Source organism: Tripterygium wilfordii, chromosome 6 (genome assembly GCF_013401445.1).
Source record: "Tripterygium wilfordii isolate XIE 37 chromosome 6, ASM1340144v1, whole genome shotgun sequence".
NCBI lineage: Eukaryota > Viridiplantae > Streptophyta > Magnoliopsida > Celastrales > Celastraceae > Tripterygium > Tripterygium wilfordii.
In genome coordinates, this window is record NC_052237.1 from 7870716 (window position 1) to 7923962 (window position 53247).

The window sequence follows — 53247 nt, forward strand, 5'->3', positions numbered from 1 at the left end:
AAGTCCCCTTTCATTCCTCATAACAACACCAATACCAGCTGGATCAGGTTTCCCTAATGATGAACCATCCACATTCCATTTTAGCTGACCAAGTAGATGAGGGGATCCACTATAGATCTTCTCTGGTTCTTGTCTTGTTGTGGTTGGACCACAATTTAACACTACTAAAGGACAGAGATAATTGAGTATGAAAATTATGGCACCAAAAGGGTAATCCAATGATGTAGCCTGACAAATATGAGTTCATACACATTGCTCTAGTCAACCAATTTTTCCCTGAATATCACACTATTCCTTTCTTTCCAAATTGAACAAGTTATTATATAGAATATCGTACTCCACATTTTTTTTGTATTGCACCATTGACAAGGTTAGTCCATTGCTCAAACAGAACATATATCTCCAGAAGGGCACCATGCTATGCCCCACCAATCTATAATGGAGTACCAAATCGATCTAGGCCCATCGCATTGGTTAAAATATGTGATTTATTGTTTCTGAATTTGATGAACAGAAAGGGCATATATTATCACTAGTCTGTATGATTCCTTTTTGTGCCAACTTGTTCCTAATATTGATCTTTTGGAGCAACAAGGTCCAGACAAAGAATTCCACTTTTGGGGTAATGAACCTTGCCATATTTTGTTGTAGATAGCTACTGCTACTTGGGGTAATGCTTGGGGTAAGGCTTCTTGTAACTTGAAACATAGAGATTTAACTAAGAACTTTCCTTGAGGAGAAAATTTCCTTATTACCTTAGCATTTCTAGTGGGGCTTAAAAGGTAAGCAGAGAGATATAATGTTTTAGAACCACCACCAGAACCTCCTCCAATCAAACATCCTCCTCCATTGGAATCTCCAATCCCAGTTGAGCTTATCCCACACACCCATTTGATGAACTGATGTTGATTGTTGTAAGGAAACACTGAAGAGCCACTAGAATACAACACATAGAGCTACATCTCCTACCCACTTGTCATGCCAAAATCGTTTATGTCTCCCATTTCCTAGAGAGAAGCCAATTCCTTCATTTTTTATAACACCTATTTGCGATCCATAGTCTGCGAATAGATAGTGTATATTTTTCCAGAGAGCAGAGGAGGAGTTTATATTTGGAGATGGGATGATTTGGTTTCTTTGAGATTTTATAGTTTTCACCGATGATACTTTTTCACACTGTATTGTTCTCATTCATCTATCTCCATACCCATTTGAATAACAAAGCCTGATTTTTATGGTTTATGTCCCCAATGTGTAGTCTTCTAGATTGACTTTATAACCTGCTACCAAATCACAGTATGTAGTTTCTTTTGCTCAATTGTATCTCCCTAAAAGAATTGTTTTTGTAGTTGTTTCATGGTAGAGATTTGATGAGTGTTATTCTGCCTCTAATTGACAGTTGTCTCCCTTTCTAGCTAGCTAGCCTAATTTTGAGATTATCCATAACATGTCTCCAAGTCTTGGCCAATCTCTAATTTGAACCCAAAGGCATGTCAAGATACTTAGCTGGCAGAAGTTCATGTTAGAAATAATACTTATTGGCTAGGCCTTCCGAAATAATACTCCAACATTTTAGTTTTAGAAGTTTTACAGCATGCTATTGAATTCATACCTGAACCAAAACCCATCGTATGAATTCAAGATCACAATCAGATTGTTAAGTTTGGTGTGTATATGAGCAATTGATTGTAAATAACAATCAAGTGGGTGATGGTCAACAAACATGTGAGGACCAAAGGAGAAATAAGGTATTATGAAGAGATAAGGCAATTACATGGAGAGATAAAGTTGTTCTCCACGTGATTGTCCACAATTGGATTGAACATACTGAATGATGCTTTGGCTCAAGTGCAACTTACTCAAAGCAAGAGACAGTTCAATGAACAAATCACAAGCTCAGCTTATTCTTATCAAATCAATAAACAGCTCTCAACCTCCCTCAACAAACCGTGCTAATCCTTCAAGAATAGAGTTTGTTTCTTATCTTTAGTGGAGATCACATATGCAACAACTTATGATAGGATTGGTTACCATGTATAGTGCTAAGTAGTTTACGTTCCACTTTATATCATAGCTTGTGTTTGACATAAAGAATTAAGCATCAATAATATTTGAATTCATAATTTTATCTTGGTATCAGAGGTTGTGTTGAACACAAGCTAACCAAACACAGACATTTGCTTTCTCCAAAATTTCCCTGTCTTCTTCTATCTACATATGAACAGACTCTCGCAAAACCACACACGTTTATTTCCTCTTTTTTTCCTCAAAATCCCAAAACATACACAGACATCAAAATTCATAAATGGCATTTGTCTAACCTCAACATTAGCATTCATCACCCAACACATAGACTCCTCCAATTACTCTACATGGAGAGAACAAGCATTAGCTCAAGTAGAGGCCAATATCTTGTGGATCATCTTACATAAGATGCCACCATTAGGGGTCGATGTAATTTTGAGTTCATGCCAGGTTTTGGCCAACGAGCTAAGGCCAGGACTAGGCCAGTAAGCCAAATGGTGGCCCCTAACCACCATCAACAATAATAGTCATTAAAAAAACAATTGGTGAAGATGGGAAAGAAGCTGAACCTATGACAAGCACAGAACCGAACCCATAATTATCAAATGGAGGAAGCCGGATCGAACAGTTTATGAAGTGCTCATTTCAACATTCATTATGGAAACACTTGGCTTGGTGATGGGGCTAGAAACCACTCAATCTGTGTGGTCCTCTCTCGAGAGTGCCTATGCATAAGATTCACAAGAAAGATAATTTTCTTTGCAGCATCGACTTTTGTTCCTCTGCAAAAGTGATACCACATCAACAATTGATCACAATTAGATTTTTAAGTCAGTCTGTGATAGTCTAGCAGCAATTAGGAAACCAGTCCCCGACAATGATAAAGTCTTGTACCTTCTCTCAAGCCTCGAATCGAACTATAGACAATTCATCACCACCATGATGCGGCTACCACATTCAACCTATTCGGAACTTGTTTCACAGCTGCAATGCCACGATCAATGGAACTTGTTAGTTCTCGAAAGCAATGTAAGTTCACTTAAACCTCTAAATGGATCTGGCACTTCTTTTGCCTTTGTTGGACAGAGACAACAGGGTAATTCATATGGAGCTCAAGCCTCATATGGTGCCAAACATTCAAAAGGAGGATGACACAACACTAATCAATTTTTCAGTGATTGTCGTGGCTTTCATGCACAAGGAGGCTCACAAAATTAGTTTCAAAACTCTGGCTATGAACAACGAGGTGCACATAACAGTCAGTACAACAATGCGTCTCGTAAATCACCATCACCATGATACAAGAGGATGTCTCCTACCGAGAGAGAAATATATATTCATGAGGTTGGTACACATTGCAAAAGAGTTGGCTATGTTTCCCAAATCTGCTGGTGGAGTCAACTTGCAAAACGACATCTGACTAAAGAACTTCCCCATGCTCTTGCCATACTCAGACTAGATAACATAGTTACTGAAATAGAATGGACTATTGACACTGGTGCATCAAATCACATGACAGGTAATGTTAACTTACTTCATATTTTAAAACATTATTGTGGATTTGATTCGGTTTTGGTAGGGGATGGATCTTTTTTGCCTATTAAAGGCATAGGTGAAGCAAGCATAAAAGGAAAACAAATTGCCCTAAAATTACCGTAAGTATTGCATGTTCCTGACTTAAAGAAAAATTTACTCTCCGTAAGTCATTGACTAGTCAGTACCCTTTGAATCTTGAATTTTCTAATGTTGGATTTTGTGTAAAGGAATGAGAAATATGTCAACCACTAATCACATGAACACGCAACGATGACTTATACATTTTCCATAACCCACCTGAAGCTCATTTTTCAAACCATTTTAAGTCAGGAACTACAAAAGTTTGGCATCAAAGATTGGGTCATCTCCACATGGGTACTTAGTTTCTCTGACGACTAAAAGAGCTATTAATGTTCTAGGTTTCAATAAGTCACAATTCTTCTGTGATAGTTGTAAACTAGGAAAACTTCGCGAATTACCTTTCAGTCTATATTCAAGCACTACAATATTTGATTTTTTTTTTTGTGATTTATGGCCCCTACACCAATTTTATCTTCAAGAAAATTTTGTTATTATGCTTGTTTTGTAGATGATTATTCTTGATATACATGGTTTATTCCTCTCCGATCTAAAAATGAATTTGCTGACAACTATCTTTATTTTGAACACTATGTTGCACGTTAGTTTAACAAAAAAAAAATCAAAAATTTCACTCTAATGGAGGAGGTGAATTTGTTAATAACAAATTGAGACCACATTTTTGGTCACAAGATATTGTTCAACACTTATATTGTCCTTATACACCTAAGCAAGCAGGGATGGTTGATTAGAGACATCAAGTAATCAGAGAACTCGGTATAACTATGCTATTTCATAGTGGCTTGCCACTTACCCTTTGGGTTGAAGCAGTCAGTACAACTATTTATATGATCAATAGACTACCCTCATCTGGTATACACTTTGACACTCTATTTTTAAAATTGCATGGCGTTCAAAAGCGTTACTATCTTTATTCCAAACCAAACTTTGCCTCGTCCCTCGGCTTAGTTTGCGGGAGGAAAATAACAATCAAGGGGGTGATGGTCAACAAACGTGTGAGGACCAAAGGAGAAATAAGGTATTATGGAGAGATAAGGTAAATACATGGAGAGATAAGGTAGACTATTTGGAGAGCTAAGGTTGTTGCCCATATGATTTTCCACAACTGGATTGAGCATACCGAATGATGAGTTTGACTCATGTGCAACTTACTCAAGGCAAGAGATAGTTCAATGAACAAATCACAAGCGCAACTTATCCTTATCAAATCAATAAAAAGCTCTCAGCTGCCCTCAACAAACTGTGCTGATCATTCAACAATAGAGTTTGTTTCTTATCTTCAATGGAGATCACGTCTCATCATATAAGGATACATATGCAACAACTTATAATAGGATTGGTTATCATGTATAGTGTTAAGTAGTTTACGTTCCTCTATATATCACAACTTGTGTTTGACGTAAAGAATTAAGCATCAATAGTATTTGAATTCTCAATTTTATCTATTGTGAGCCGTCGATGCCAAATCAAAAGAGGATGAGGAAGAGTATAATAGGAAGAGAAAGGAAAAGGCAATGGCGACAGAAAGATCAGTACTGAGAGTGTGATGAAGAGAAAAGTGGTTGTAGATTTATGGGTTTTGACATGGTGAAAATAACGAATGGTATTGAGGTAAAAGATCAGTTCGGTGGATCTTATTCTTTAATGACAGAAATTAAAAAGAGAGGTTGTCATGGTCGTCGTCGGTGAGAGTGGCCGATGTCGTTGTTCCACTTTTGTTGTATCCCTCCCTGTGCTACTCCGAACCAATTTTGGGGGAAGAGGTCTCAAAGAACCAAGTTAGTGAGTTGATATTAAATCTCAACCATAAGATGAAATGGATCGATGAGATTTAATTAACTTTAGACAATTTCAACGGCCCCCCATCTTGAAAAGGAGATGACTTACCCAAAAATTCTAATCACCAAAATGCCTCTGATAACAACCCTCAATTTGCTGAAAAAACTTGGAGGCCAGTAGTTGAAAACTTCAGGAGGAAATTGGCAAGCTGGAAAGGGAAACAACTCTCAATTGGGGGTCGCTTAATTCTTATAAAATCAGCCCTAGCTAACTTGCCTATTTATTATATGTCTCTCTTCAAAATTCCAGTGGCAGTAGCTAAAAAGCTGGAGTATTTACAGAGAGGTTTTCTTTGGGGTGACTTTGATGACAAGAAGAGGTTCCACAGTGTCAAGTGGGATCTAGTGGTGAAACCAAAAAGTTCTGGTGGACTTGGAATTGGAAACATCCGATTGAAAAATCAAGCTCTATTAGTCAAGTGGGTATGGAGATTCATCAAGGAAGAAAATGCACTTTGGAAGATTGTCATATCTGAGAAGTATAGTAGCAGAAGGCATCTTTATAGTGGGTGAACTTACCTGGCAACGGCGCCAAAAACTTGGCCAACACCAAATAGTATGTGGGTGAACTTACCTCAAGTTCAAGGTAGTCGGCAAGTAATAATCCGGTGAGACCAGTATCGAATCCATAGGGAAACAAATGCAATTTTGATAGATAAATGCAAATAACTAACTAAAGAGCTCAACGCAAAGAATAATGAATAAAGTGCGGAGAGTAAGAGGGCCAAATATCTTGTAGCATAAGCATTTCGTAACCAAATTAAAACAAGTATAAAGAAAGCAATTAATAAAAAGCTCTAACCTCTAATCCTTCCTGGTGGGCGTTCAATTCTCATATTCAAGGTATTTAATATGCAAGCACACAACCATGCACAATGAAATTGTGTACAATCATACAAATGCAAGGGAAATTGGGCATAAGGACTTCAATGCAAATATGGAGGCCATCGGGTTCATTGATTTACGATGAAAGCTTAGGGAAAGTCACCTAATCTTATGTATTAGTGTTCATAACAAGGCTCGGCTTTGCCAACACTCTAGTTCCACACTCAAGACCAAATCATCATTAGTCTACCATACCGATTCCATAAACCAATGAGAAATGTCCATAAAGAGTAAAACTAATTAAAATAAGCATAAATGCATTAATTAAGTGCTGAACCTCCTAAGTACAGAATATTAGGACCTCAAAATAGAGGTACAAACTCCAATCAACCATCCTATGTCGAGTTCATAAATTTCTCTTTTAACAGTCTTTTTTGGCTTGGCAGTATCATTTAGGACAGAAATTCTCCTATGTGGACCAACTTTGTGAACTTGTTTTTCAACCATAAATGTAGTGGGTCCCATAATAAATTTGTAACCCCCACTTATGTTGTGCTTTATTATAACCATTGGATTTTGGTCCACATAGGAGAATTCCTCTCACTTAGGATATATAGATAAATATAAATCTTTTGAATAAAGAATATCTTACATCATAGACTTCTAAATAGAGTAATTAGATGTAGCCAATTTAATCATGCTGACCAGCTTATTTTTGTCAATATAACACAAACGCGTGTTTTTATTATTTTAGTACAGTATATGTGTTTGTTTTTATTTTGCTTAATTAATGCATCAATGACTTATTTCAAATTAAATTGGTTTTTGAGTTGGCTACAACCCATATGGGGTTGGACCGCCAACAACTAAAAATCACCGGAACTCGTTGCCACCCCAATTGGTTAACAAATGACCTTAATCAAGATAGATTAGAATATTTCTAATTCCTGTTGGCTGGAATGGGTTCTTGACTTTCATCTATCACCTGGTTTGTGCTTCCCGATGTCCTTAGAAAGAAAGCAATTATACATAGTAGGGATGCATTCATGCAGCTTTTCTTTTCTGCTTTTATTACAAGTATTGTAACTGTAAGCTTTACAACATAAATGAATTAAATGTTCTTGTGAAAGATATATAGCTCAACACAAAACCAGAAATCTGCTACGGAGAATATTTTTTGACGTTGGACTTGTAATGGTATCGATTGGCGAAGAACATGAAGAAAACGAAATTCAAGGCTATCAGGCCTGCAAGTAGGAAGTAGAAATAATCCAATCTGCTTGTATTAACATCATCAGTCAACCATTGGGGCTGGCCATTCTTTCCGGTGGTGTCACTTACAATGTTGATGATCACATTGCTCAAATAGCTCGCGACGGTGCTAGTGAGGAATTGCAGAGAATTGCCAATGCTTCTCATACTATCAGGAAATTCTTTGTTACAAAATTCTCCAAGGCCAACCATCAGATACATCTCACATAAGCCTACAAGGATTTGTTGAGGAGCTAACCACAGCACTGAAATCTGTTCACCTTCCAAATTAGCCAAACCCCTTCTTTTGGTCTCCATCAATCCGGAGAATATCATTGTCAGAACTGCAAAAAACTGCCCCAATGCGATTTTCTGGAGAAGCGTAATCCCGCCTTCATTCTTGGTGACTTTCTCAAGAGCCGGCATGATGAATCGATCATAAAATGGTAACCATGTTCCAATTGTGATCAGTGACATTATACACACCGAACCAGCCGGAATTTCGAATTTGGAACCAATATGCCTGTCCATTTTTAAGGCTTGTGACACTGTAAAGGTTGATTGTTGAGCGACGGTAATGAAGCCAATGTTTGTGAATATCCATATTGTTAAAACCTTTACAAGACATTTTACTTCTTCGACCTGCTGAATGCTGCTTAGCCTCCATTGATTCGAGCAAGAACCATCAGGTTTTACATCACATGCCTCAACTATAGCAGCTTTGTTCAATAACCTGAAGAAACAAGAAGGGCAAGTTGTAGATTTAGTTGTACTATATATACATTTATGTGTGTAGTATATATATGACTGATACAGTGAAAATAGAGTAATATGCAACCGGAGTCCTTGGAAACTTCAAGGGATCTTCTTGCATATTATCCTCGAAAGCACGTAGAGAGTCTCACCTGAACTGATTAGTGAGGGAAAGTTTGGATTGTGTATTCCCATATGTCGGAGGATCATAGAGAGTCACATCTGTCTTTCCATCAGGTGATAGCATGTAGTGTCGTTTATTGTAAGCTGCAACAAATACTCTCAGAATACCGGAAAACATGGATCCTTCTGGCTTTACAAAGACGTAAATTTTCTTCCCTACAAAGAACAGGATGATGGCACAAACCATAAGAAAGGCGGGGATGGCAAATCCCAAAGTCCAGCTAACAGATTCTTGGACATAAACCACAAGAGTTGTAGCAATCAACATGACAATAGTTTGAGTGGTGTAGTACATGCTGAAGAAGCCGTTTGTCCCTCTTCTTCCTTCTTCTGTGCTTAAATCAAATTGATCCATACTGAAGGGGATGCTGCAGGGCCTTATACCACCAGCACCTATGGCTATCCAAACTAACCCCAAAACGAGAAAACCGATCTGAGTGTTGTTGGAGACTGCACATTGGCTTAACTGTTGCTGTTCTTGGGTGCAAGGTGGAGGACGCAGCATCGGTAACATTGCCGTCATCATCATAATCAGCATTCCCTATCAAAGGTCAGCATTGATGAGACTGTTAACATATATACATATATTATATATATATATATATATATATATATATATATTCAGACCCAATAGCTAGGCTGTGAGATACAAAGATGTGTATATATATAGATATATGTACCAGAAGAGAGGCAAAGGATCCAAAGGTGATGGTCCAAAACTTGCCGATAAACGTATCGGAAACAAAGGCACCAATGATAGGCATAAAATTGATTGCAGCAAAGAAAGTGTTGAGGATAGTTGCAGCCTGAACTTGATCCATGTGATACTCTCTTCCAAAATACACCATAAAGTTTGCAGCCAAACCATTTGATGCTAATCTCTCAAAACATGTATTTGCTGCACACTCAATTTTACAAACAAATTAAACCCAACCTCAGAATAGACATAAAATCATATGCATCAAAATAACTCTACCTACCTAAAATGTATCGCGTCGCCTTCCATCCGGCAGGCTTTCTGGCGATTTCATCAATCAATTTCTCCTTTGATGGTGGACATGAGTATGGCAATGAAATATAATCGTCGGAATCATTCTTCATCCTACTGAACGTTAACCAGGAAAAACATTTTGGCTTCCTCAACTCCATTTTTGGTTGTTTGGGTTCTACTGATCAAAACTGTCAACAACAAGTGTATATATATAGTATAGGTTTGATACACGATATACATGTGGTGTTCAATACTTAAGAGAGAAAATATGTGACGTCGCAGATCAGGACATTTCCTTCCAACCAACTCTTGGTCAAATATTGAAATAGGACGTTACATGTCAACATTGAAATTGGCCGTTGCATATCAATATTTTGAGATTTTTTTTTACACATACTTTTTTTTTTTCATCAAATCCAAATTTAAATACAAACAATCTCAAAAAATTAAATGCTTAAGATATTGTGCCAGAAACATATATTCAAAAAATCTCAAAATATCATGATATGTACTAAATACAAACACGTGAACGTTTTAGGGTGGCTGAAAAAAAAAAGAAAAATTTAATGGATATAGGTCCATTTTTTTTGTTTTTTGAAACTAGGATTTGGAGAAGGGCTAGAATTCGAGCTCACGACCTATTGGATGGGTGATTGCTTACCTACAATATAATTGCAGTTCAACCAACGGCTCACATGCGATATAGGGCGACTTATTCACTACAAGAAAACATTTATTTAGCAACGGAAATTTGCGACGGAAATTTTTCCGTTGCAAATTAGCGATTTTGCGACGGAATATTTAGAAATTTCCGTCGCTAACGTTTGTTGAAATTTAAGAAAATGTTGTGACGGAATTTGCGACGGAATTTGCGACGGAATTGTCCGTTGCAAACAAATTCGTCGCAAAAGTCGTTGCAATTTATGGCGCGAATTCCCGTCAACATTTGCAACAGATTTAGCAACGGATTTTAGCAACGGAGTTAGCAACGGCCTCAAATTCCGTCTCTAATTTTTATCTTCTGACACAAGAATCTACTTTTTCTGGCACAAATTAGCGACGGAAATGAATCCGTTGCAAATTCCGTCGCTAAACCTTATCTTCTGACACAATAATCTACTTTTCCTGGCACAAATTAGTGACGGAAATGAATCCGTTGCAAAGTCCGTCGCTAAACCTTATCTTCTGACATAAGAATCTACTTTTCCTGGCACAAATTAGCGACGGAAATTAATCCGTTGCAAATTCCGTCGCTAAAGCTTATCTTCTGACACAAGAATTACTTTTCTGTCACAAAGTTTGCGACGGACTCAATTCCGTTGCAAATGCCGTCGCTATTATGTCATAAAATTATTTTAGTATATCGTTGCTGCCTCTTTTTTGCCCATTTCTCTCTTTGTTCATTCTGTTCTTCCCTTTCATCCTCCCTGCTTCATCTTTTTCCTTTGATAATGGAGGTTCCTGAGTCTCGTAAATGGATGTACAACAGGGTCGGTCCCAATCGAACGGGACCTAGTGATGAGTTTTTTAGTGGTGTTGAAGAGTTCATTTCTTATGCATGTGGAAATAATCCACGATTTATGGACACAGGAACCATAAGGTGTCCATGCGTGAGGTGTAAATGCACAAGATTTCAGGGGTTGGATGATATAAGGGTGCACTTATACAGAAAAGGTTTTCAGCCTGGATATCATTACTGGACAGCTCATGGTGAAGAAATGCCTGAAATTCCCACTATGGTGACTGTCGATGTGGAAGCAGATGCTGTAAATTATTATTGGCAAGACAATAATCGGGATAATTTCAATCCATACGAGCAGATGGTGATGGACGCTGCTGGGCCTTCGATTGGGAATGAGTTCTTACAGGGAGAAGATAACAACCAATATGCTGTGCCAGAACCTCCTAATCCCGATGCACAAGCTTTCTTTGACATGTTGTCTGCTGCACAAGCTCCACTATGGGACGGATGCGAGTCACACTCAGAGTTGTCAGCTGCGATGAGGTTATTAAGCATTAAAGCTGACTATAATATGCCCCAAGGTTGTTTCGATGACGTTGTTCATCTAATGAAAGAGACTATGCCGGAAGATAATAGGATGCCTGCAGACTTCTATCAAACCAAGAAGTCGGTGTCTAAACTCGGACTTGGGTATCAACGAATTGATTGCTGTATAAACGGTTGTATGATATACTATAAGGATGACGCGAATGAGAGGCAGTGCAAATTTTGCGAGGCAGACCGTTATAAACCTCGGAGAATTGGACGACGAAATTACAAGGATATTCCAGTTAAACGTATGTGGTACCTGCCTCTGATTCCCAGACTTCAGAGGCTTTATAGTTCAACAGTTACAGCAAAGGAGATGAGATGGCATTATGAGCATCGAAGCGAGTCCAACAACCTGTGTCATCCATCAGATGGATAAGCTTGGAAACACTTTGACCGAACATATCAAGATTTTGCTTCAGACCCGCGAAATATAAGATTAGGTTTGTGTGCGGATGGATTCACTCCTTTTGGACAATCTGGTAAGAACTATTCATGTTGGCCTGTCATTTTGACTCCTTATAATTTACCACCTGGGATGTGCATGAAAAGGGAGTTTATGTTCCTGACAATAATCATTCCGGGTCCTCAAAATCCAAAGAGCAAAATCGATGTTTATCTACAACCTCTAATAGATGAGCTCAATCAGTTATGGTGCGAAGGTGTGATAACCTACGATGTGCACATGAAAGAAAATTTTGTTATGAAAGCTGCATTGATGTGGACTATCAACGACTTTCCTGCCTATGGTATGCTGTCTGGATGGATGACTCAAGGGAAATTAGCATGTCCTTACTGCATGGAGCGTTCAAAGGCGTTTACCTTGAAAAATGGTAGAAAAAATTCATGGTTTGATTGTCACAGACAATTTTTGGATACGACACATCCTTTTAGGCGGAACAAGGATGCATTTTTCAAAAATCGAATTGAGAGATCAGAAACTCCTCCACGTTTGTCAGGGGAAGAAGTATTGGCACGAGTTTGGAACTTTCCAAAGATCACTGATATGGGCCTATTATTCGAAACAGCATCGCATCGATAGTTGTTGTCTCACTCACATTCGTTCTCTCTATTTTACTGAGATTGAGTTTTGTATTGGCTTTGGTGTTTAATTTTTGAAAGATTCAACTCGTATGGACCAGTGGTAGAAATTCTTCGTATTATGTGTAGAGAACATGTACACACTTCACAGGCTTTAGCTAGGGGAGCCAAATTGGATAATTCTTAGTAATTTCTTTATTGGATTGGAGTTTAGTAGCCCTGACCCTGGAATCCAAATCCTTGATTTTGGTTTGAAACTAATAACTTGCCATCAGCACTGGTGGAGAAGATTAGTTTTGTCAATGATGTTGGTGTGAAGAAATTCGAAACTTGCTTAGCCACTCATTGAAAATTGTCTTGACTATTGAGTTCATATAATTCAAGCATCCTTATACACACAATCCCCTGTACTTATTGATTTCTCTTATAGAAAAATAGCAGTTTGATATGGCAGAAAATGGTGAGATCAAAATAAGCTATTTTTTCTCTTATTTTCTCCTTCTGGTTTTAATTATGGCTTATTAAGTTTTTATCTTTCCTTTTCATTTTCATTATTCTTGCATTGATTTCGTATAAGAAAGTGTTAAGATTATAGAGTCGATATCGGAATTGCTGGCCACCGCGATTGATGTGGCGAAAGAAAGCTGGCAATGTATGATATTTCTTCTTCATCTTTTTTTCTTCTAAATTATCAGTTCACTTTTCTACTGCAGTTGCCTGATCTATATTTCCATTTGTTGAATTCTTGGTAATGAGTAGGTGATCCGGAGAGGGTTTTATCAGACCAAAATTGTGGAGCATAAAAATTTGGTAAATTTGTTTTCTAGTGAGGTATTGTTTCAAGAATTTATGCTCCATATGTTCTTTGAAAATCAATATCTGCTTAATTTTTCAATTCTGGAAATTCAGTTCCTGGTTTTTTTGAATTTTCTATGACTATTTGATTCTTCAACATGTTCGATTGCTTTCATAGTTGGTAAGAATTATTCTATTGCATAATATTTATATATATACCTCATTATGTTCATTAGGTAATGTTCAATTGCATGCTAGTTTTTCCTTGGAGTCGCTTCTATGCAGTCCATTTCATCTTGCATTGCCATGCTATCTATTTTTATTGTGGAGTTTTCATAGTTGGCCACAGCCCTGTAAACTATTCTCTAACCCTATTGTGTAGCTTGCATTACTAAACTATTGGGTTTACTTTTATCAGGAGACTCCTATAAATGCCACAATTTGGAGCAAATTGATACTTCCTCATACAGTAAGATTCTTGTAGAATTTTTGTTTCATAGATAAAAATAGCAGCTCCTTTGCTTAACAAGAAAATCGTGACAAAATCTACAAAAGGAGCAGGTATCTTACTAAATTATTGTGTAGCTTGCATTACTAAACTATTGTTTAGCTTTCATTACTAGGACATGGCTAGTGATCAATCGACCGACCGTGGCCGTACTACATCCGGTCGAGGTCGTGTCTCTCGCCGCGGCAGACCCATCATAGGGGATGCGGCATGTTTGCACTCTCATGCCACATCCTCCTCCCCCTCCTCTGTAAATTCTATTCAACCAACCAGTCAATACCATCCTACTTTATCATCTCCCAATCACTTCACTGCTAATATGCTGACAGAGGCTTCACCTCCACCTAGCCCCCATATTCCACATGCACCCAGCACGCAGAGCCCACCACTGGACACACAGGGTGCCAGTGGCTCTTCATCCCAGAATACTGGGATTATGCCTCCTCAGAATAACCGTATCTTGATACGACCTGTTTCGACTGCTCTGTAAGTACATTATTCCTAACTCTTATTTTAGTATACATTGTTACAAAAATATTTATGCCACTAATATGTTCTTACCCCTTAATTCATAGTTTCGATCCTTTTGATGTTACTCGGAAGATAAGTGAGATCATGAAGACCAAGTATGAACGAGCAGTGACACAATGGAGTGATTTTACTCCCGAGGAAAAAGAAAGTTACTTTAAGGAGTTCAAGGTAAGTATAAAGTATAAATTGAAAGTGTTCCTCCTTTCATATATTTTCTCATCAATGCTTCACAATGTTCGTAACATACTATATATTGCAGAGTAAATTTACATGGGACCTTGCTCATGATGTTGCAATAAAGAAATTGTGGAATAAGAAGAGTGGAGAATTGTTTCGGGGGATGATGCATAGGGCACGAGAAAACCCGGCCAAAGCTATTTGGATCCCTTCTACAGTTCTTTCTGAACTTCGTTGTATTTGGGATGGACCAGAGTACAAAAAGAAAAGGGAACAGGGGAAGAAAAATCGAGCATCTGAGGATAGTTGTTCTCACACTGGTGGCTCTATTCCTCACACGGAGTACCGTAAGAGAATGGTAAATTTTGAGTAAATTTAACAATTTCAGTTTTTATCTAGTTTAAAATTTAAATATCATATACCTTTTGTAATTTTAATTGTAGAAGGTGGAACTTGGCCGGGATCCCACCAAGGCAGAGGTGTTTGTTCGCACTCATCGAAAAAAGAGTACGCAACAATTAGTCGATGGACGAGCAACGACTACAATTGTAAGTACTTAAATTTATATATATATATATATATATAGTACTAATAGAGAGCTTTGATGTTGGCATCTCTTTTACAAAGCTACAATGAACCCCATTTGTTTGTTTTTAATCTTCAGTGTTGCTATTTAAATTATATGTTTCCTGAAATTTGGAAAGCAATGATGTCTTAGCTTAGTTGAACAAATTTTGAATATATTTATTTTAGCTAATTTGATTGCATATTTTTATGTTTGTGTTTGCTTACACATTTGAGATGTCCTATTATTCTTTATTTTTTCTTCAATATATTGTGTTGTTGCTTGTTTTTGTCTTACCAGTATTCATGAGCATTAGTATCTTCTTTTGCAGGAAAAATTTAACAAGCTCAAGGAGGACATTCTGACACAACGATCAGTCTCCTCCACCAGTGAGTCACCTCTTGAGCCGTTGGACGAGGATCCTGTATTCCTTACGGCGGCTGGTGGGAAGAATAAGAAAAATCGCATCTATGGGCTTGGATCTGAGGCAAGCTTTTTGCCTACTTCTTCATTTTGCTCCAGTGGACATTCCAGATTGTATACTCAGGCGGAGTTGGAGCAAGAGGTAGATGAGCGCATCGCTCGGATGAAATCTGAGTTATTGGATGAGGTCGGTGACTTGCGACAGCGGATGCAAGATCAGGAGCGGATGGTGCAGCAATTATTTTCTCAGATGCATATGCGATCCTCCGGAAACAACCCTGAAGATGATCGTGCTTCCCATGAACACCTTTCTGATGAAGATTAGTTTGTATTTCATAAAAATACTAAACGACTTATGTATAATATTAATTTTTATTATATGCTATTTCTTGCACATTTTGATAATATATTTTTAATGAAATTATTAAATTGATAATTATATTTTAATTATAATAATATCGAATTTAAAAATCATTATTATAAAACATAAAATGAAAAATAATATAAATAAATTAAAATTTATAAAATAAAATTTTGCGACGGAAATCCCGTAGCTAAATTCGTGGCAAATTTGCTCGACAAATAATTTAAATTTTAAAAAAAAAAATTTGCGACGGAATATCCAGTCGCAAAATACGTGGCAAATTAGTGACGGAATATTCCGTTGCAAATACTCAAAATTTTATTTTTGTTTCCATCAATTAGCGACGGAATCGTCCGTCGCAAAAGGCATTGCAAAATAATTCCGTCGCTAAAAATCCGTTGCTAGTCCGTCGCTAATTTCCGTCGTAAATAATCCGTCGCAATTATCCGTCACCAATTTTTGCGACGAGTGTTTTTGCAACGGAAACAAATTCCGTCGCAAATTCCGTCGCCAATTCCGTCGCAAAGCTTTTTAGTGACGGAATTTTAATGTTTTGCGACGGAAAATTCCGTCGCAAAAAAACTGTTTTCTTGTAGTGATTATCTATGAGTTTGTGGTAGTGAAACAATTTAATCATTCAAGTGTAGTGTTAGTGAGTCCAACCTACCCCAAGTCTACGTGGCAATGTTGAATTAGCATGTGACAAGATAAATTTGAAATATGATTTTTTGAGACAAAAATACCATCATTTCTTTAAAGCTACCACATCAATTATCATGATGACATCAATGTTTTCTAACCCTTTTTTTTTTTCTGATACGAAATTTCAAAATGTTTTAACTCTTAAAATACATTTTAGATTTAGGAAAAAAAATTACATTTGAAATCAACGCATAAAACTATTTTCAACAAGATTTCTGATAGTTTTTATTGGGTCGTTCCTAGTTCAATTGTTTTTGAAAAGTATGGAATTGGAAAAACAATGGAATATGGACTATGCACTAAAAAAATAATGAATTTGGATTAAGACTCTACTTTCAAAAAAAAGATGGATTCTGGAATGGAAATAATGAATTATGGATTGTGTTTTCAAAAATAATGGATTCTGCAATAAAAACAACGGATTCTGCATTGCCCCTTTCAAAAATAAAAGAATTTGTGTTAAAAACAATGGATTCTGGACTGGTTTTTCAACAAAAAAAACAATAGATTCTAGAATAAAACAAGGGAATTGAGGTTTCATCTCTGAATTTCGTTCCAGGTCTATGGTTATTCCATTGATTACTTCATTTGCATGCATTATAAGGTAACCATACATGTAAACTGCAAGAGATAAAGATGATTGGCATTTCATTATTTCAGACTACAGAAATTCTACATTCATGCTAGCTCAAATTGTGAACAAATAAGAATGGAAGTGAACAAAAATTGGCACCATGAACAAAATCAATTACCAGGATAGCTGCTTCTGGGGTTGGCATAAGGCCTCAATTACCAGGATAGCTACTTCACAGGCCCCCACTGGTAAAACTTCCATAGAGGATTTTGTAACATTACCCCTAAGAAAATTACAAAAAAAAAACGACATAATACTTTGAATTGAATCCCACAAAAACCGACATTCCCAAAACGAATAGAAAAACAACGAAATTAGGAGTCAAAAATTGGAAAACAAATCAATAAGAATAAAAATAAACTTTAATTCCACGTACCAAGAAAACCGTAGAAGGTCAAAAGAAAAAAGAAAAGAAAAGAGAGAGCTATATAAAACGGTATTGTTGTAGCCAAAATGGTATCTATGGCCCAATAAATTTGTGAAAAAGACCATTCATGGGCCGTCAAAATGGTATTGTTGCTAGTGCTGTAGTATCTTAAGACGAGAGAACCCTTGAGATTCGAAATACACAAGATTTCACAGAAAATAAAGACATGCAATTAGGTGACCTAATTTAGGTCCATAAAAAATTTAAAATTAAAATTTACATAAAATCTTATGTGAATAACATTAATTAAGTTCGGTCCCTGTGATGTGGATAAAATATATTTGACAACCTGAATCACTCAACACTCGCATCAAAGTCTCTTAAAAGAATCTTCATTTTATTTACTTAAACATCACTTTTTGACAATTTATAACATCTCTATTTAACAACAACTTCATCATTATTTTTATCACAAATCTCTACAACATTAAGATATTATTTGTTTACATTAAAATTTCTAACATAGGGTGCCCACAATTTTGTATAGAAGAGAGAGGAGAGAGGAGAGAGGAGAGAGTAGAGCGAGAATATTCTAATATTATATAATATTTAATGTTTATAGAATACAAAGTGGATATCTAGAAGTATATATTTTAACTACTTTTTAGAGATACTAATACATTAGCATTTTTGCAACAATATGTCATTTTCGTTATCTATTTTAGCTATTTGTATCAGTTTAGAGATACTATGCAAGTGTTCTAACCTCAAATATATAGACATAAATTATTCTATAACGACATAAAATAATGACAACTTTTTGACCGTTCATTTAAGTGAAATGACAAGTGTTTATTAAATCACATTAAGAAAAAATAAAAATAATACGATTTCTACAAGCAAAGAATTTCTTAGTGACTCTCTAATATCTTATAAAAAAATATTAGGATAAATATGAATAAATCACTCATTTGGAGTGACTGAAATAAAAAAAAAATTGAAATTAAACTTTTAATGACTAATCGAATCACTCAAGATTATCTTGTAGGGGAAGTATTTTCTCTCTCGACTGAAAGGTTTCTCCCTTTCTTTTTGAGCGAGGAGAAATTGAGTTCTTGTTTGTTTTCTATAACAATGATGTAGGGGTCAAATATTTAGACCCAATTCAAATATAAATGGGTAAGACCAAAATGGAAGCCCAAAAGAGACAAGGTCCAAAAGACTGATATAACACAAAAGGCCAAAACAAAAGTCCAAGAGGACATGGTCAAGTGTTATACAATAAGTTGAACATCCGACAGACAAAAAGCCGATTCGCAGGGTTAAATGAAAGACAGTTGATGGAAGAAGCCAATGATAAGGCAGTTCTATGTTAACAGTTATGTCCAAAAGAGACAAGAGACTTCCCTAACTGCTATGAACCTCCTCAACTGTTACAAACTGCTTCAACCGCTACAAATAGACATAAATGCAGAAGAAAAGTATAAAAGGAGGATGATCAGTGATGAAACGGGGGGGGGGAGCACATTCGTTCTACTTTACTTTTTCATGTAATCTCTGTAAACACCTCAAAGGAATAAAACAACTAATAGTTCTGTACCGTAGACCTAGGCTCAAAGCCGAACCACGTAAATTTCCTTGTCATTTATTTATACCCTTTCATATTACATAGTTAACATTTTCGGTTGTTGAATTATTGCATCAACAATTTGGCGTGCCAGATAGGGGAAGAAAACAATTCAAATGGCAAGTCTCGGAGATTCGCAAGATGATTCCATGAATGAGAGATTGAGGGCTTTGATCCAAAGATTTGATGAAAATCAACTGGAGTTCAATGCTTTCAAAGATGCAAAAGCAGCGAAAATCTAGCAATTAGAACAAGAAAATTCCAATGTTCGTGCTAAGAATCAAATGCTACTCGAACGTTTGGATCGATTATCAAACTTTCAAGTTACTAACATCAATCCAAGTACGTTTGCTCAATCCCACGAAGGACAGGAAAGGCAGCCACTCAGTCGCAGTTCTCCTTTACCAGGTTTTATGCCACAACTCAGTTTCTGTGGCCGACAACACAATCCATGGCTCTATTGTTTCCTGTGGTGACCCCATCGACTGTTCCTTCAATTGATGGATGGACAAATGTAACTTCCGCATTGCCAGGGTTTGTTACCCAACAACACATGGATAAAAGATTGGAGGAAATGGAGTTAGTAGTCCTCATAATTCCAGGTATGCCTCCACCTTTGAAGAGAAATCGCACTTACCACAAGTCCCCATTTGTCCATGCTATTGCAATGGAGGAATTTTCAAAGAAGTTCATCATTCCTCATCTCAAACCATACGATGGGACTACAGATCCGGAAGACCACGTTGACCAGTATAGCCAATGGCTTACTTTGGTGTCATATCATTTTTCCAAGCATAAAGCATGTATGTGCCAAGGATTCAGTTCAACCCTCATTGGACCACTATTAAAATGGTATCTTGGGCTCTTGGAAGGATAAATTGCATAATTTTCTCAATTGCCTAATGCATTTGTCGAACAATTTGCAAGTAGTAGAAAGATAATTCCAACATCGGATGATTTATATCGGCTACGACAGAAGACAGGAGAATCACTATGTGCATTCTTGGCATGATTTAATAAAGAGAAACTCAAGAGTCCTGGATGTCTAGACGAAATTACCATCAATGTTTTTCGCATGGCACTTATTCCAGGGAGTAAATTGTATGGAAAGCTCCTAGATATCCATGTAAAACATTCCAAGAAGTGCAGCAAGCGTCCAGATAAAATGGGAGAAAGACAAAGGACGACTCCCAGTTCCACCTCAATCAAAAAAACCTACTGAACAAAAGTCAACTCCTTCAAATTCATCACGGTTCACTCACAAAGATCCAAAGCCAATAGACCCAACAAAGAAGCCACAATCACCAGAATAAAATTTGGTGATAACCCTTGGAGAAATTTTTTCGGTGTTGAAGAAAATGGGAGAGGTAGTTAGATGGCCAGAGAAACACCACAAACTGACTGATGAAAGAGATGCATCCAAATGGTGTGACTTCCATAATAACCACGGGCGTACAACCGAAGATTATTTCGTTCTCAAAAAAGAAGTGAACCAACTTTTGAAGAAGGTATATTTGTGTGATCTGCTAACTGAGAAAGGAAAGGAGACGATAGCACAAGCTGAAAAAAGTGTGGAAGAACGTAGACTGCCTCCGCCAGAGAAAAATAGTCCATGTAATTATTGGAGGATCAGAAATCAGTGGAATTACGCATTCGATTATAGAGAAATACGCAAAAAAATGATTAATTCTGGTGTCTGGGTAGAAAAGTTGATGGTACAGTTTACAAGACAAGTCATTAGCTTTACAGATGATGAATCAATCCAGTTACTTAATCCACACAATGACGCACTTGTGATCACTCTACAAATCACAAATTGTGAAAATAAACGGATTATGATCGATGACGGGAGTTCAGCAAATCTGTTGTTATGTCCATCGTCCAAGCAATAGGATTAATAGAAGCTGACATAATTAGAGACCCCATCCCTCTTATCGACTTCAATGGAGAGCAACAATTTATAATTGGTTAGATCCCTTTACAAGTTTATGCAAATGGAGTAAATCTTCAGGTACGCTTCAACGTGTTGGATTGCAAATCATCATACAATGCGATACTCGAAAGACCTTGGATCCACGCAATGAGAGAAGTACCATCTACTTACTATCAAGTCATAAGCTTCCCGACTAAAGATGGAATTCAAGAAATCTATAGGGATCAACATCAAGCAAGGAGATGTTATGAGCAAGCCCTCAAAGGAAAAACAAAGTCTTTATAGCAATTACAGCAACATTCGGTTATGAGTAACCAAGAAGAACCAATTAAGAAGGAATTGGAAGAAGTTATTATTCATCTTGACTACCCGGAGCAAAAGGTTCAAATTGGAGCGTATTTGGATTCGCAGCTTCATGACAACTTGATCCAATTCTTAAAAGATCACAAGCATACCTTCGCTTGGTCACATGCAGACATGGTTGGAATCAATCTGGAGATCATCACGTCTCAGTTACAAGTGGATCCAGACGTCCCACCAGTAAGGCAAAAGAGACGAAGATTTGCTCCAAAATGAAATAAAGTCATCAACAATGAAGTACAAAAGCTGATAGATATTGGTTTTGTATGGGAAGTTCAATACCCAGATTGGTTGGCGAACGTGGTAGTGGTGAAGAAGAAGAACGGGAAATGACGAGTCTACATTGACTACAGACATGAATAAAGCTTGCCCCAAAGATTCATTCCCACTCCCTCATATTGATGTTCTGGTTGATGCCACAACCAGGCACGAATTACTGAGCTTCATGGATGCAATTTCAGGATATAATCAAATCTTGATACACCTAGAGGATCAAGAAAAAACAACATTCATAACTGAATGAGGGTCTTACTATTATAAGGTAATGCCATTCGGACTCAAGAATGTAGGAGCAACATATCAACGTCTTGTCAACGACATGTTCGTAAATCTACTCAAAAAGACAATGGTAGTATACATAGACGATATGTTGGTGAAGACACTAAAGGCCGAAGAGCATATTGAACATCTTAAGCAGGCATTTGATATCCTGGATGCACATCAAATGAAATTGAACCCATTCAAATGCGTCTTCGAAGTAAAAGCTGGAAATTTTATGGGATTCATCATCACACAACGAGGAATTAAAGCTAATGCAGACTAAATTCGAGTGATTCTCAACATCCCTTCCCCAACAAATATTCGAGACGTTCAATGATTGGTAAGGAAGATAGAAGCTTTAAATTGGGTTATCTCTAAATCATCATAAAGATGTCATCATTTATTTTTAGCACTAAAGAAGACTTCCAATTTCCATTGGAATGAAGAATGTGAAGCAGCGTTGAAGAAGTTGAAGGAATATCTCATCAATCTTCTAGTATTGGTAAAACCAAAGAACGGAGAGATACTTTTCCTTTATTTGGTAGTATCGAAATTTGCTGTCTGTGTAGTTTTATTACGAGAAGACAAAGGCTGAAAACACCCAATATTCTACGTCAGCCGAAGCCTATTGGATGCTAAAACAAGATATCCTGTGTTGGAAAACTCGTATTAGCACTTATTACTACATCAAGGAAGCTTCGTCCATACTTTCAAAGCCATTCTATAGTCATTGTGACAAGTTTCCCAATCAAAACAATACTTCACAAGCCAGAATTGTCCAGACGATTGACAAAATGGGCAATCAAATTAACAGAGCATGACGTCATATTTCAATCTCGCATGGCAATCAAAGCCCAAGTCCTGGCAGATTTTGTTGTTGATTTCGGTCCAACCATGATTAAAAATGCATAAAAAGAATTTCAACATATCAAAGGGGACGATGATATAATCTGGAAATTATCGATGGATGGATCAAGCAATATAAGAGACAGTGGATTAGGCATCGTCTTGATTTCACCCCAAGGTGATTTATTCTGACAGGCCATACATTGTGGATTCCATGCTACCAATAATGAAGCGGAATATGAAGCATTGATTGAAGGTCTGAAACTTATAAGAGGAATGGGAGTTCGATTGATCCATATGACCTCGGATTCTCAATTGATAGTAAATCAATTGAATGGAGATTACTAAGAGAAGGGACTAAGGATAACAACATATTTGGGTGCAATTCAGCAACTGAGATCGGCTTTTTTAGAATTTCAAATCACTCAAATCCCTCACGAAGAAAATCAACAAGCTGATGCCCTGGCCAATTTGGGTTCAACAATTTCGACCCAGACGAACCAAACAATTCCACTACTATATTTGGAAACACCGGCCATTGATCTTGATAATGTGGTAGAACAATTGTTCGAGATCAGCATGAACGTTGATGACTGGAGAATATCATTTGTTAAATATCTACAAGACGGGATACTGCCATTGAATAAGAGTGAATCGAGAGCCTTATAAAGAAAAGTATCACACTACACGATGTTCAAAGGTAAACTTTATAAACGATCATACGACGGCTCAAATTTCAACAGGAGAGACCCCCTACTCGCTTGTTTACAGAACAAAAGCAATCCTACCTGTTGAAATTGGACTACCAATAGCACGCTTCTCACAGATGAAGGATGAAGCAAATAATATAGCCTTGGCTGATGATCTAGAGTTGCTTGAAGAGAAACGAAATCATTCAGCAATTTGAACTGCAACTTATAAGCATCGAATTGCACGATACTACAACAAAACCATTTTTCCACGAACGTTCAAAATTGGAGATTGGGTTCTACACAAAGATTTCCAAAATACACAACAGTTGAATATTGGAAAACTGGGGGCCACATGGGAAGGACCATATAAGCTAATTGACATCGTCGGCCATGGCGCACACAGACTTCAAATCAAAGAAGGGAAGATACTCAACAACAATTGGAATGCAAAACATCTCAGGTCTATCTTTCCTAAAAAATGACATATATACAAATATATATATATATATAAGGGTTTGGATGATGAATCACTGAAGTGTATATATTTACCATAATGGTTAAGTAAATACGCATATATGCCTTCAAAGCATATATAAGTGCCTAACGGCTTGCATAAAATTATACCATCATTTCCTTCTTTCTTAGCAAATTTTATCGGCTTAACTTTGAGGGTATGTTGGGCAAAACGAAACTTCAAGACGATGCATGAGGAGAGTTTGTTTAAAAGTCCAACTAAGTCCCTCATGTATTTTTCTTTTGTCTGTTCTATATACACGTTGATTATTTTTAATTTCAAATTACTTTTAAGCTTCATTACTCTGTTTGGGTATTAGAAACTATGTTTGACCGAATATAGAAAAAACTTTCGATATAAAATCGTTGATTTAAAATAGAAAGTGCATAAATTTACATAATTATGAAGAAGGCATCGGCACAATCCGAATCAGAATCGCAAGCAGAAGTTTGAATCATCGAAGCTTTCAATTCTTCATATTCTTTGATCATATAGTCAATTTCTTCTTCACTTAAGGTGCCAGCCTTCTGTTGCATCATTACTTCTCCTAAGACTTTAATCCTTTCTTTTCCTACAACAACATAACATTCCTCTTTATAAACTTCAGCATCTTCTCTTGCTTCTGCAACCTCATCAGATAGCTGTTTTGTTTTTTCTTCTGAGGCACCAAGTTCAACTTCACAATCCCTTAATTTGGACTCATGCTCCTGGAGACTGGCTTCGTAATCTTTTAGCTTCGTCTTAAAGGCCAGAAGTTCATCTTCGGTCTCCTTTTTCTGTTACTCAAGACCAGATAATTGGTTACCTTGTTCTACAAAATCAGCTTTCAGAGTAATATGCTTTTCTTCCAAATCATTAAATTTATCTTCTGCCTTCTTCAATGTTTCGGCAGCATGATCTTTCATTGCCTCTAACTTCATCTCAATTTTCACCCTCAACTTCTTCTCTTTCTCTCCACTTTCAGTAATCTTCACAACTTCGGTTTTCGAAAGATCATTCAAGGAATGCAGGTCTTTCATCTTTTCCTTGAATCGTTTAATCTCCTTATGAAGAGATAATTGAACCGGCAAAGACTGAAAAATAAGATGAAGTTCATAAGTGCATTGCAAATACTAGGAAGTTAAAACTAATATAAATTTCGTACATACCGGGCAAGTGTGTGAAACATTATAAAGAGAAGAATCTTCATCGTCTAGCTTTGGAACAACCTTGAACCCCAAAGGATATGCTAACTTTTCAAGACTAGGGAAACGTTATCCAGGCTTAGAAAAATAGAGACTTCAGGAATTGAGATCTCCAAATTCTTCATAGTAAACTTAGAAGATGATGCCTCAACTCTAGAAAAAGAAGTTAGTTCTTTCACTAGAAGAGCATCAAGAGGAGAGGTTGGAGGAGGAAGCAAGTTCATTCTTCTTTCATCACCTTCCATTCTTTCATCATCATTAATATGAACGATATCCTCAATTCCCCTATTTGCTTCTAATTGAGAAATATCCTTAGCTTTCTTGTCACGCCTTTCTCTCCTAAGGTATACCGAAGCGTACCTATACCCACAAGGACGTGATCAATAGGGGACACCCCATCCCCCGGACCAATTCCCAAACCAACAATTAAACCAAATAAACATATATAATAATAACTCTTATAATATGACATGGAAATAGTATTGTATCCAAAATGTCATAAATACGACCACCGAAACCACCGGAGTACATATACAATAGCGGACAGTAAAACATACCAACCCGATGCCAAATCGAGTAATATATACAAAATACAATACCAAAATGCCAAGCCCTGCTAGAAGGGTCAGCTAGAGGATACACATCAGCTCACACATCCTGCCACTGACCGCCATCACCTGCGTCTAACTCACCTGAAAGGGAATAAAGGAAAGCGTGAGCCACAAAGCTTAGTACGGGCATAAAAAGAGAGCACCAGTATCTAGAAGAAAAGAAATCAAGGACTACGATGAAGAATATGAAGTATGATAACAATACAACAAACAAAACTCCAACCAAGTAACATGATAGCCGATAAGGCTATATAGCACCATAACCACAAACACCAATCTCCAATAATCCATAATCTGTACACCATAATCCATTATCAGTAAACCATAATCCATAACCCATAATCCACCCCTGGACCCACCCTAATCCCCATAGGGTGTCTCCCAGTCCAGGTTCATACCGAAACTAGATGAGGATCGGGTAACCCAATTGCATAGCCTACACCAGAGGGCGTCCCCAGTGATGCACCTCACCTCAGTTGGTTTATAGGTACGTACACGGTCTATTGTATTATCCATCATAAATCCAATATATTGGGTTCTATATGGGCCCCATAGTCTACATATACCACCCCAAATCACCCCACTCCTACTAATATATACAAAACAACAAAGATAAAAGAAACACAACAGACATGCATTGGATTTAGGTTTTTGACTTCCTCTCCATCAAAAATATCGATCTCCATCAAATTTAGGGATCTCACATGAAGTGGAACCCACCACGAAAGGTGACCCCATAGAAGACTAAGCCCATGAAGGTGTGACTAGTCAGGAGCATAAGCCAGGAAATGATATCAGCAACAAGAAGTATATAAGCAATGATATTCAACAAGGAATGTTAAAACTGTTCAAACAAGTCGTATTTCCAACCCTAGAAACCGATAGAACAATAACATAACAATAGTCCAGGAGACTGGAACTCTCGAATCATTTACAAGAAAGTAGGATAACCCCTACCTAGAAATCAGAATGTAAATACCAACCGCGCGTCCCCGACAAACCTCTAACTCTGAAAGTCAACCCGCTCCGTATCTCAGTTGGGATCACCGTCTACACCGAAAACACAATATAAGAAAATATAGTTAAAATACGTCTGGTCAACTATAGTCAATGGTCAATGGTCAAATCCGGTCAAACAGTGTTAAACCGGTCAAACTAGTTCAAACCTGAGTCAACTCGCCAGGACTCAGTTGAGCTCGACCGAACTCAACTCCATGGTGCCACCGGTGATTTGACCACCAAAACTGATCAAGCTAGACACCAAATTGAAAAGCTCACAGAGAGAAACTCATACGTACCTGAATCGGGTCAAACCACCATCGAAATTAGCTGGATCGACCCAAGAAAGTTCACGGCAGTCAAAACTTCAAACCCCGATTACTCCTTAATGGTGGCTCCGTTCGACGTGATTCAACTTGGGTTACACTCGTCTCCTCCATGCACTTCTTTTTATACCACCCGTGGCCACCACCGTCGTCGGAAATAAGAAATTCCTAGTGAACCCGTGTATAAGAGGGAGACATAGAATAGAGAAACCCACCTGTAAAAAGAGGGTATTTTTGAAATTTTTTTAAAAAAATTGTATTTAATTAATTAATTCTTACTTTTCACTGTAGCCCCTACAACTTTTACAAAAACACCCCTATCCACATCTGTTCCTTAAAAATCCATTTTAACTTTGAAGATTCATAATAAATCCAATTTAAATCTGATTTGAGTAATTCTTGCGCCAAAAGTTTTCTTTTAAAAATCCTCCATTTAAGAAAAATATTTTCATATTTTTTCCTTAATTTAATTTTTATTATTCCCAAAGCCCGGTTCAAGGTCATCGAGGTTCACTCTACCTCAATCAACGTGTCAAAATACCATATATAGTGTATAATCGGGTCAGGATATTACATTTCTTGTTTCCTTCCAACCCTTTTTCTTCTGAAGATGGAACTGAAAGTTTAATCCTCTTCTCCAGGGGAAGAGATTCATCGGTTGCATCCCCTAGATTTTCTTCAGGAGCTTCAACAATCATCCCAAGCTCATTTTGCACTTCAGGTCGCGATTCATGTTTCCTCTTCGACCTCCTTTCTTTCAAATTCTTCATACTTTGTATCTTTTCAATAAGTTGGCTTAGGGTCAATGGAAGAATCTTCTTCGGAACCATATAAGCTTCTATCAAACATCAAATGAAAATTTCTTGGAATAAGTTAAGGGAAAATGCTAAGACTTAGAATAACTTACTTCCAAAAAGATATTTAGAAAGAACAGACTTCTAATCCCTTTCAGCTTTTGGCACCTTTCTTAGGAAAAGTTGACAATTCTTCTCCGCTTCTTTAGTAATGATGAATCTTAGTGACTTGCCTGAAATACGAAAAGACGATTATCTATGTGAAGGATCTAGAAGGAGAATAGAAGTCAATTGTTTTTACCTTTCGTCTGCCAAGAACTAGGAATGGAATCATCATCTCCCAAAATAGCTTCAGTTTTCACCAAAAATACCTTTTTTTGGCAATTATGATCACTGGTTGGAGTCCCAATAATCAAAGGAAATTCACCCCTCTTCGTCAACATATATCTTCCTCGGTCTTTCTTATTTTCTTGCCACGAGTACGCAGCTAGAAATTCATTTAATTCGAAAAGAATTTCAAACTTTATACTCAAAACTTCTAAGGAAAGAAAGATACACCAACTATTAGGCATTAATTGACAGAGGGCAACTCCAAAGAATCTTAAAGCAGATCTGACTAAAGATGGAATAGGAAATTTAAATCCAGACCTAAGTGATAAAAGATATACAAAGGTCCAACCACAAACTTCACTAGAAGCTAATTCATTAGGGTTGGGAACCCGTATTTCTATCTCTGATGGAATCTTAAAATTTCGCTTAATTCTCTCTAATTCGACTATTGTAATCTTAGAAACGGGGTCTTCTCCATCATCCCCTTCTTCTACTTTTCCTTCAGCCTTCTTATCCTTCGAACGTGCATTCTTCGAAGGCCCAACAGGCGATGAAATCCCTACTCTAAGACTATCCTCTTTTTCGGACGATTCCTCCTCAATAAGAAATCCATCTTGAATATATGGAACTGACAGAAAAATCGAAAGATCGAGTCATGTTTGCAAAACTAACAAGGGTTAGTGGGTAGTTTACAACAAACCCATTAAACCTCAAGAATAAAATGGTTAATTTAAAAACTCGAAAAACGAAACCACTCTTATCCCAATAATCGTTTCCTTAACCTCAAATCAATCCCAGCCATCCGATCTACATTATTACTTAGAAAATGGCTATATAGGCGGCGTTATTTAATACGTCTCTTCAAAAGATGAAAATATTTAGAGTTCCAACGTCTTCCCTTCACCTATAAATACCCATGAAACAAGAATCGAAGAGCATACCAAAAGCTTTCCTAAATAGTTAATAGACAATGAGTTCTTTTCGTTTACCCGGAATACCTCTCGTAAGACATAGGGAAGAGAAGCCAACATCTGAGAAGCCAACAAGCAAGGGCAAGGAATTGAAGGCACCTCTTCATGCTACTGCTGTAATAGAGAAGGATCCTCGCGAACACAATTCTCATTTACAGGACCTTCTGATAGCCATAGATAAAGATCTCCATAATGCAGAGAAACGAGTCTTGCAGCTTACAAAAGCTTTACAAACCACTGGAAGCTCGCTTTCACAATTGCAAGGTATGGCAAAAATAAAAGCCATGAAAAAATATCCTCAAAAATTGCAAGATTCCCTTTTAAACTTTTCTATCTTAGTCAAGGAAATCTTAGATAGAATGAGTGATACTCTATGTATATGGTCCTAGAGATTTATCTATGTTCCTATGATTAACTTATGAAATATCTTTCACAAAAGTTTCGAAAGAATTAAAACATGAAAAAAGAGACGAATGAGCTTCATCTCAATTTACAAAGCAAACTTACAAAGAAAATTCATCTTGATAAAAGATGAAGCATTTATGAAGGCTCAATAAACGAAGCCACAAACATAATTACATTTATCTCAAAAACTGTAATCAAACTCCTCCCATTAATTACAAACTCATCCTGGCCGTTGGATAAACAGTTTATTCAAAGGAAGTACCTAAACCATTAGATTCGAATTTAATTCTGGAAGGTGGCTTTAAATAGATGAAGAAAGAAACAGAAAAGTTAAGAAACCTTTCAAAAACCTATTAGATTTTTCTGCAATGAGTTCCTTCGATTCACTACCAGCGAAGAAGGCAAAACTCGAAAGAGAAGGTTCAACATTAAAAATGAAGATAGAACCAAAAGACCCCATAGTTGAAATATTCACAGCTAGAGAAAAAGAATATCAGAGAGATCCCCAAAAGCTCATCCAGGAGCTAGAAGAAATTCTGAATGAAACAAAAAGACATCTTCAGAACGAGTATGATCACAACAGAGTGTACACTAGGGCTCTCGCAGTTGCAAAGTATGCTCTTATGGGGAAGGCTATACAGTGAAGACCCACACCGATTGAAAGAATCGCTCACAGAAATCTCAGTCCAAATTGGGTCTATTGTAGATGGAAAGATAGTATTCTGTATAACTGGTCACTTTAAATAATAACTTCATGTTATCCCTTCTATCTTAATGAAGTATTTAAATAAGCATTTTTCTACTGATTATACAGCTTTTTGATTGAGAATTTGTAGGAAAATTGCATCATGAATTCTTACGAGCAGATGAGACGATAGAAGCTAAAAAATACAGTAAGTCGAAAGACGATACGTCCCCAAACAAAATATTTTTGAGTTAAATTTAGCTCAAAAATAGGGGGTAAACTATAGAGGTCAAATGTTTAGACCCAATTCAAATATAAATGAGTAAGACCAAAACGGAAGCCTAAAAGAGACAAAGTCCTAAAGCTTGATATAACACAAAAGGCCAAAACAAAAGTCCAAGAGGACATGGTCGAGCGTCATACAATAAGCTGAACGTCCGGCAGACAAAAAGCCGATTCACAAGGTTAAATGAAAGACAGCTGATAGAAGAAGCCGATGATAAGGTAGTTCCATGTTAACAGTTATGTCTGGAAGAGACAAGAAACTTCCCTAACTGCTATGAACCTCCTCAACTGCTATAAACTGCTTCAACCGCTACAAACTGACATAACTTCAGAAGACAAGTATAAAAGGAGGATGATCAGCAATGAAATGGGGCGGCACATTCGTTCTACTTTACTTTTTCATGTAATCTATGTAAACACCTCAAAGCAATAAAACAACTTATAGTTCTGTACTGTGGACCTAGGCTCAAAGTCGAACCACGCCAATTTCCTTGTCATTTATTTCAACCCTTTGATATTACATAGTTAACATTTTCAGTTGTTGAATTATTGCATCGACAAAGGATAATCTGTATTTCATCCCATGGATGATCTTACCGCAAAGTGGAAGCATATAACCCTTGCAGGAGTGGAAGAGCAAGGTTTGAATTTGGGAAGAGAAGATCTTGAATCTCCTTCAACACAATATGTGTTTTGTTTGTTGTGAAGATCTTAAGCATCACCGATGAAGTACTTTGCAATACGATTAAGATTATTTGGAAATTAAGACAACACCCTACATTCAAAGATCTTGGAGAAAATTTGTTTGCAATTGTATTTGATAATGAGAAGGATAAGTTGATAATCTTGGAGGGTAAGCCATGGTTATTTGATCAACATCTATTAGTGTTATAGGAGAAGCAAAGTGCAGTTCCAGTGCTGGAAATCTCTTTTGATTCAGAAGTTTTTTGGGTACAATTTCATGATCTGTCATTGGCTACAATGACGAAGAAAGTTGGGAGACTCATTGGAAATTCGATTGGAGTTTGTATTGAGGTCGATACGTAGAAGAATGGTATTGGTTGGGGCCCATATCTTCATATTAGGGTATTGATTCCTCTATATAATCCTCTTCCAAGGGGGGAAAAGATCGATTTACCAGATTACTGTGGGTTTTAAATATGAATTTTTGCCAAAGTTCTATTTCAAATGTGGGCGTATATTGCACGAAAAAGGTGGTTGATCAGTTATCAAATGTCGCTTACATGGAAATGAAAATCAATCTGAATATGAGACCTGGATGAGAGCAACCAATTTAATAAGAAGGCAAACAGGTATGAATTCTGATGAATTTTGACTGAACTTCATGTCTGGCGACAAGAGACGGACGGAAGAGGGTAAACAACATAGCAACAATCTTGTTAGGAGTCAAACATGATATTCAAAAAAAAAAGGAAACTGAATTTGAGGAGATATCATCAGCAAATCATAACATTGTAAATTTGCCATTAATTGTGGAAACTGATGCTACAAATCAAAAACCAATTAATTCAAATTTTGATCTAAGTTCAATTTTGAAATCAAATGAGGTTCAACTGGTGGAGCACGATACTAACTCCAAGGATGAGCTGGACAAGTACACGGAGACTAATGTGAAAGTGGTGTAGGTTATGAAATCTCGAGATACAGTGAAAAAAATACCAGAACAGTAGTTGGAAGAGGCGTGCACGTTCGGTTGTTGAAGATACAAAACAGAGTATGGAGTTGGAAGGAGACAGTGTTGTAATTATAAAAGGCAAGGACAAGAGGCCGACAGATGAAGAGGAGCCGGTGAATAAGAAAAGTAGAATTTTTTAGGCGGAGTCTGGTTTACATCCCCGCCATGATCAATGAGTCTCCAAGCATCGAATTGTAGAGGGCTTGCGAACTGATCTACAATTCGTGAAATTGGTCATTTGGTCAAATTAAAGTTCCCACATATTTGTTTCTTAATTGAAACAAAATTACATTCTTCTAAGATTGATTTTGTCAGAAATAAACTGCATTTCAAACATGGTTTGGCAATGGATTCGGTAGGTTGTAGTAGTGGTTTGATGTTATTGTGGACAGAGGAGAAGGATATTTCAGTACAGTCTTATTCCTCAAGACATTCATGTTTTGATTAAAGAAGATCATGTTTCATCACCTTGGAATTTAACCTTCTTTTATGGACATCCAGAGGCTTCATAAAGGAAATTTTCATGGGAAGTGTTACGAAATCTTTCAAGTTCTATCCAATCACCATGGCTGGGCGTAGGAGATTTTAACGCAATATCAAATTGTGCAGAGAAAGTTGGTGGAACTGATAGGGTGGTTCTTTGATAAATGATTTTAATAATGCTTTAACAGATTACTTGGATGATTTGGGGTTCAAAGGAAATATGTTCACATGGAGCAATAAGAGGAAGAGTCCCGATGCTTTTATAAAGGAGCGTTTAGATCGAGCAGTTGCATATGTGGATTGGCTGGAGAAGTGGGGTAGATATCAGGTGATCCACTTTCCTCACTTTATCGACGAGAGGTATCAGACAAGGTGATCCATTTTCCCCACTTTTGTTTGTTTTATGTAAAGAGGCTTTGAGCAACAACTTAAAGGTTGTACATGATGCGAATTTATTTCGAGGGTTTCCATTTGGTAGAGGTAGATTATGTGTCTCACATCTCTTTTTCGTTGATGATAGTCTCCTTTTTTGTCGTGTTAAAGAAGGGACTGGGCATGTATCTTTGGTATTTTGACTGAGTATGGCAGAATTTTGGGTCAGTTGATTAACTATAACAAGGCTAGTATATACTTCGGCAGATTTACGTCTACGCACCAGAGATTAAAAATGATTTCGTTGATTGGTGCCACAGAAGCAAAGAACTATGATCATTATTTGGGGCAATCGACAGTTGTTGGCCGGTCTCGAAGGTCAGTTTTTCTTTACATATTAGATAAAATGAGAAAGAAAGTCATGTGTTGGTCTCATCGCAACCTTTCTCAAGTCAAGAAAGAGATAGTCATTAAAGTAGTCCTACAGGCCATACTTGTCACAACACAGAACACAGAACTTGTCTTGATATGATCTTGAGACAAAGAAATGAGAAGCTGCAATCAAACACAAATCAGTACACAAGCAGCTTTACTCCTTCAACAACACAGATCGAACACAATAGGGTTTCAATCTTCATACATCAGACAAAGACATTAGAAGAATAAACTAGAGAAAAAAGAGCTTTTTCTTAGTTTATACGATTTTCAGTACAACAACTAGAACAAGACAAACTAGATATATTCCTAGTAGCTTACCCTACAACACAACTTACACAGGATAAAAAAAATAGTAAAAACAAGTGACATGGCAGTCAACTTTAGAATACAAAATATAACTCTTGGTCAGACAAAGACCAAGTCAAACACAATAAAGAGCAATTGGCTAGGTTAGGGAGACCAATTATCATTATTGAGAGATGAATTATGTATTAAAGGACCAATGGAGTTGAATTGGATAGGTGAGGTGAAATTATGTACCCTAGTGCTTCCCATCTTTGATTACTTTTGTGTTTGGACTTGTGATTTCTTAATTGCTAATTTGATCTTTCATTTGTTTAGATAAAAACAAAACTTATGAAAAATCCTTTCCCCAATTTACATAGTTCGATAATTTACTCATCATTTTAAAACAAAACTTATGACAAATCATTTCCCCAATTTACATAGTTCGATAATTTACTCATCATTTTATTACTTTGTACAATTTGTGCGTTTGCAATTAAATTCATATCAAGTTTTTGACGACGTTGTCGGGGATCGATCCCGGTCACCCACGTGATAGGCAGGAATACTCACCACTATACTACAACTATACTACAACGACACTTATATTATATATCTCCATGTATATGTCGATGATATTATCGTTACATGTGATAGCCCTGCCCATGTCAATCAATTCATTGATCTCCTTGCCCAACGGTTCTCAATAAAGATGTCGAAATAGTTCCTCACAGTCATGGCATCTTACTATCACAGCGACACTACATGGTGAATCTCCTCACCCGGACTAATATAGCAAACGCCAAACATGTCCTCACTCCATTACCGCCAGTCCTACCATCAGCTTACACTCAGGCACACCTCTTCAAGATCCTACAGAATACCGCACTATTGTTGGCAGTCTACAATACTTGTCCCTTACACGACCAGACATCTCCTTTGCGGTTAACAAGTTCTCATAGTTTATGCATCAACCATCATTTGAGCATTGTGCCCTTGTCAAACGTCTCTTGCGCTATTTATGTGGTACCTTAGAAGAGGGTGTACTGCTGTACCGTGACTCTCCAAACGCTCTTCATGTATTTTCCAATGCGGATTAGGCTGGCATCTTTTCTTTGTCCGATGTCATTTGTAATTGTGATTTCGTTGTATAGAGGAAGATGGAGAAGTCAAGTCCAGGCATCTTTTCTTTGTGTTTGAAGTTGCTTCCAGGCAAATATGAGGTATATGTTCTCTTTGTAAACTTGGTTTTGTTACATTTTCTTTAGTAAACACGTGAATACTTGTTATTATATAATCCAGATAAAGTTCATTGTTGATGGTGAGTGGAGGATTGATCCCCTATGCTCTATTGTATTTTTTTTTTAAAATATCACTAAGATATATATTTTTCATTGGAATCGAATATTGGACACACATATACCTAACCCAATCGATTGTCAATCGAGCAACCTCTCGTTAATCCCTATGCCCTGTTGTTAACAACAATGGCTACGAGAATAACATACTTATCATTCATTAAGGATGACTGAAAATAAACCTAAGTCGACATGGTAGGATTCTGCATTAGCTAGATAGAACAAAGAACGATGACAATGAACATGTAGGTGAATAGAAGCCACAGCCTGCATTGCAACTCAGTTTCTCTAATTTTCTTGGTAAGAAAAAAGGGACTGTTTGTGCCTCTTCTCTTCGTAGACAAACTTAAGCGTAGTATCGTCATAGGACAATTAGAATAAAAAAATGCAACAGTTGATATGTAAACTAAAGAATTAGGCGGATAGAACAGACCCCTTTCCACAATGATATTAGCCAACTGTTCAAGAGGGTGCAACCAATAATACAGAGGTGAGGCACCATTCTTTCATTGTACATTATATGCAAATTTTTATTAACTTCAAAGGCAGAACGCCCTGGTAGCAGAATTAACTTGACAACTGAAACTTCAGAGGCGAGTACTCCAAGGGTTATAGCTGTATCATGTCATTTTTTCCACTGAGAAAAATATTGACTTCACAGGCACAATGCCCCCAGTAGCATCAGGGTTAACCTGGCACATCAAACTGAAACTCCCAGATTATAGCTGTATCATAAGTCATTTTTTCCATTGAGAAATCAGAGATCAAGCCTTTGAGGAAAATATTGTTTCTTCCAATACCCATTCCACATGGCAAGGCAGATAGGCAGATAACAGCTACCAGAAGCAACATTTAGCAGGTTCGAGAATGGAGACTAAGAGTCCTCATGGCAAAGGTAAATCCACTGCCACAATAGACTTTCATTGTATCCTTGTTGAGATTGTCGTGACCTAGACTTACCACTTGAGGATTGGTCTGATCACTTGTATTTTCTAAGCCAAGTTGACCATGTTCACCCCATCCCCATGTCTTTATCACTCCATTCTCTGCAAGCGGAGGGCAAAAACATATCAGAAAGTGAAAAGTAGGCAATAAATGTCTAACAAGAAAACCAATCCTGCCTGTAACTATAGCAGAGTGCTCTGCTCCAGCTGCAATTTCCACAACCTTCACTTCCTCAAGGCCAAGGACTTTCTCCATGGTAGCTTCTCCTGAAAATGGCATTGTGCAGAGGAATAGAGATATAGAATAATTCCTGAGCAACATGTTATAGCAAAAATGAATTATACTGGAGCATAATTAGAGCACAAGGACAACGATTGAATCATTGTCCATTAGAGACATGCATGAGAGCCATGACCACTGAATTTAAATCATAGCAACGATCATACTGGATTTGCTTTACTATCTAACATACCAGGAAAAAAAAACACAATCAATTCCATTTTATCTTTCTCTACGCCAACTTTATTTTTAATGACATATGAATTAATCAAGATTGCAGTTATGACTGGCAAATGTGACGAAGGGACAAAGTAAAGAGAAATACTTGTGCTGTTCAAATAGTTTAATTTGATTACCAGGCGATTGCTTTGCGGCACTGGTGTTCTCAAAATCAGAAAGCACTCCATGTCGATTGCCACCAAGCATAAAAACCTCATGACCACCTATTTAAGATACCAAGCACGGCTATTGAGATTATGCTTTGTCCTCATATATAAAGAGATAAAGGGAGGGGACTGGTGAAGAAATTAAACCAAGAAAATGATTCGTGGTATACCAGTTAGCACTAAAGCATGATTCCATCCAACAGCGACTTTAGTAAACGGAAAAGCAGAAGGTACACGCTGAGGAAAACAAGTATCTGAAGTGCCACTAAACCCTCTTCCCCAAGTATACAGATGCCCATCAACTGATGAAACAGACAATATAGAAGAAGAATTACTAAGGACTATTGTGCAACAGAATTGATGACGGGTTGGGAAAATTTTTCTTAACATCAGCCTCTCTGTATCTGTCAAGTCCAAAAATATAATTTCTAGGCCAAAACATTTGGTACATGGTATATAATCTGCCTTACCAAAATGGCAAAAAAGAACTCCAGTGGACTCACCAGATAATGCAGCACTGTGATCACCATTTGCGCTAATACTTACTACTTCTAGATCTTCAAGTCCGCTGGTAATTTGAGGGGAGCTAACTGTCCTGATTTTATCATTGGAGAGACCCAGTTGACCACGTTTCCCAGATCCAAATGCATAAACTTCACTTCCAGAAGAACCTGTGTCTAAGTTATCTTGCTTCAGATCCAAGACAAAAATTAAGAGCAGAAATGGATGTTGGCTAGGACAATCTTGCGGCAGATCCTAAATAAAAATTATCTAGTACTTTATAATTAAGCTGTGTCCTTGAGAAATAACCATTCACTCACTTTAATAAGTGAATTGAACTCAAAAGTGTTGCATTCCATTTTAAGCAACAATAGTGTTTTTTTTTCCACTTGTATCCATTACAAATGAATTTTATGAGCACATCAAAGAGTTGTTACTAGCAAGCTAAAAGTGTTCTCTGTATGAGTAGATCTCTCATTTGTTGTCCCGTTAAATGTTACTTGAAGCAACAAGGGAGAAATATAAATCCGGCAGAAACAGTTTATACATACAGAAATCGCAAAGACTGGAAGGAATACAGCAAACCTATTATTCATATACCTTTCAGCAAGACAAGTGAATGACGCATGCCACATGCCATCTCGTTGACATGCATATTAACAAAGAATGAGACTTCAATGGGAGAGCAATGTGACCTGTAATCGCCATGCCCAAGCTGACCAAAAGATCCATCCCCACAAGTGAAAAGGAGTCCAGTATCTGAATATAGTCGAACCGAAATACGATAAGGTCTGGAATTTGATACTATCGAACATAAGGACACAGTTTTTCTATCAGTCCAGGATCTTATTATTACCAAACTGGCAACAGGTGAGCAAATGGAGTTAGAGCTCATCACATGAAGGCAGATAGTCTAGCAATCAACAGGCTATAACAAAGTTTGGTATTGCTTATTTTACATTGTTGTTCTTAAGGACTGCTTGTCGACCTATAACACTGAGACAAAAGTAAAACTTGGCAGAATAAACCTGAAACAAATCCAGAGTGGCTCCATCCAGCAGAAACATGAGTGATTTTATGGCTCTCAAGAGACGTTATGGGCTTTGGCTGCAACCAAGAAACCATCTCTCCGTGGCCTAATTGACCAGATGTGCCCCGTCCCCATGACAGAACGTTCCCCACTACAAAGTGATCGATTTAAATCACAGATAATCATGATTAGTAATTAGATTGAAAAAAAAAAGTTAATAGAGGGTGATACCCGAAGTCAAGGCGACGGCGTGAGCGCCGCCGCAGGCGAGCATGGAGACGCAGCCACAGGAGGGGAGGGATGGTAGGCGGAGGAGCTGAGGGAGATGTTCATCCTCGAGCCTGCCTGTGCCTAGTTGACCGTCCGTGCCTGCACCCCAACTCCACACTTGCTGCTCTACTTCATCTTTCGTCAATTCTTCGTTTTCTTCCATATTCATTATGCGAGGTTTCTCTTCTCTCGGTCTCGGACCTTCCAAGTCTGGCAGTGTCAGTGTGAGAGACGTCGGTCTAGTTGACCTGGAAGGCCTCTTTGGGCCTCCAAATCTCATAGATTATCCTGGGCGGCCCATAAAGCCCGTTACCGTATAAAGTTGGCAAAGACTCTAGTGGGCATGAAAATAGTATGCCAATGTTCTTGTCTATTCTTTCCGTTCTCTGTTTTTTCAACAGAGAGGTTGGTTTTTTACTTCTACGTTCAAGTATGGAAGAAGTTAGAAAAACATTGGCATACTGTTCATGAGTTCCACAAAACTGGAATTCATGAACGGTATGCACCTTGGCTACGAGCGAATTCACCTCTTCGACCTGATTTCCCTTTTGTATGCATAGTCAGAACATGTCACCGGAAGGGCGTTTTACTTCTCCGATTACCACCATGGAGGGTGCAGGTAAAGCTGCTTTAGGAGGAGTTAGTCCAAAAGCGGTTATTTCTTCACCAGCTTTTTTAAATCCAATAGGCTTGCTGGAGAATAACTGCAATAGGGAGGTTGCTGAAGGTTCTAACCGTCTGTATGAAGGGGCAGATATTGTTGATTGTCAAGTTACAGTTTTTCCCAAGACAAAAAGCATGGATTTTTCAACAATCAAAGGGTGTCCAACGAAGCTTGTACACCTATGCTGATTCATGTACTAATTATGCTTGATGCTACTTTTCTGAAGAACTGGTATAGGGTTTAAGCCTTGATGCAGATGCGTATTGATGCAAACTAATTCAAAGTATCACACTAGAATTAGCAACACAATAAGGCAAGAACCTTGAGAATCACTCTCTTGATTTTCTTACTCAGGAATCACTCCAAAATAACAATTTTGTCAAGTACAAAACAGGATAATCATAACATAGTAGGATGTGACTTAAATAGGAATGACAATATCACGTATCCTCTATTGTAGCTCTAAGATCAAGCTTATTATTATTCCTGATGTTGGATTAAGCCATCATTAATTCCTTTGATTCATTCCTTTGACTTCCATGCTTGATTCGTTGGGCCTCATAACACCTTGCTTGATTTGTGCCTGTTACGTATCCCATGCCCACGCACGTGTTCCACTGCACGTGTTACTCCATGGAGGATAAGTGGATCAGCACTAATAAGTTCCTGTGGAACAAGTCTTATTTCAGTTATTGCAGTTCCTATTCTTTTGGCATATTTTCCTAGTCTTATGTAATACCTAGTCTCTAGCAGTTAGTGGAGACGTGTTTCAATTTCTGTTGCTTGTAAGGCTATTAATATAGCCAGTTTGAATTCAATAAGGACTCAATTAATATTGTCCAGAATTCCTATCTCTTATTTCTTTTCTCCTCTCTCAGTCTTATCAAATTGGTATCGGAGCCGGTCCAAATCATGGACACCCGTGGGAAATCAAACGCTGAATTCCGTAGTGAGGTCAGTGAAGCATTAGCTCGTCACGAAACAAGTGTTGATCAAGTTCATGCGGCTCTACAAGCTGTCCTGACGGAGTTGCAAGCACTACGCACTAGTCGAACTTCCAACACTGCTCAACCTGAAATCAACCCTTTTGCTCAGGAAGGATCGTCCCATCACCCACACACCTCTCAGACCTCCGCTGGCTCGGATCAACCACATAAATCGCAACTCAAGCTGTATTTTCCGAAGTTCAATGGAGATGACCCAAATGGCTGGATCTACAAGGCGGAACAGTACTTCCAATTCCAGAATGTCGCCATAGATCACCAAGTTAAGTTAGCCTCCTTTCATTTGGAAGGTATTGCTCTTCAATGGCATCAATGGCTGACGAAATTTCGTGGTCCTCTTACCTGGGATGAATTAACCAAAGCCATTTTGCATAGATTTGGCCCAACTGACTACGAGGATCCCGCAGAAGCCTTGACCCGCCTAAAGCAGACGACGACTGTTGCAGCCTATCAGGAGGCCTTCGAACGTCTCTCTCATCGAATTGATGGCCTACCAGAAACCTTTTTGATTGGGTGTTTTATTGCTGGATTGAGAGATGACATTCGCTTGGATGTCAAGATCAAACAACCCCGCACCTTGGCAGATGCAATTGGGGTGGCTAGATTGATCGAAGAACGCAACCTACTTCAAAGGAGACCAGCTCTCCAAAATCGTATTTTGCCAGCAACAACGGGGCTGAAAGGAACCACCAATCCCTCAGCTGGAATCTTGGGTCCTCCTCCTAATCACCGCTCCAGTATTGGCTCCAACCCACCATCCACACCGGTTCGTCGAATCACCAGCCAGGAGGCACGCGAACGCCGGGAGAAGGGACTATGCTACTACTGTGATGAGAAATATTCTCTGGGTCATCGTTGCGAACAACCACAGTTGTTCATGATCGAGGATTCGCTCCATGCGAACGAGGAGAAAACCGGAGAGGCCCAGCAAGAAACGGAGTTTTTAGAGGCATTACCAGAGATTTCTTTCCACGCTATTGCCGGAGCAGAACATCCACAAACCCTCCGAGTTCTGGGGAAGCTGAAGAATAAGAATCTGATGGTGTTGATCGATGGAGGTAGCACCCACAACTTCATCGACCAGGCCACGGTCTCCAAGTTTGGGTTGCAGGTCATGCGGAACAAGACACTTCAAGTGGTGGTTGCGAATAGAGAAAGAATTGAGTGTGCAGGACAATGTCAGGGGCTCACAATCACTATCCAAGGAGTTCCCATCATTGCTGATTATTATGTTCTGCCCGTGGCAGCATGTCAAGTGGTCTTGGGAGTACAATGGTTGGAGACTCTTGGACCAATCGAGACAGACTACAAGCATCTCACTATGACCTTCCGTATAGGTGAAACTAGTCACACCCTCCATGGGTTGAGAAGGGCTGCCGAAGCTTCCAACATAGAGATTCTAAATGACCAAGAAATTTCTAGTATGTTGGGAACGGGATTTTTTTCCAGATTATTTCAACTGAACCCAAGCCCCCAACCGATCCTCAGCCTGCGGAAATCAGAAGTCTTTTAGGCAGGTACACTCGGCTATTTGAATCCCCAACCAGTCTTCCACCACGGCGTCCACATGACCACCGGATTCCATTGCAAGCCAACACAGGACCTGTGAGTGTACGACCCTATCAATATCCATATTATCAAAAGTCAGAAATAGAACGAATGGTGAAGGAGCTCCTACAATCAGGGTTGATAAGGCCCAGCAACAGCCCATTCTCATCACCTGTCTTACTTGTGAAAAAGACAGATGGAACTTGGCGATTTTGCGTCGGTCAAAGATAAGTATCCCATACCAGTGATTGAAGAATTACTGGATGAGCTTCATGGGGCACAGTTCTATTCCAAACTGGATTTGCGATCGGGGTATCATCAAATTCGTGTACAGGAAGAGGACATATCAAAGACAGCTTTTCGGACACACGAGGGACACTATGAGTTTGTCGTCATGCCCTTCGGACTCACCAACGCTCCTGCCACATTCCAAAGTCTCATGAATGACATCTTTCGGCCTTACCTAAGGAAGTTTATCCTGGTATTTTTTGATGACATCCTGGTATACTCTAAATCATGGGAGGACCACCTCATGCACTTACAGATTGTTTTTGACATCTTAGCCACTAACCAACTATTTGCCAAAGACTCAAAATGTCAGTTTGGAGTTCGACAGGTCAAGTACTTGGGCCATATCATCACCTCAGCAGGAGTGTCAGTCGATCCGGACAAGGTGGAGGTCGTAGTCGCATGGCCCACACCCACCACTGCCAGAGGAGTACGTGGATTTCTCGGTTTAGCAGGATATTACCGGAAATTCATACGAAATTTCGGGAGTATGGCAGCCCCACTAACCAAGCTACTGACCAAGGAAAAGTTCTGTTGGAGTGGAGAAGCTGCGGCGGCTTTCAGCCGGTTAAAAGAGGCTCTAACTACCCCACCAACCCTTTGTTTACCAGATTTTTCTCAGCGGTTTGTAATTGAGTGTGACGCAAGCGGAGTCGGCATTGGCGCGGTCCTCACCCAGCACAACCAGCCCGTGGCATATTTCAGTGAAGCTTTAAAAGGGTCCGCACTTGCTCTATCCACCTATGAAAAAGAGATGTTGGCAGTTGTCAAGGCTGTTAGGAAGTGGCGACCATACCTACTCGGTAAACCTTTCACAGTCCGTACCGATCACAAGAGCTTGAAGTACTTGCTGGAACAGCGCATTACTACACCAGCTCAGACTCGTTGGATACCCAAACTCCTTGGGTATGACTACACAATTGAATACAACAAAGGGTCTGAAAATCAAGCTGCAGATTCCTTGTCCCGCCAAGGGGAGCTACAATTCCTCTCTATTTCAGTCCCTCACGCAAATTGGTGGTCAGATCTTCGAAAGGAAGTACAACTAGATCCGTTTTATGCCAACTTGGTGAACAAACCGATCTATCACAAGCTGACTCTAAAGGATGGGGTCTGGTTCCATAGCGGGCGAGTGTTCTTGAGTCCTACATCCGTCATGATTCCATTAATCTTGGCAGATAGTCACTCATCCCCCGTAGGAGGGCATTTTGGTTTCCACAAGACTCTTCATCGGATCACCCAAAGCTTTACTTGGCCCAATATGCGCCAACACGTTAAAGAATTTTTGCAAAATTGTGAGATTTGTCAACAGCACAAGACGGACTGCATGAAGCCCGCCGGATTATTACAACCACTTCCAATTCCCACTCGGATGTGGACGGATATATCGATGGATTTATCGAAGGGCTTCCCGTTGCTAATGGTTACTCAATCATCATGGTGGTCGTGGATCGACTAACAAAATATGGCCATTTTGTTCCATTGAAGCACCCATTTACCGCCATTACAGTGGCCAAGGCTTTTATCTCTAATGTGGTTCGCCTGCATGGAGTTCCCACCTCAATTGTTAGTGACCGAGACAAGGTCTTCATCAGTTCTTTCTGGCAGACCCTGTTTCGTATGCAAGGGACTAAGTTATGCATGAGCTCAAGCTACCACCCTCAAACCGACGGCCAGTCCGAGGTGGTGAATCGCACCCTCGAACAGTATCTACGATGCTTCGCGGGACAGCAGCCGCGAAAATGGTTAGAGTGGATACCATGGGCTGAGTTCAGTTACAACACCTCTACGCATTCCTCAACCAAAATGACTCCATTTGAAGCTGTCTATGGAATGCCGCCTCCAACTTTGCTGGCCTATGTTCCTGGCACAGCTCGAGTTCAAGCTGTTGATGAATATCTACAAGACCGGGATGCCATCTTACGAGAGTTACGCCATAACCTCCAACTCGCACAGGAAAGAATGAAGTGTCATGCAGATCAACACCGTAGGGAGGTCTCTTTTGAAGTTGGGGATTATGTATACTTGAAGCTGCAACCTTACCGTCAAAATTCGGTAGCATTCAGGAGATCTTTGAAGCTTTCCCCACGATTCTTTGGTCCATTTAAGGTGATTGAGAGAGTAGGAAGTGTGGCATACCGGCTGGATCTTCCCCCTGGTTCTCAAATTCATAATGTTTTCCATGTTAGTCGTTTAAGGAAGTATTTGGGAAACCACAAGCCTATCTCATCCCAACCACCTCCTGTGTCAAATGACTCTACAATCCTTCCACAACCAGAGTCTATCCTGGCCCGACGAGAAGTTCGTAAAGGCAAATATCGTCCTCGGTCTGAAATTTTGGTTAAGTGGGTAGGAACGACTGCTGAGGATGCCACCTGGGAGAATGAATGGCGATTTTCCAAGACCTACCCGAACTTTCGTCCTTGAGGACAAGGACCGTTTGAGTGGGGGGGATTGTTACGTATCCCATGCCCACGCACGTGTTCCACTGCACGTGTTACTCCATGGAGGATAAGTGGATCAGCACTAATAAGTTCCTGTGGAACAAGTCTTATTTCAGTTATTGCAGTTCCTATTCTTTTGGCATATTTTCCTAGTCTTATGTAATACCTAGTCTCTAGCAGTTAGTGGAGACGTGTTTCAATTTCTGTTGCTTGTAAGGCTATTAATATAGCCAGTTTGAATTCAATAAGGACTCAATTAATATTGTCCAGAATTCCTATCTCTTATTTCTTTTCTCCTCTCTCAGTCTTATCAGTGCCATAATCAAATCTTCAGTATTCATGGGATCCTTTCTAACACATTGCTGGATTGTGTGCCATAATTGGCTCTTCTATATTCGTAGAATCCTATTCTATCATTCCCACCGACCCACACAACTCCTTCGAATTGACCAAAGTTCAATCCATCAGGGGCCTATAACAGCCTTTTGGACTTCACAAAATATGCTCTATTCAAAGAACTTATAGTGGAAGACAAGTAGGGTGCATGAAAAAGGTTGATCTTAAACTCTGCTAATAAATTCTCCTTCTTGACAAAGCCCACTTTCTTCTTGTTTAAGAACAAAGAAGTAGGTTGGCCTATACCCTTTTGAACTTCACAATTGTTCAAAAATAGTTTCAGATGACAACCTTTATCAAACCCCTCAAGTTCAGGTAAGATATAATCTTTCCGCTTGTTTTCATCATCCAAGAAGACTTTAACAGAGTCGCCATTTGGTGAGTAAATTACATCAACCAATTGAGGAGAATTTATGCTTCCTTTATCTCCATCTTCTTTACCAAGGTCCCAACACACTATTTGAAGCTCTCCATGACCTTGATACTCCCTAATAACTTCATCAAATTTATTTTCAAAAAAGCTTTATTTTCTCGAAGTTCTAAACAAGCCTGACCGGCTTTCTCATCATCAATAGGAGTCTTGAGCTTCTCATTAATAGAGACGCTTTGAAGCTCCTGTCTATTCGTGGCTCCTTGAACTTCGAAATCCCTGGCTTCTTTTTCCTTTTCAATCAACTTCATCTTCTGAGATAGAATTTGAATTTGAAGTTGTTGCTAATTCTAGTGTTATACTTTGAATTAGTTTGCATCACATATGAAGATCCTGTAACATGGTTCAGATTAGAACACCTTAAAAATCTATAAAAAAAAAAAACCAAAACCCCCAAATTAAAACACCTAAATCAAAACTCATATTGATGCCGACTCAGTGGGACATTTTGTCAAACACCTGTTGTGCATATAAGAATACCACTAATACTATAGATGTGAGGCAACAATCTCATAGCAACATCAACGAAGTTTTCAAGACAATAAACAACATTTATCAAACAACCTTTCATCATCCAAATATAGCATAACTTAGTAGAGATAAACTAACCAATTTTTTAGGGTAACATACTACAACGGAAGACACCAACAGAACAACCCAAACCTTCCCAAATACTAAGAAATTCAAAGACACTAAAACTCTATAACAAGTGAAAGCAAACACCAAAGTTTAATCTCAAGCACGAACTCGAGGACTCTTCCTAAGAAACTAAAGAAGTCTCAAGGACTCAAAATATATTCTTCAAAAGCTCCCTATAATCTCAACAGAGGAATATATATAACCCTTCGAAGACCAGCAACCCACAACGGCTTCAAAATCTCAACAGAGGAATCTATATAACCCTTCGAAGACCAACAACCCACAATGGCTACAAAAAGGATGTGGCTCAAAATAACTTTGTGGGCCCACATGACTAAGTGGCCCAAGTGCCCAAACGCTGCATCACATATCCTGCACTTGATTTTGGTAAAATGGTGAGCAACAGGGCAGTGCTAGATATAGGCGAAAATGGATGACAGACACTGATTCCAACTCCATCGACTTCATTGATGCCTTCTGTAACTGAAGTCGATTGTTGTTGCCAACGGAGATGCGAAGATCATATGGTAGCTAGCGAAGATCATATGGGAGCTAGAGGTCGACTCTGCCTGTGTCATTTCCATCCTTGGATTCTCCTCGACAGGAAGAAAAGGTTTTCGATTGCAATTGAACTTGCTCTTATCTGTTCCAGGTTGAGAGCCCCCCTCCACCCCTGATCCAAAGATTTCTGTCCAAGACCAAGACTATTTTCATCTCTATTGTAGGTTGTAAATTTTACCTTTTGAGGTAGTTAAGGATTGGATTTCTAAGGGTTTTGTTTGTTTGTTTGCCAATTACAAACAAACCTTCGATTCTTTGCTATTCGTCTCACCAGAGATCATTGCTTGTCATAGAATGATTTAGAGGAGGCTTGTCTTAGGGTGCCGTTTGAAAGATAAAAAATTGTTTATTTAGGGTTTATATTTGAATTTTTGGGGAAATTTTGAGGTCTCACTATTTAGGTTTTTATTTATTTTTTAGAAAATGAGGTGACATTTTTTATTTGTTTAATTTTGACAGTTGTCATGCCACATATGCAAAATGCAAATGTTTTTAAGGGTCAACGTGACACATCAACGAGTTGACTACCTAAATCTTCAAAATCTATCCGAGTGACCAAAGGGTATCAAAAATGTTTTTTGGGTGATGGACTTGAAACGTTTTATCTTTTAATGACTAAAATGGAATACTGGGTATCTTTCAATGGCCAAAAATTAACTTTAACCTGAAATTAGTATGCTGTCAAACTTATTCGTGCGCAATTGTCTATAAAGGATTTTGACCTCCAAGATAGGAAGAAAAGAGAAGAAATTCTTCGACTCACCGTAATAATGCTGGTGCGCGTAAACTCGTAGAGTCTTAGGTAATGGTGATGAGATCCCACATTGATAAATAAAGGAAGGAGCGGCTAGTAGATAAGGAGTCCCTATAACCTAACACAGTAAGACTGGTTTTCTGGGCCTAAGCGAGGATGTTGGGCCTAGATGATCAAATCCGTGAGGGCTTCAGCCCAGAGCAGACAATATCATATTGTTGTTACGTTGTCGGCTATGCCGAATCTATCCAGAGTCCAACCCAACTTATCAGAAGGTATAATGATCTTCATCATTGGTGCTTTCATTGAGATAACTCTATAAAGATTGTGGGGCTATTAGTTGGGCCATTGGCAGGTATATAATAGGCCACTATTTGGCTTGGGCATGCCTTAAAAAGGTCAGAAGCTTAGTAGTTGGAGAATGACAAGGCTATAAATGAAGGCTACCTAACTATTGCTCGAGGACGTGCAGACTCCTTAAGGGTAGTGAATGATAAGATTCCACATTGGTAAATAAAAGGAAGGAGAGGCTAGTAGATATGGAGTCCCCATAACCTAACACAGTATGATCGATTTTCTGGGCCTAAGCGAAGATGTTAGGCCTAGAGGAACAAATCCGTGAGGGCTTCAGCTCAGAGCGAACAATATCATATTATTGTTGGGTTTTGGCTACACCGAATCTTTCCAGAGTCCAATCCAACTTGTCGGAAGGTATATGGGTCTTTATCAAATGGTCAGGTGCAACTCTGCAGGGTTGGTCCATGCTCCTTGCCCATGTGGCATTTAGATGTAATTCGTGCTCATCTTGAATAGATGACCTAGAGCAATTCGGGACGGAAGGTTAAGACAACTGCTTTTGTTGTTGGCGATGGTGATGCGGTGGCGGTGTCTCAAATTTAGGGTTTGAAATCCCAAATCAATTTTGAATCACTTTTTTTTTTTAATTTTTTGGTTGATATAACACATCATTTTTGTGTCATGTCAGCAATTTTCGGTATGAAATTGATCAGAATTGGACATGAATGACCTATTTGCTAAAATTTGGAACATTAAGTGACCTAATTTGTAATTTTCCCTTTAATATCTAATTGCGCACCCCTATCCTTCAATGACCTATTCGTATTTTATCCATGAATAAATAAACCGATTTTCAAATTAGGAATACCATTAGTGTTTGAATCCCAGAATCCTAGACTGGCCATGCAATGATGCACCCTCTTGCCACAGCTTGTTTAACAGCAAAGTAAATGAAAAAAGAAACATTTTTCAATAGCCAAGGATGGAACCACATAGGGCCCCGTGGGGTATGTGTCTCCCTTGAATTTTGAAAATATTTTACCTATATATCCATATTAGTCTACTTTTGTATCACAAGAATACAAGATAGTTGTTGGTGTGATGGTAAGTAGGAAAGTGAGAAGAAATTCTTTTCATTGAGAATAACTGTAGTTACAGAGTACAAATATATACACCAACACATAAGATAAGAACAACTGAATCTAGGCTAAGACTGACACATAAACAGAGCTAGGTTCAGTGACCGTTGAAGCAACGACTATGAACTAAGATAGAGAATGGGCTTAGCCTCCTGGGCTTTGATAGATAAAGTTATACATGGGCCTTTGATTTATTATGTAGAACTAGTTGTGTTTGTGGGCTGAGTCTCCTTATTAGTAAGAACTCCTTATGTGTTTTGACTAGCCCTAAGTTTGAAACTTTAGCCTTGCGTTTTGTGTTTTTTTAACATTTTCTATCTTTTTCTTAAAAAAAATGATGACACCGTAAAAGTGCAATAAAACGACTTCAATAGACTATTCTTTATACCTTATAGCTCTCAATGGACATTCTAAAAAACATACCACTTTCATAAAATCAAATTCAACATTTATGACAACATTTATGATTGTTGCTACTTTTAAAAAAATATTATTTTGTCTCAATTTTACGGGCTTCGTTTCAGTCTTTTATGATGTTGATTCTTTCTACTACGAAATTTTAGTTGTTTTCAACAGTTTTGTGTTTTTTAATAATTGTTTTTTTAATAATTGTCTTTTTTTTAAAAAAAAAAAACTATGACATAGTAAAATGTGCAATAAAAGAGTTTTAGGTTTCGTTTGGTAAAAAATGATAGCAGAAAAAGTTTCTAAAGTACTGGTAGTGTTTGGATACTAATGAAATAAACGTCATATATTATTTTTAATTTCAAATAAAAAATTATAATATTAATAAAATTACTGTTGAATTTTATTACCAAAAATGAAAAGACGAATAGATTCATGGAGATGAATGAAAAGCAACCAAGTGGAGAGAGTGCTTCGCGAGTTCAATAGTGTAACGGATGCCTTTTACGTTAGAGTGGTATAAGCGTCAACACATAAAAATGGAGGGTAATTCAGTAATCAGCTTATAAAATGGTCTCAATATTGTTGAAAATGAGACAATTTGATAATAGTCATATTATGGTCGGAAAATTGTCTCAGAGTTTTAACCCCGAAATTGTCGTTTACGATTGTGATTATTCTTTTAGAAAAATTAGTTTAATTTTACTAGCTTCATTTCAGCCTTTATGATTGAGGTTCTTTCCTATTTCAACCTTTATGATGTGGCTCTTTCTGGTATGAAATTTTAGTTGTTTGCACAACAGTTTCATGGTGTAAGATTTTCTTTATTGTAGGTCAGGAGTTGGGATATTTGATGTTATATATTTGAAGTTTGGGAGTCTCCTTTATGATAGTTGTTTGTTTATAAATATAATTCTCTTAGTATTATAAATAATCCAATTAGAATGGCTCTCTTGCAAAATCAAGCTAGATTTTGTAGGCGTTGCCTACGAACTCCCACTGCCCCTAGTCTTGAATCCTTGCTGCGTCCCTGTCAATAGCCTATTTTCATTAATCATGACTGCAAAGACTACATGGAAACCCGCAAGCCACTTTGAAAAAATGAAACCCCTCGGATTTATTTGAGAATCAAGCCCTTGTAAATATCATATTTGTTTTGAATAAGAACAATTACATAACTGGAATTGAGGGAGCAACACTGTCACCCCCAAGACCCTAATTGGAAGTATGTTTGAGTCTTTGACATTCTCCTGGCACTAGCTTTGGGCCTTCGACCCAGGCTTATATATGTTTGTGATTCCCATCAATGATTTCTAATGCATTTTTCTTGACTCTATAAGCATCTGTCATTATAATTGCCAATGACGAATTTTTTTTACATATGTCACCAATTATATAGAACTCACTTTTGATTTACCCTAGATCTTGTCCACTAACCTGAGTGCAAGCCATGTACTATTGGCTTGTTTGTTTCGTAACCTTTAGTTGCACCATTGCCTCTTCACATATGTTTTGATTTGAAAAGTATTCTCTCTATTGATTTTGGAGCACCATATTATCCAAGGGCATCCAATATCACATTTGGCATGACACCTTAACTTTTCATTCCTTACCACCTATATTTGGTGGATTTTGGGGCTCTTAAATTCGGAGTGAATTTGAGACTCAAATTATTCAATCCTGACCATTCATTTAATCCAATAACATAGAAGAAGCCACGTGTCCATTCTAATATTATGGTTTTTTCTTGTTACAATTTCAAATTTCAAATCACTGTTTATCTTTTTCGTACAAAAGGAAAAAAAGACCTTTTCTCTTCCTCTCTTCTCTACTCCGCGAATGGCCGTCGTCATATTCCTCCTCAACATTTCTTGCCGTCGTCATATTCTCCCTTAACGTTTCTCGACTACCATATTTTGCGACCGTCCCTCTCCTAGTTATACTTCTCGACTACCTTCTCTGTCCACCCAACAACATTCTTGTGCAATGGATATCGATTTTTTTAGTAAAATTGCTACACTCCGACTATAGATTTGTGAAGATAAGTATGAAATTGTTTGAGAGTAGTTATAAATTTGGGATTTTTTAAGTCCTAGCTGTTTATTATTTATAAATTTATCGTTGATATGAAAAAGAGTTACATGGGAAAATTATCTCACGTTGTTATTGATAATTTTGGAATTTTTGCTCTGATATATCGTTTCTTTCCAGGTGGTGGTTGATAATTTTGGGATTTTTGTCACTGTAATTTTTTCTTCTTTCAATTGATTTGAGATAAACTGTATCAAGATAAGTTGATGTTTCTGGTTTGTGTTTTTTTTATTAGGTTGTGGATTAGATTGGTAGACTATGGAAATGACAAAGCCTATGATATCAATCTCGTTAACCCAAAAAGAAGTGATGGTTGAACTAGGGCTGGGAATGGGTCGGGTCGGTTGGTTATGGCCAATTATCGGCCCGACCCGATCAACTTTGCAGTAATTCTAAAACCATTATCGGCCCGACCTTTGTGGGTCGGATAATGGAGTCAGTTGCTCAATGAGTCGGTTGTTGTTGACAACCAACTTTCAATTCATCTAGAAAAACCATATCAACAAATGAATCTAAGCTGAACATATCACAGGCATCCGTACTAGCTACCACAAATCAAACCAAAAGAAAGATATTGCACAAACAAAGAAAAATCCAAAGAAATTAAGGATCCACAACTTCATATGAATCTAATGATTAAGATCTAAATACAAAAATCAGTCAAATGAACATAATAAAGAAGCAAAGAGATCTGAGAGGGCAGAAAGACCATCATCGTCTTTGTCAAAGAGGCTGAAGGCCTCCTTGAACTCAGAGATCTGAGAGGGAAGAGTCGACAAACCCTTGAGATGGGTCGAGATCGAGTTATGTAGCAAACAAAGTTACAAGTCCTCCGTCCGTAATCGTAGTCGAAGTCTCGAAGAAGAAGAAGTGAAGATTGAAGAACAGTGAACACAACACTTAAATCTCGAATGTGGGTGGGTGGGACTTGGAAGACTGTGAGTAGACTTATGTTACTCAACTTTTTTTGGCAAAAATGCACAAGCCACGAAGTATGTTACTTGGCCAGTTGTTAGTTATGGGCTTTTGGCCCAATTATCATTTAATAGTCGGTTGGCCGATATTATCGGCCAACCGACATTTGGATATTTTAGGAACCATCATCCGACCCACATATGATGGTCGGTTGCCATTATCGGCCGGACTACCGTGGGTCGGTTGACGATTGAATATCGGTTGGCCGGTAATGGGTCGGTTGAGCGATAATGGCTGATAATTCCCACCCATTCCCAGCCCTAGGTTGAACTAGGAGCAGAACAAATCAAAGAGATAGATTGGGCATTGAAGCAAAGCAAGCTGCCTAACAACTTTATTAAGGAGAACATCATAGGGGTTGTGAAAGATTGTGATTCAACTTTATTTAGCACATGAGTCAATAGGATGCTTTGTGAATTGTGAAACATTGTGATTCAATTCTGTTTTGGAGGCTTTGAGCTTGGGGAGTACCAATAGTGGCAGAAACTTGACCGACACCAAAGTGTGTGTACTTACTCCAAGTGTAGGGTATCGGCAAGTAATAAAACCGGTGAGTCCAGTATCGTATCCATAAGGAAGCAATGAAAATTTGGTGGTGAATGGTATGCAAATAACTAGCTAACACTAATAAACGCAATGAATATCAAAACAAAGACGAGTAAGAAAGATGGTCGAATGACTCGGTAGCATAGGCAATTTGTAACCAATATTAAACAAGATTTGATTTGAAAACAATTAATTAAAAACCTAGTCCCTAACCCATCCTGGTGGTTACTCGGTTCTCATACTCAAGGTATCATTGCAAATAT

The 53247-nt window shown here is 38.2% G+C and overlaps 5 protein-coding genes across 13 annotated transcripts; 3 read left to right on the forward strand and 2 right to left on the reverse strand.

Moving 5' to 3' along the window:
* Positions 1 to 7484: 7484 nt before the first annotated feature.
* LOC120000663 (putative protein NRT1/ PTR FAMILY 2.14) lies at positions 7485 to 9659 on the reverse strand. The gene is made up of 4 exons (XM_038848790.1): positions 9491 to 9659; positions 9191 to 9408; positions 8480 to 9051; positions 7485 to 8307 (listed from the first exon to the last, which is right to left on the reverse strand). Exons 1-4 carry the CDS (start codon positions 9657 to 9659, stop codon positions 7485 to 7487), a joined length of 1782 nt encoding a protein of 593 aa, XP_038704718.1.
* A 1293-nt stretch (positions 9660 to 10952) lies between these two features.
* Positions 10953 to 11930, forward strand: LOC120000664. The gene has a single exon (XM_038848791.1). It carries the CDS (start codon positions 10953 to 10955, stop codon positions 11928 to 11930), a length of 978 nt encoding a protein of 325 aa, XP_038704719.1.
* Positions 11931 to 12572: 642 nt separating this feature from the next.
* Positions 12573 to 15635, forward strand: LOC120000510. Of its 5 annotated transcripts, none has more exons than XM_038848610.1 (7): positions 12573 to 13423; positions 13806 to 13856; positions 13998 to 14381; positions 14471 to 14594; positions 14686 to 14961; positions 15047 to 15152; positions 15502 to 15635. In XM_038848610.1, the coding sequence occupies exons 3-7, from the start codon at positions 14014 to 14016 to the stop codon at positions 15531 to 15533; spliced, it is 906 nt and encodes a 301-aa protein (XP_038704538.1). In that variant the 5' UTR covers positions 12573 to 13423; positions 13806 to 13856; positions 13998 to 14013; the 3' UTR covers positions 15534 to 15635. The 5 variants fall into 5 exon arrangements, with proteins under 5 accessions (XP_038704538.1, XP_038704542.1, XP_038704539.1 ...); XM_038848614.1 differs by having other exon boundaries at positions 14504 to 14594; XM_038848611.1 differs by having other exon boundaries at positions 14011 to 14381.
* Positions 15636 to 20643: 5008 nt separating this feature from the next.
* On the forward strand, positions 20644 to 21177 carry LOC120000666. The gene has a single exon (XM_038848792.1). The coding sequence runs from the start codon at positions 20644 to 20646 to the stop codon at positions 21175 to 21177; it is 534 nt and encodes a 177-aa protein (XP_038704720.1).
* A 14483-nt stretch (positions 21178 to 35660) lies between these two features.
* On the reverse strand, positions 35661 to 39098 carry LOC120000363 (ultraviolet-B receptor UVR8). Of its 5 annotated transcripts, none has more exons than XM_038848414.1 (8): positions 38765 to 39098; positions 38532 to 38684; positions 38104 to 38262; positions 37506 to 37673; positions 37173 to 37304; positions 36973 to 37059; positions 36514 to 36603; positions 35661 to 36438 (listed from the first exon to the last, which is right to left on the reverse strand). In XM_038848414.1, exons 1-8 carry the CDS (start codon positions 39081 to 39083, stop codon positions 36245 to 36247), a joined length of 1302 nt encoding a protein of 433 aa, XP_038704342.1. In that variant the 5' UTR covers positions 39084 to 39098; the 3' UTR covers positions 35661 to 36244. The 5 variants fall into 5 exon arrangements, with proteins under 5 accessions (XP_038704342.1, XP_038704341.1, XP_038704339.1 ...); XM_038848413.1 differs by having other exon boundaries at positions 37506 to 37679; XM_038848411.1 differs by having other exon boundaries at positions 37173 to 37673.
* Positions 39099 to 53247: the final 14149 nt, after the last annotated feature.

What these genes read in the sequence shown, in the direction of transcription:
- LOC120000663 (XM_038848790.1), bottom strand. Translation starts at nt 9,659, where the DNA reads ATGGAGTTGAGGAAGCCAAAATGTTTTTCCTGGTTAACGTTCAGTAGG. An exon ending in GGCGACGCGATACATTTTAG is followed by an intron (nt 9,409 to 9,490) that starts GTAGGTAGAGTT and finishes TTGAGTGTGCAG; the next exon opens with CAAATACATGTTTTGAGAGA. An exon ending in GATCCTTTGCCTCTCTTCTG is followed by an intron (nt 9,052 to 9,190) that starts GTACATATATCT and finishes GACCTTTGATAG; the next exon opens with GGAATGCTGATTATGATGAT.
- LOC120000664 (XM_038848791.1), top strand. Translation starts at nt 10,953, where the DNA reads ATGGAGGTTCCTGAGTCTCGTAAATGGATGTACAACAGGGTCGGTCCC.
- LOC120000510 (XM_038848610.1), top strand. Translation starts at nt 14,014, where the DNA reads ATGGCTAGTGATCAATCGACCGACCGTGGCCGTACTACATCCGGTCGA. An exon ending in GTTACTTTAAGGAGTTCAAG is followed by an intron (nt 14,595 to 14,685) that starts GTAAGTATAAAG and finishes TATATATTGCAG; the next exon opens with AGTAAATTTACATGGGACCT. An exon ending in CGGAGTACCGTAAGAGAATG is followed by an intron (nt 14,962 to 15,046) that starts GTAAATTTTGAG and finishes TTTTAATTGTAG; the next exon opens with AAGGTGGAACTTGGCCGGGA.
- LOC120000666 (XM_038848792.1), top strand. Translation starts at nt 20,644, where the DNA reads ATGGGAGAGGTAGTTAGATGGCCAGAGAAACACCACAAACTGACTGAT.
- LOC120000363 (XM_038848410.1), bottom strand. Translation starts at nt 39,083, where the DNA reads ATGAGATTTGGAGGCCCAAAGAGGCCTTCCAGGTCAACTAGACCGACG. An exon ending in TTCACTTGTCTTGCTGAAAG is followed by an intron (nt 37,680 to 38,103) that starts GTATATGAATAA and finishes AAGATAACTTAG; the next exon opens with ACACAGGTTCTTCTGGAAGT. An exon ending in TGCCGCAAAGCAATCGCCTG is followed by an intron (nt 36,604 to 36,972) that starts GTAATCAAATTA and finishes TGCCATTTTCAG; the next exon opens with GAGAAGCTACCATGGAGAAA.